General features: G+C 38.1%; 1 protein-coding gene across 1 annotated transcript; it reads right to left on the reverse strand.

The window, feature by feature from the left end:
- Positions 1-24676: 24676 nt before the first annotated feature.
- LOC149175087 (uncharacterized) lies at positions 24677-26101 on the reverse strand. Its single transcript, XM_089422762.1, has one exon. It carries the CDS (start codon positions 25892-25894, stop codon positions 25115-25117), a length of 780 nt encoding a protein of 259 aa, XP_089278888.1. The 5' UTR covers positions 25895-26101; the 3' UTR covers positions 24677-25114.
- Positions 26102-72089: the final 45988 nt, after the last annotated feature.

The raw sequence follows: 72089 nt of genomic DNA on the forward strand, positions 1-72089 counted from the left end.
AAAAATTTTTCCCATTATGTCCGCCGGAATCTCGGTTCCATTAAATTCCAAATTGTGGCCTCGGTAATGGCTGCCATTGGGCCTAGTTTGAAAAAAAATTGATCGCAAATATCTTGAGCATAAGAACTCAGATTTGAGTGTCGTTCATGCCGTTGGAATTAGGACAATGAGTACTACGATCTAGTCCTAGTTTGGTTGAAATTCGAGAACTCTAATTTTTTAGCCTTTTTCAAGTCACTTTTGAATTCTGAGTGTTTCTATAACCACCTAGATCATTCCTCTCCACTAAGGAGGATTTGATCCTCCAAAAGCATGAACATAATCTGCAACTGTTGTGTTACATTATCTGCACCACAAGTGTCCTGAGATATCACACTTCCTTCTCCTTCACCGTTGTTCTTCAGAGCCATAAGTGATGAATCGACACCTGCATCTTCTGCAAACCCGTACAATATTTGCAAACTACATGTTCAATTGCATGACCAATTATGACCCAAGCATCCCCATACTTGCCAAGAGTTTATAACACACACTCATTTGCAGCATGTGATGCAATTACTAGTCATATTCCTTGTGGATATAGTTTTTGTTAAAACATAATTGGTAATAAGTTATTTCATATTAATTTATTAATTTTACGTGTCTTGGTTTTTGTTAAAACATAATTAGTAATACATTGTTTCCATATTTATTTTATGAAATGTACTCTTGGTATTTAAGTATATTTGTAAATATTTTTATTTTGGGGTTGCATGTGCAGTGTTTGGTATTGTAGACCTTTTCGTTGACATAGTGTATGCTTTTTTTTGTCATAAAAGATGTAGTGTCTTGTTTCTTTTTAGCAAAGTCGTTTCTATGACCATGGATGGAACTGTTTGGCGTTTTTTGCCAGTTTAGATTATTGAGATTATTTTTCATTGGCTTCCTTTGTCCTTTTTTCATTGGCTTCCTTTAGCTTAACTTACATATACATTAATTTATATTGAGTTTAACAACATCAACAATGAAGAAGTGTGCAATGTCATAAAGAAAAATCTATGTAGAATGCGATGAAAAGATTGTGTGTGGACATCTGTGTGGGTGGGATGTTTTTTAAATTTTGGTGTTGCTTTCCTTTGAATGCACGGATTGTCTCGCTGTTTTTTTTACCATTTTGTTTATTCAAAATTATATTTTCCTGTGAGAATGTTCGGCTACAGAGAGAAGTTATGATGTGGTTGGTTTTTACTCTACACTAGCCAGATTGAAGGTGACGCATATACAATGTTTGGAGATTGATAGATTATTTTAAGATGTTTCAATGTTAAATATTGTGACATTTTGTTGACATCATTTTTGTTTTTCTATGGCATAAAATTTGTAGCTTTTTCTTTCCTTTCAACAAAGTTATTCATAAAACCATGGATGACAATATTTGGGAGTTTTTACCATTCAAAATTATTGCACTTGTTTTTTGTTGGCTTCCTTTGTCAGTGTTGATGAGATTTAAGTTGGTTTGCAAACAATGGTGTATTTTGTTGGGAGACTTGATCTTTCTTGCTGATTGTGATCGTTGTGCTGCCAAAGAGTTTGGATTTATTACTTTACCAGTTCATATGGGCCATGGTTGCTTCATTGGGTCTCACCTTAGTGATAAGGGACTAATGTCTTCAATTTTGTTCCCTGTTGTTCAATCTGGATACAAAATTGAATGCATTGTTGGATCAATGATTCTATTTAGTTCACTTCCAAATTGTTTAATTTTTAAGACTTACTTTGTTGTCAACCCTTCTACAAAGACGTTTAGGAACATTGGTTTTCTTTGTCTTGGGGAGAATGGATTCTTATCTGTTTTACAAAAATATAGCCCACACAAATATGTTTGGGTTGTATTGAGACATGTGTCGAGTGAGATGGATCCACATATTTTACTCTATAGCAGTGATGACATGGTTTGGATGAGAATAATACTTCCTTATGGTGGTGTGCCACCGCCAAAGGAGGCTATCTTCTATAGAGGATTTTTTTTTTTGGTTGTATTTGGGCAAAGATTATGATGATTATCCTACATATGGGTACAATATATATTGGCTTGATCTAGAAAGGAAAAAATGGGGTTTTATATTTGTGCTTATTTCAGACATACGGTGTATGGAAATAGGGCAATATAGGAAACAACTTGTTTGTTTTGTGAATGATGGTGCTATGCGTGTTTGGTCACTGGAAGATTTAGATAATTTTGAAATTGGGTAGCCTTCCAATGAAGGAAGCCTGGAATATTTTGAAGATGTTTGGGGGTTTAGTTGGACATTGCTTGAAGACATCTCTGTGGATGTAAACAATAAATGCCTGGGGTACCTTCCTTTTTGTGTTTTCCAGAAGAACGTGTTATTTTTGGGTTGCATGGAAGTCAAGTTAAGTGTATATTATTTGGTGAGTGGGGTTTGTACAACAAAAATTTTTGATGGTGTCTCGATGCTGGAAACATCAAGGTTCCATGTTCCATCTATTGATGGTTTCAATGAATACATTGAAAATGGAAATGTATTCTTGCTTGTTCCAAATGTTGATTCTATTGTAGACATACCACCACTACATGTGGGTATTGTTATACAACGTTTGTAAATTTGCACTACATGTGGGTATTGTTATACAACGTTTGTAAATTTGCGATGTTTGTTATTGGACATTGTTGGAAACGTTGAGTTTCTCCAATATTTTCAATTATCAATTTCAGATCTTTATGTTGTGAATTATGATGTTATACTTAACACATATTTATGTTAACATTGAATGTTTTCTTTCGGAGAGAAATAATACTTCATTTATTCTTTCAGATACTCTACAATCGCCCTCAAATATATTCCTTTGTAGAGATTTGTGAAAATGGTAGTGTTTTCCCTTATGTTCTAAGGAAGCATTTTGTAGGAAGAAAACATTTTTCGGAAGTTGGTGTTTGGAAAGAAAAGCTTGCAAGATTTTTTTTTCAAAATTTTAATATATGGTTTCTTTTTGCCATTTTTTCATAGTTTCCTAGTTGTATTTTCTAGGTGGGTAGGAAGTGTTGGTTTCGTTTATAGATTAGTACATAGAAAATAAAGGGGGTTCATTGTGATGTGAATATGGGTTTGTTTACCATCATTGAGGTTTTGAAAAAGAATGCTAAATAAAAGAGTTTTGATTGCTTGTATAAATGTCGAGTGAGGAAACAAGCAGACGTGTAGGGAAAACAGATCTCTCACATGCGTCTCATGAGAGAACAAATGAATATCAACGACAATGGTATCAACATAACAAGTAAGTTATAAACTCCTGCAAAAGGGATGCTTACCGACAAAGGAAAATAACTTCAGAAAATCGTCGAGATAGTGGGGTTGACAATTGTGAGTATCACAATAGGAAAATTATGTTTGGAATGATAATTTGTTTGATTTTTCCTTTCATTGATGTTGATTATTTTTTAAAAATTGTCTTTTAAACTTTTCTGAAAATTGAATTCTTTATGCACCTTATGTTCTCTAAGAGAGTGTTGATACAACGAATAACCAAGACTCATATGAAGACAATGAAATAAATGCAACATTTAGATATGAGCAGATTGATGCAAATAGACAATTTGCCACCTCTAGTTTCTTTGTTGATAGCGATATGGTTCCTTCATGTTCGACAATTTGGAACACTCTACTGGAAATGTGGGTTGGGTTATTCTAAGTAGAAACTATATAGTCAACTTTTTCAGTCCTCCTAAATATTTCCGTACTATCTCTGTTGGAGCACTATAGGCAGTGGAAGCTTTTTCGTTTTTTCTTGTTTTGAGGTGTTGATGGAAAAATATTTATTATGGAGTGGTTTTATTTTCTCTTGTCTTTCTTGTCAATGAATGTTTTGGCATTGGATGTTGGTGTTCACTTATATTCAAAAGTAGGAAAACCTATATCCTCGTTTGAATTCCAACCTCATGGGTTGAGTTATGAAACTGTGACAAATGGTGAAGTTGTTGGTGTTGAACAACGTGAGTATAGAACCTTTGGCATTTTGTGGAAAATAGAGTTTCTTGAAATATACATTTCGTTTTTTTATTTGTGTCAGATTTTTTTTTCCATTTTTGTGAGGTTTTTCTCACATTTTGTGTTGTTTGGGTGCATTATCTTTAAAAAGATCATGTTGAAAGAAGTGATAATATTGGGCGGTCTAGAAACATTGGAAGAATTGCTATAATGGAAGATACACGAAATGAAGGGCTTGAACAAGTGCCTGGATCTGATCTGTTTGTTGATAGTAGCATGCTTGCTAGGATATTTGAAAATTTGCAACAATCTATTGAGGATGTTGGGCCTAGTGTCTCTCAATGTAACTCTATTGCCAATGTTGTTCACCATAGAGAAATGTTGCAAAGTTGTGGCTTCCCAAATGCACAGGTGCTTTGTGTAATTTTAATTTCAAAAGCTTTCTACATTTCAATATAGAATTTGGTTCGTTTTGTTCATTCATTATTATATGTTGTTTATAACAATGTTAAATTGAATAGTGGACGAAAACCATATTTGCAGGTAGGGAAATCTGTGTCGGTTCCTCAAATTGTGGTTGGAGAATGGAGTAACCACCAAAATGTATTTTTTCTCTATTTTGAAATGGTTGGTCACTTGGAAAAAATGAGTTTTCATTGTTAATGTTGGTTTTTATATAATGGTTTTTATATTTTGGTGCACAGAGTGAACTCGTTTTCAATGAATTAAGGGAATGGATGTTTGTTGTTTTATGGAAATAAATGATGTTGACCATGTTGCAACTGCAGCGGTTGTTTTAAATCATTGTCAAGTTCGAATGGTTGTTGGTGGGGGGAACGAAGCTAGTCATTTTCATTTTAGCAGCGACATGATTGAAGTACATAGAAAATTTCATTTTAGGGTTGATAATCTGTCTATTGTGCAAATATTCCAAGTGTGTAATGAATGCTATCCCGGTATACAAGTTTTAAGATGGAATGAAGGGCCCATTTGTAAAAGGTGTAGGGGGGAAAGGAACATATATTTTTTCTCGTTTTAACAACATGGATCCAGGTGAACAACTAGAAGTTATAAGAGTTTTGACACAAGTGGAAGAAATGCTAATAGCAAGGGTAAATCCATTACTGCAAGTGTCGCATGCCCGTGGTGGCCAATATAAATATATTGGTCATACAATAAGTTTTCCACAAGATATATCTATGATTGCAAAGAAACTTTGTTAGGTCGCTATGCTACTAGTGTAACCCCTTATTGTTATTAGTGCAACCCCCTTATTATATTGTTGTGTCTATGTAGTACCCATATTGTTAGTATAGTGCCCTTACATTATTATTCTTATGTCGGCTCTGATTATATTATGACCCCTTAGACTCATATATATAGAAAGGAGGTCTTGTCATTTTGTATCATCCAAGAATTGTTCATTTGTGTAATGTAAAGGAGGTTTCCCCCTCGAAGAGGCTAAATTCCAAGGTGTTTATCTTTCTTTTCTATATTTTTGTGAGCTAGTTCTATAACATTTGGTATCAGAGCTTTGGATTCTAGGGTTTCGCTACTCCAAAGAGGTCATCATGGAATTTTTGCTATAACAGTTTTTCTGCGACTTTTCAGAAGCTAAAAAAAACCCATTTGATTTGATATCACCCTAAAACTTGGATTCGAATTTCAGCCCTTGTCTCGCTATATTTCTGGAGATATGATCTGAGGAAGTTAGGGTTTTTGCAGACTGCTGAATTACCTTCCAAATAGATGACCTTTGGAAAATCATCATATCTTTCTCTTTGAGCATCATATTGAAATTTCATAAGAAGTTACAGAAAGAGGACAAACTGTAGTTTTATGTGTATCTTTTGTAGATCTGACGGTCGAAACAGGGACACGTGGGACATCATACAAGTTTGATCTATTGAAAAAATTATATAATCAGGTCATCTTGGGATATTGGGCATAACTCTCTCTTGGAGAGTCCAAGTTTAATAAGACTGGTGGCATTGGAAAGAGGACTCAAAGGGCTACCATAAGAAGCAATTTCAGACCTTGGAGATACACAACTATAGAGTTACATTCGTTTCAATATCAAGCTCCTAAAAGCAAGAAAAAGAGATATGAGGAAGTTTGATGGCAAGGATGCCGTAACATGGATACTACAAATGGAGCAATATTTTGATCTACATGATGTGCAACTATCACAAAAGGTGTGTATTGCATATTTATATTTAGAACCGAATTAGTTTGTATGGTATAGAGGCATTTGTTCCTGTAAAGCACTTGTCACCTAGTCAATTTTCACAGAGGAAATGATAGCACATTATGAGGAAACAAATAGCAACACCTTCTTTAGCCAATTGATAAATCTCAAACACAAAAGGTTCAATGGCAGAGCACATTAAGGAATTCCAAAAATTGAATATAAGGGTAAATGATATTCCAGAGAAGTAGAGGATTGGTGTCTTCATAGGGACTTTAAAAGATAACATCCAACATGAGGTTCACCTTTGGGAACCAATTAATTGGAGAAGGCATACAGGTTGGCAAGAAAAGTGGAAAGCAAAATTATGACAACAAGGAAGTCTACCACTCACAACTATAAAGATGGAAGTGTTGTTTCTCCTAGCCTTCCACAACCTACAAGGTTAACAACACAACAATTGGAAGAAAAAGGAGCAAAAGGGCTTTGTTACAATTGTGATAGAAAATACATTGAAGGTCATAAGTGTGATGAGAAGAAATTATTTTACATAGATTGTGAAGAGGAGGAAGAAAAGGATCAAGAAAAGTTAAAAGAAGAGGATATAAACTAGGAACCAACCCTAGAGAAATAAGAAATGAATCTGACCATATCTTGTACTACATTGCCAGGAATTACCACTCCTCAAACTCTCAAGATAGAAGGACATATCTAGAAGAAGAAGGTTCAAGCAGTGAAATATCAGGAAGAAAAGGATCAAGAAACGTTAAAAGAAAATGATACTCACCAGGAACCAACCCCAGAGAAAGAAGAAATGAATCTGACCATATCTTGTAATGCATTGGCCAGAATTTCCACTCCTCAAACTATCAAGATAGAAGAAAATATCAAGAAGAAAAAGGTAATAGTATTGATTGATGTTGGAAATGTAGAAATTCCCACTGTAGATCAACAGATTATGCAATATACTAAAACACAATACAAGATCTACTTCTACAAAACTTTGTGGAAGCTTAATTGAATTGAGCAAGGTTAAGAGAACACATTCAACTGAGAATGAGAAATCAATCACACATAACACAGAAGAAATATCATGGGGAAAGACTCAGCCTAAAACCCCAACTCTGTATTATCATACAAGTGGAAATCTTGTTCAAGTTACAAAAAGAATCAGCTCTCAAGCTATACAGCTCTCTCTGCAATCAAACAATACAGCTCACAGACTGAATAGACACTATATATGTCCTCCTCAAGCCCTCCAAGCCTCCTATTTCCTTGTGTAATTTTCTTGGGGTCTAATGATGTCACATGTGAATTGGCCTCATCACACTCACTAAACCTGAAGAAGTAACTGCACAATCCTCAAGGAAAGAATTCCTTCTGCATGCAAGGAATATTCACAATGGAATATTCTAGCAACTGATAGTACACTACCCCTCCATCTGATCTCAACTGGGTCTCTGTCTGAACTGACATGCATGAGTTATTTATGAGAGAATACTCAGTTATCTGAAGTGCAATAGTTACATGCATGCAAGCATTAACTAACTGAACTTACATTAATTCAACAAACTGTTTGAATTAATCTAATTGGACTTGACTCAGTTAACTAAGTCAACTAATTACAACTCAATATTACAACTCATCCTTATCTCTTTAACTCATGGATAAATTCCTCAATTAATGGAGAAACTATTACATGTCCCCACATAGACTTCAAGTTTGATTTTCCTTAACTAATTAACTCAAGATGAATTAATTAATTAATTTACAAACTGCTGCTAATATCAAATTCGAATTTAACTTCACTATTTTAGTTTAGGGACTGACTAAAATAGGAAGGTATCCTGAAATGCTATTTATAGAATGCTATTTTTATCACTTCCATTTTTCTGTCCATTGTTGCTAAGATCAACACTGGCTAAGCTGTTATTTATAGCAGTGCTATTTTTAGCAATTCTATTTTTAGAATTTCTTGTTGCTATTTTCAACACTCCCTCTCAACAAGAAATGGATTATCAGTAACCCCAATCCTGTCTCTGTGGAACTCGAACTTGCATTTTGACAATGCCTTAATCAAAATATCTGCATGTTGTTCCTCGGTAGAAACATACAGCAACAACATGATCCTATTGACCTCATAGTCTCAAAGATGGTGATACCAGATATCTATGTGCTTGGACCTGTCATGAAAAAATGGATTCTCAGAGAGTTTGATACAACTCTGGTTGTCGCAGTAGATCACTGTAGGATCCATCATCTGACCAAACAATACCACTAGAATCTTCTGCATCCAAATGGCCTCACATGCAGCCTGACTAGTAGCCATGTATTCAACCTCTGCTGAGCTAAGTGCAACTGATCTTTGTTTCCTATTGTACCAAGAAACTGCAGCTGAACCAAGGTTGAATATTCCTCCAGAAGTGCTCTTATGGTCTGATGGACTCCTTGCCCAATCCGCATCTGTGAAGCCCTGAGGCTTCACTCCCTCTGTCCATCTGTACAAAAATCCGAACTAAGATGTGCCTCTGAGGTATCTCAGCACATGCTTCGCTGCCTTCCAAAACAGCTTGGTAGGCTGAACCATAGCTTGACTCAGCTGGTTCACCGCAAATCATAAGTCAGGTCGTGTGTTCACTAGATACATAAGTGAATCCACCAGTTACCGATAAATAGTAGTAGCTACTACCTCACTTGAAGTAGCATCCTCCTTCCTCCAGTTCCCAGCTAGAGGAGTCTGCATGGGCTTGCACTTCTCCATGTGAAAGCATCTGAGTATCTCATTGGCATACTTGCCTTGAGACGCAAATACTTCCCCATCTTTCTGCCACATCTCAATGTCTAGAAAGTAGTGCATAAGGCCCATTTCCTTCATCTCGAACTCTCTTGCAAGGTCCTCCTTGCAAGACTGTATCAGCTGATCATCACCTGTCAAAATCAGATCATCGACATAAAGAACAATGATCAATGGTTTACCTTCTACCATGATGTGGTAAAGGTTTGCATCTTCTTCACTCTTGGTGAAGTCAAACCGGTGAAATATCTGTTGATCTTCGTGTATCAAGCACAGGGTGCTTGCTTCAGCCCATACAAAGCTCTCTTGAGTCGACACACATGCGACTCACGATCGAAGGTCTCGAAACCTTCTGGCTACTCAATGTACACTGCCTCCTCAATCTTCCCATTGAGGAATGTTGTCTTCACATCCATCTGGTGGATCTTCCACCCCATCTCAGCTGATAATGCCAACATTGATATAATGGATGAGTACCTTGCTACGGGAGCAAAAGTTTCATCGTAGTCGATCCCCTCGACCTGTGAGAAACCCTAGGCAACAAACCTTGCCTTATGTTTCTTAACACTACCATCAGCTGCTTGCTTTACCTTGTAAAGCCATCTAGAACTCACCACTGACTTGCCCTGAGGCCTTGGGACAACATCCCACACACTGTTCCAAATGATAGAGTTGTACTCCTCTACCATTGCATCAACCCAGACTGGTTACTGCACTGCCTCCTCGAATGAAGAAGGTTCGGTATCTACACACTCCCCAACCAGGGCCATGTACCTAGTGTACCGCTCGGGTGACCTCCTTTGTCTACGCTGAGAAGATGGCTGTCCCACATTCTCCCGCACATCCAGCATCAACCTGTCAGCTTCCCTTGAGCGTTTTCGCCCATCTCTAGAAGTATCAGCATGAGTGGATGTCTCCACTCCCGGATCCTCTGCATGCGACTGCTCCGCATCAATCTGAGGCTCCTCATCCTTAGAAATTGAAAGTTACTCATCTGCATGCAACTCGAGTTCCCTCTCAAGTGATAAGCGCATGGCTTTCTGCTCATCGAACTTCAGATCCTTGCGTAGCACAGTCCTCTGAGTGGAAGGCAGGTACACCCGATAGTTGTTTCCTTCCTCATTTAAAGGAGTTTACAGAATTGGAGGCTCTTCTATATTGACTTGAGTGGGAGGAGTCTGTATTTGAGCCTGTTCTCTGGAAGTTTCAGGCTGCTTGGACATTGTAGGTTGTTCATTGTGTTGAAAGCTAGTCTCCAATTCCTTGCCCTTTGATGACCCTGTAGCTGGTATATTTGTTTCCTGTGAAGGTTGCTGAGAGGTTCCAGCACTGGAGGCACCAACTTCTGACCTTTGAGATAACTTAAATGATACCTGCCCAAAAGAATCCAAGTCAAGTGTTTTCTCAAGATCTATCATAACTTTCTCAAAATGTACTTGTTCACTATCATGCTCTACTAGGGTACCTTCCTTCCATCCATCCATATTTGCATATTTTTCAATTTCTGCAATTCTATGGTGAATATATGGGGAAAACCCACTCTTCATTGTCCTATCACATATAAAAATGTTAGGATCATATGGTTTCCACTCAAACTCTTTGGTAATTTAAGTTGCTCTTCTAAAAAAATTTCTGCTTCTTTCCATGCTTCCCTAGTGTTGCAGACAAAAGGGCCTAGCTGGTTCTTGATTCTAAGCTGAGCTTTCTTCTTCGCATTACAAAAATGGACTAGGTCTGCATTTACCATTTGCGTGAAATACTCCAATGCAAAGAGTCTCATTGGAACATACTTCGGTAGCTTAAAAGGGCAGAGTTCACATCTGTAAATTCTGATTTCTGTGTGATTCTTATATAGGTACCAGTCACCTATCCTATACTGCTTGGAGAGCTGGAGGATTTTCTTCATATCACCATTTATCCTAGGAGGAGAAAATCTTGTCAGTAAAGTGATTGCTGGATGGACAAATAGGTCAATGAACTCATTGTAGGTGTAAGGGGTTTCAATGGACCTATGGAAAATGGTGCTCCAAAAAATGACAGACCTTGGATTGCCTTTAGTATCAAGTTTCTTGACAGGTAAAGGGAAACTGTCTGACTGATAATACAACAGAAGATGATAGATGAAAGTAGTGTATTTAAAGACTCCTTCATTGTCCAGCCTTAGGAATTGGTCATGAATTTTGTTGGCAATATAAGACGCATAATCATATTTAACAGCAGGGGGCTGTTCAGGAGTAAAAATAGACAATAATACCAAGGTTATCTCATCAACATACTCTCTGGAGTTGAATCCCATGATTGAGGCTATCATATCAATAATAATTCTTCCTGTATCTGTAAAGAGAACTTGTAGATAAGGAGGTGGGCCTTTAGGCTAATGTTTAGGGTCCATGAACATTTGACAGATGCGAGTAAGTTCTGCTTGAGACAATTGGGGAGCTCTTTCAAGTAAGTATCCCATAGAAAGGGGAGTGAGAGCATGACTGGAATGGAATTGCAGCATTTCATTGATGGACTGAGCAGTTATGGGAAAAATGACTTCTTGACTTGGGGACATGACTGCTCTTTGATTAGGATCATAATTGGCACAGCAATGATGAATGATATCTGGGAAAACATGGACTGAAGGGAGGAAGTACATGGGAAGGTTGGATTCCCACAGTCCTAAGATGTCAGAGCCATTAAGATAGCTGTCTCTGGCTTGGCAAAAGATCTTAAGGTGGTTTTCATTACCTGATAAGTCTTTTATCTGAAAATATTTATCAGCCAGGGGCAGATAATCTAAATCTTTGTGAGGGGCGTTCATAGGTACAACATTCAGAGCTATAGGAGTTTCCATCACTGGTTCTTGTGGATTCAGGAATGGAACTTGGGTTTTCTGTGAAAAATAGTGAAAACAACAGGTTTGGGAACCTATATAGTGAACAACGACTTGAATGTATAGTGAAATTGGTCCTTTCTGTGGAATATTCAACATAAAACCAAAACTTGCAGGGTTTCGGTGGAAATGGATAAATACCTGCAATGGGAAAGTGAACAGTATAATGGTTGGTTGGATAACCGGTCCCAGGCTGAGTTGCTACAAATTTCCTGATCAAGTGGCGTTTGGAAAGCTTTGGCAGTTGACGGGGATGTCGCTTTGCATGGGAAAACAGTCGCAACATATAACAGTGAAAATGACATTACATTGGTTTTATTCACAAAATCTAGGTTGGCGGGGGTTTTTTGGATTATCGGGCAGGTGATGTATGCAGGGAGATGACGTTTTGTCGTTTTATGGAGGGGCGATAAGCAGTATGTGCTTGCACCGCTTTTGGAGTTAGGCGGTATTCAGCCGAGGGTGAGAAATCACATAGGCTGTCTGATGCGTGGCGGGATATGGTTTTGAAAACCGCCTGGTGATGGCGTGTTAAAGCACGGTCACTAGGGGAGGAACAATATCATCGTCGACCGTCGGATGATGGGGGAATGATCGGATGGCAAACGGGAGCAGGGTACGCGAGGCTTTATGTATGCGGGCCCAATGTAATTAACCCTTAATTAATCATATCGGATCGATTGCGAATGGTTATGAAGGTTATTAATTAACCGAGAGGGTTAGTTAATCCCATGTAATAAAGTGAAAAGTCGAGGTTCTTAATGAGTTATGGATTAACTTATTAATCCTCTTTTAAACGTCGATTATGGTTGTATTCAACCGAGGGTAGGATATTTAACAATTTGGGGCTTTTTCATATATATTTAATAATACGAGATAGGGTAAATTTCTTTGGGAGTTATATAATATAAGTCAGAGATTAATATGATAAATGAGATGAAAGTGCTAAGTTAAAACATTTTGGGTATACATTTAAACTTAGGCTTGGAGTGGAAAAAGGGGTTTTTAGGTGATATTGTGTATTTTTCTAAGTAAAATAAGATTTTACTTAGGAAATGAGTTTATGAAATCAAATGAATAGTTTATGGATGAGTCTAAGTACTTAGGCTTTTAAATCATTGGGCCGAGGGTCCGGTCCCTCCAGAAGTCAGAGAAATGCTCTGAGCCCCTTTAATTTTCAAAGACCTTAATACTTCAGGGGAATTAGTGAAATCTTTAGGGAAAAATGTGAAGGGAATTTAATTATTTAACCTTGTTTTGCTGGAACTACATCAAGTGAAATGTCTGCCTTGCACTTGTGATAAAAGTGAAAATTAACACATTTAGAGACATTATCCATCACAAGTAATTCTGCAACACCATCTACCTACCCTACCTACTTTAGCCTGACATTTTTTCTTCTTTATTAGGGTGCACTTGGACTGGCAAACCCTTATCGCACTTTTTCTGTTACATATAGAAATCTATCTAAGTCTAACCTTATTACATCCAAGGGCTCAGATTAAACTGTTGAGCTCCTTTTATTCACTCTACCTATCTACTTATATGCCAAGATTAAACAGTTTGGTCAGATTTTATTCTCTACTTCTAAAACATGAAATTCAAATATGAACTAGCCAAGCTTAACTATTTGACTGTTCACCAATTGTGGCATAAGTTACAAGTTGCACACAATTTGATTATTGCATAAGAGTAAAAAGTAGTGGCATTTATACTTTCACACTTTCCTTGGTCTTTCTTTTGGTGGGGTTCATTTTCTTCACTTTTTTGACCATTTTATTTCTTTTCACCCTTTGATTTTTCTTTTAGGGTATACCCTCTTTACATTTTTTTTATTTTTATTTTTATTTTTTAACAATATGGAAAACCTTTGCAATAAGGAAAGTATGAAAATATTACACATCTCATCAAGTCAATCATGAAATATGACACCTATTGGTATAGGAGCATAACGACTGGGCAGATCAAAGGGTTGGTCAACGACCAGTGAGGGTTTGCCAAGTGGTGCATTCTACTTGGTTTATGGTTTGGTGAGTTGGTGTTTTTTTATTGGTTGGAGGAAGGAAAAATGAAGAGGAGACATGTGGCAAGCCCGAAGGCTGCCACATGTCCCTCCCTAATAGACTATCCATCGACTCGCAGTGCAAAATTATTATGGTAGGTCGGCAGGGTTGAACCTGCAACCTTCCCCAAACAAAGGCATCGTCTTACCACTATACCACACTTTTAGTTCTTAACATATAACGGTTTGAGTTTATATTTCATGTGATATAAGTTGGCGGTTGGGGAAGGAGAGGGCTAGCCCCCTCCCATGTGACCACTACCAAAGAACCGGAGCCAACGCTAAACCATAACTGTTAGCATAACTATCGGGTAATCTCCGCATGTGACCACACTATGAAAACCACTAGCATTTTATGCTAACTGCACGTGATTAGCGCTAAGTGGGGTTAAAAATTAATTAAATTGTGCTTATCATTTAATTAATGTGGGATTAAGTTGGTGGATATTATGGCAGGACCAATAAATTCGGGATTAACTCCAAATTTGGCAGAGTTAACTCGAGCTTCTCCAGTTTTAGTGGAAAATTCCTAGGAGAAACTGTTTTGGCCATAACTTTTGCAATTTTCGACCAATTTGGGTTCAGAAAAAGTCATCCATAGATTATTTTGATGTTCCGAGCACATTGAAGTAGGTTTCAGGAGCTGTAGAGCATTGTAAGTATCATTTTTTTCCATTTTGAGCTAATACAGAGGCCCAAGCCATAGAAATTGGACCAAGGAGATGTAGCCCAGGAGGGGTGAACTCCTTTATCAAAACATTGTGTCAAGTGTTCATTTTGATGGTTTGCTGTATATTTGTTTGTTGTTGTTCAACACTTTATTTACATGCTATTTTTCTCATGAATTTGACATAGAACTTGACAAAATTCACAAGGATTGTTTGAGTGGCTTGTTATGCCTTTCAGTCTTATAAGTGCTCCAGCTACTTTCATGAGAGTTATGAATGATGTATTGAGACCATTTCTAGATGATGTTTTCATTGTTTACTTAGATGATATTCTCATATTCAGCAAATCCAGAGATGAACATGTAATACATGTGAACAGAGTACTTGATGTCTTAAGAAAATAATAGTTGTTTTTAAAGATGTCAAATTGTGAATTTGTCAAGACTTCTTTAGTGTATTTGGGACACATTGTTGGTGGTGGTGAGCTAAATATAGACCCATCTAAGGTTGAGGTAATTCTGAATTGGCCCAAGTCCAATACAGTTACAGAGGTAATAAGCTTTCTAGGGACAACACAATATTGGAGGAAATTTATTGCTAATTTTTCTTCCATTGAAACTCCACTACATGCACTGACCAGTGTTAAGAAAGTTTTCTATTGGGGAGATGTATAACAAAAGGCATTTGATGCTTTTAAACAAAAGATCAGTTCAACACTGGCAATGGTTCTTCCTGATCTTAGAAAACCATTTGAGATTCAAACAGATGCTAGTGATTACGCCATGGTAGCAGTTCTCATGCAGCATGGTAAGCCCATTTCATTTCATTCTGAAATTTTTAATGGTGTTGTGACTAACTATCCCACTTATGACAAATAACTTTACGCATTGGTACAAAGTGTTAAAAAATGGAAACACTACTTGATGGGGAAAGCGATCATTATCCATACTGACCATAAACCATTGCAGTACTTACAGTCATAGTCAAAGTTGTAGCAATCACGAAACTTGAGATGGATGGATTTTGTATAGCAGTTTCATTTGGTTATCAAATACAAAAAAAGAATCTACATTAAGGTAGTTGATATGCTTTCTAGGCCTATTGTAAGTTCATTTATTATACTCAAGCACAATTATGTTTTACATGAAAGTTACATTGAGCAATATGCATATGATAATGAATTTCAAGATGTGTATGCAATCTTGAGGCAAGGAAACCAGTTTGAAGAGTTAGATTACCATGTACATAACAATTTGTTGTATCACTTGGGAAAGTTATGTATTCCACAGGGAGAAAGAAACAATATCATAAGGGAGGCCCACACTTCATTAATTGCTGGACACTTTGGTGTAGGAAAGACAATAGCGAATCTCCAAAGGTATTTTTATTCGCCATGCATGTTTGATTATGTATCTCATTTCATTAGAGGATGTTATTTGTGTGCAATAAGTAATACTAGCAATAGGAAACTAGGATTGTACACTCCACTTCGATACCTTCACGTCCATGGGAGAGTATCTCAATAGATTTTGTAGGTCTTTTGTTGTCAAGTAAAGGTCATGATTACTTGTATGTAGTTGTAGATAGGTTAAACAAGATGTGTTTTCTAACGCCATGTAAAAATCAAATTACAGCTAAACAAACAACTCATCTTTTCTTTCAAATATTTGGGTTCATTTTGGTCTTCCTACTTCTATTGTAAGTGATCGAGATTCTCGATTTGTTGGGAATTTTTGGTCAAATTTGTGGGACATGATGGACACTAAGTTGAAGAAGAGTACATCCTTTCATCTGCAAACAGATGGACAAATCGAGGTGGTCAATAGGACAGTAATTCATCTTCTTAAAGGATATTGCAGCAAACATCCCAAGTTGTGGGATGAACGGTTGCATTACATACAACATGCATACAACAAGGCAAATCATTCTTCCACAAACACATCGCCATTTGAGGCATGTTTTGGGTACTTTCCAAGATCGCCATTGGACTTCATATTTGAGAAATAGGTCACCATTGATGGTCATAGCGACATTGATAAGGCAAGGAAGTTAATTGAACAAATTTAGTTGATACATTACACAGTGCAAGAACAACTTGAAAAAAGTCAAAGAAGCTACAAGGCAAGGCATGACAAACACCGTGTCCATCATAAATTTCAGGTTGGAGATGAAGTTTGGTTATATATTAGCAAAGAGAGACTTTAAGGGGAAGGTAAAAAGCTGAAGCCAATCCATTATGGTACTTTTAAAATTCTAGAAAAGATTGGTAACCAATGCATTTAAGCTAGATTTGCCTCCTTATATGCAAATATACTGTGTTGTTAATGCTCAGAATTTGAGATTGTTTGAGCCTCCTTTGATTGATGATTAAGGAGATCATGTTCAGCTGCCATCAATAGATGATTTCTCGCCAGAATATCTTGATGAAATTCAACAAGATCTCATACTTGATAGAAGAACCAAAACTTCAAAGAGAGGGAATGTCAAATACCTTCGAGTGGGACTCAAGGGACAAAATCCTTCTAAGGCCAAATGGATGCAGATTGAGAAGGCTAGAGTTGTACCCTCACTTGATGAACAATTGATAATATATTTTGGGGTCCAAAAGGCTTATAGTGGGGAGGAATGATCAGGTGATTAATATTTATCTCAAAAATAAAAATGCTCAGAATTGCTCAAAACCTGAACGACCACGTCCGTCTCGGTGATACGATCCCAACACAACTCATTTCACTCAAAACAGAGCTCATATGAAGAAGATATCACATTCCGTTTGCTTTGCCAAATAAAGGAATTTTGGAAAAAAGGTACAGTCACTACACAGTCAACAATGTGTACTACTGACGTGGTAGGTGACTGGGTAGGTCAAAGGGTTGGTCAACATCCAGTGAGGGGTTGCCAAGTGGCACATTCTAGTTGGTTTATCATTTTGTGAGTTGGTGTTTTCTTATTGGTTAAAGGAAGGGTGAATGAAGAGGAGACATGTGGCAAGCTTGGAGGTCGCCACGTGTCCCTCCCCAAAGGACTATCCATCGGTGCACAATGAAAAATTATTATGGCAGGTCGACGAAGTTGAACCCACGACCTTGCCCAAAGAAAGCCATCATCTTACCACTATACCACGCTTTTAGTTCTTAACATATAACAATTTGAGTTTATATTTAATTTAATATAAGTTGGTGGTTAGGGAACGAGAGGGCCAACCCCACAGGCCAACCCCCTCCCATGTGACCACTACCAAAGAACCAAAGCCAACGCTAAACCATAACCGTTAGCCTAACTACTGGGCAATCTCCGTATGTGACCACACCATGAAAACTGCCAACATTTTATGCTAACTGCGTGTGATTAGCGCTAAGTGGGGTTAACAACTAATTAAATTGTGCTTATCATTCATTTAATGTGGGATTAAGTTGGTGGATATTATGGCGGGACCGATAAATTCGGGATTAACTCCAAATTTGGCAGAGTTAACTGGAGCTTCTTCAGTTTTAGTGGAGAATTCCTAGGAGACACTGTTTTGGCCATAACTTTTGAAATTATCGACCAATTTGGGATCAGAAAAAGTCATTCCTAGATGATGTTGATGTTTTGAGCACACTGAAGTAGGTTTGAGGAGCAGAAGAGCATTGTAAACAACACCTTTTTTCCATTTTGATCTAATACAGAGGCCCAAGCCATGGAAGCTGAACCAAGGAGATGTAGCCCGGGAGGGGTTAGCTCCTTTATCAAAGCATTATGTTAAGTGTTTATTTTGGTGGTTTGCTATATATTTGTTTGTTGCTATTCAACACTTTATTTACATGCTATTTTGCTCATGAATTTGACATGAAACTTGACAAATTTACATGCTCATTCACAAACACCATAAAGGAAACCTATGCACATGAAGCAAATGATAAGCAATTTCTTTTAATTATGAAGTTGAAATTAGCACAACAAAGCTAACATTCAACAATAGATCATAAATCCTCTTTCTATTATGGGTGGTAAATATTACCATGGGAAAAAAGTACAACTAAGCCTAATAATTTTCCTTATTTTCTACATTCATGTGCGTTGACCCTTGGCCGACTTTCCTACACTGTACCCTTATGTGCAGTACTCCTCTGCACATATCCCAAACCTTTTACCTCAAAATGCTACTCCAACAAGCCCCCACCGCTCACATATGGCTTGTCCTTGAGCCACTTAGTCTTTTTTTTTTGTTCAATTGAGGGAACTATTACCTTTGTTGTCGCGATGAATGTTCCCAATTTCTGCTTGACTATAGTGACCTTTATTTTTACTTCCTTTTCTCACCCCATAATTTGATCTGCTACCTCAACTGTCATTGGGGTCTTCAAATTTTTTGAAATGCTTCCTTGACCATTTGATCTGTAGTTCCAATCTCATTTGTGACCATGAACACCTTGAACACCTCTTCCTGCAATGTCTCAACCCTTTGTGATAATTGTTGCTACTCAATTCTCATTTGGTTTATCCGTTTTGTCAACTGTGATCTTTCTAGGATGGCCTCCCTACGTTCAACGTGTTGTAGTGTGCTCATGAGTCCTTGATCTTTTGTTCCTTCTCCTATATGGTCTGGAGTTTTTGTGCCACTTCTTTAAGCTTTTCATTTTTCAGTAATGGAACCATTTTTTGGTGCATGGAGGGTAGACCTAGGGTTAGAATGGATTATCCAACAAAAATCCTTAGAAACTAACCCTTTTGGCAACACTTGCGAGCATGTGAAGTCTCACCCAAGGCATCTATGAGGGATTGTAAGAACCTGGACAATTTTACAGTGATGAAAGAGACATAGATCCTACACTATCACTATCATACTCAACATATCGTTACTTCTTGTCTTTCATAAAAAGAAATTGAGCTACACCCCTATTCTGCACAGAAAACTCATCCTTCTCAAATATTCAACAAAATCATAACATAGAAAGCAGACAATTCATTACATAATGCACAAACACTAGAAATAAGCCAAAACAAATCTATTTATTATCATTATGAAGTATTTGGTAAAATCACATATGTTGTAGCTCACCATCCTATTTTAATCCTCATTATAGCACAAGACTTAAAACATACGTATAAGCTGTACATCAACAACCTGCCATTTACTTCGCAACATTAATCTATTTATAGTTTTACATATAATCACAAGGCAACAAAAAGCCTCTTTTTACTGTGGGCAGTAACTATTACCATGTAAAAAACATATAACTAGGCCTAATGAATTCCCTTATTCTTTGCGTTCCAGATGCTAACCCTTGTACCTCAAAATGTTGCTCCAACAATTACCAAACCCAGCTAAATGTAGGTTACTGTATGATTATCGTTCACATTCATCCATATACAAAATCTCTAAAAAAGGGTTAAAAAAAACATAGAAAAACACAATAAATAAATATTACAGGCATATTGGGTTATACTCTACTGCATTTTGCATGTTTCTTCTCATCACTTTTCAATCAATTCCATTCCATTTCCATTTCCCCCTCCCAAACCCAAAGTATAGGGTTTCTTTCATGCTATCAGATCTGAAGTTCATTCCTTTTGCCCATGATTTTTTTCCCTCTCTTGAACATATAGTTGAAGTTCGATGTAGGGGAAATGGAATGGGGGCAATTAACCAAATTATTCATTCAACTTTCATTCCTTTCAAAGATTGGCTGTTGGAAAATCAGCGCGTCTAGATATAGTAGTGAAACGATTATGCAAAGGCAATGACCGACATGGCAATACTCTATGCCCTGGTAGCTTACGGTTCCACAATTTTAGTTGAATTTGACGCAACTGGTAATGCGAAAATAATTGCACATCAAATACTGAAAAAAAAACTCAAAAGCACTGGGTATAACCAAGTCTCTTATTCGTAGGATCGCTATATTTTTCATGTCAAGAGGACTGATGGATATACGGTTCTATGTTCGGCTGACAATATAGCCGAAAGTGAGTCGTGTACTTTATCTATATTCACTAACTTTTAAGACAATTTATGGTAGATTGCCAATTCTTGTTAAATTTTGAGCACTAATCATTGTATTTCTTACTCACCACATTTCTCATGTTATTGTTCATACCAAGAGGACTGATGGATATACGGTTCTATTTTTGGCTCACAATATAGTGAGTCCTGTACTTCATCTATATTCGCTAACTTTTAAGACAAAATTCTTGTTAAATTTTGAGCACTAACCATTATATTTCTTACTCACCACATTTCCCATGTTATTTGTAGTAAAAAGTCACCGCATTTCTCATTTCTCATGTTATGTGGGGTAATAATTCACCACAAGGCTCACTAGTTTGTGATTGTGGTGGGATTATCTATTTAATGAAATATGTAGGTATTATTATGAAATTAATGTATTGTATTTTTATTTTTTTTAAAGATGGGAAAACCTATTATAATTCAGTTGTCAAACTAGCAATGAGGACATCCATCTCTAGCTGCTAACCACGAATATGCTGACTCATCACTTTTATTCAAGGAAAACCATGCCACCTAGAATAACTCCTTGTCTTATTCAAGGAAAACCACACCACCTAGAATAACCAATTGGTGGTCCGTAAGGGGGCAAGCTTTCACACATACCAGATGCCTCTAGTCTTGGGTCGTTAACCTCGTTGGTGGTCCACAAGGGGGCAAGCTTTCACCCGTACCAGATGCCTTGTTAACCTCTTACGTCTCTGGTCTTGGGTGGTTAACCTCGTTGGTGGTCCATAAGGGGGCAAGCTTTCACCCGTACCAGATGCCTTGTTAACCTCTTACGTCCAAGCTTGCACCCCTACCAGATGCCTCGTTAACCTCTTATGTTCGAGGAAGACGAGCTCTTAACCAAGCATAAACAATTTTAGGACATACTCGAAGCACCACCTATTGATTTATTTACAAAGACATATATGTTAAATAATATGATTATGTGATATTTTTTAAAATTGTAAAATTATTGTTATTTTCAAATTAATTTTTAAATCTGAAATATAAATTGAAAATATAAATTAAAATCCAATATAAATTGTCTTATCATTATTTTCCACCAAAAAAATTAAAAGTAAAAATTTCATTAAAAAAAATATATTTTAAAACAATAAATTAAGAAAAAATTAAAAGGTTTAGAAATCTTTATATAATGACTTTCTAATAATTAAAAATCAACTGATTTTGAAAAAAAATAGTTGTTTATATGAGAGATTTTTTTGGATTTTTTGGGAGGATTTTTGGCCTTAGTAAAAATATGTGGTGAAATTTTGATTTTTGATATTTAAATAGGCTTTTTGAGTAATATGGATTCATCACCCTCAATATGTGGTGAAATCTTGATTTGTGATATTTAAACTAGTTTTTTGACTATTTATATGGATTCATCACCCTAAAAAACCCTTAATTCACTTTTATTGTAAAACCCTCACTCATCAAACTTGTGATTTTAATAAATCATACTCTATTATAAACAATTTAAATAAATAAATAAACCAGAATTTTTTTCAAAAAAATCTACTTAAACCGTATCGAAAAAATAATTAAAAATCTACTTAAACAGTATCGAAAAAATAATTAAAATATACACGGCCTTGACCCATATAATAAACATTTATTAACCACCTTTATTTATATAAATATAATAATTTATTTTCTAAAATAAACATAATTGCAAATAACTACAAATGGCATGCCTAACTCATTGCGCTCTTTCTAGGTTTTTGGCCAGGCATAATATGTGTTAGGGCTTAATCCCCATGAAGACAAGGGCAATTCGGTTGCACGCTGTGAAATGGAACAATACACGGCTTGACATTGTGTTCATGCGATTTGATTTATATGACTCAAAATGTTAATGGTGTTTTACGTAGGTCTGTTGTGTGAAGGATATCAAAACCCTGTGTAAAATATAAATATTACAGAATAAAAAGTTACATTACATATAAGTTCTATGGTTAAAAATGTGTTGTTTTGGGAAAGAAATTATAACTATTTGTTTAAACACATTAAGATATATGTATTTTTAATAGATAATAGTTAAAAATGTGTGTTTTTTTTTATAGAAATTATAACTATTTGTTTAGACACAATAGAATATATGTATTTTTGTAAATTTCAATAGATAATAGTTTTGAGTAGAGACATTTTGCTGGTCACATATATGAAAATTTTGTACACCAATTTACATTTATTTTAAAATTAAATTATATAATTATTAAAAGTAAAAATTACATTGTCCACATGGGGTAGCTCAAGCGGCAAGGGCCGTGGAAATGAAGTCTCACCGAACCGGAAGTCTTGGGTTCAAATCTTGGGCTACCCTTCCCCCGTAGAGGGGTACATAATGGACATGTAAATCGGAGAGTCCCACCCCAGCTTACAAAAAAAAAAAAAGTAAAAATTACATTAAAATGGATATAAATTATTATTATGAATTAAGTTTAAAAGTTAGGAAAATTTTTATTTTTTAAGAGATTGAATCAATGTAATTTTAAAGAGTTTATTTTTTTTAAATAATAATGATGAATTTATATTTAAAAATACCAATTAATAAACCCGGATGCGGGTGGCATTAATCGTTATTAATGAAGAGCCGCACAATACAGGTAGCTGGCCTAGCAGATGGCAGGCGGATGGTCCTTATGATATGTGTCGTAGGATGGCAAATTGATTTAAGGGCAGGTGAAATTAATACTGAGAAGTCTCGAATGTTGGTCTTGCAGTCAGGCATTAATGCGAGCATGGTTGATCTGCAAACAGGTTGGTTTATTGGTATGGATCCGCTCAATGCGCCTGTCTCAGCTACTGGTTCTTTTTATTGTGGAGCAGAACCGCTTCAGCACCCCTGCTTGGTCTTTCGAATTTGGCTGCTAGCCTGGGTTTGGAAGCTCCCTGAAACACACTGTGCTCCTACTGTTATCGGCTTGCCTTGCCTCAATCCCTCTCTCGGTCCATTTGCACTTCTGAGTATGCCTCGAAGCCGAGGTATCCCACGTAGAGGTAGCCATACCGGGAACAGAGGCCGCCCTTCTTGTCCTGTTCCACAGAATGTTGTCCCTATCATCTCAGCTTCCCCTTCTTCTTCGGCTCTGGATCAAGCTAGGCCTATCCCGAATAATTCATTCCAGACCTCCAGGTTTACTTTTCAAAGCCGGCTCAACAGGCCTGTTCTGACAGCAAGTATCACCATCATTCTTGCGGAGGAGGAAAGCAATCATGTCAGCTCGGCTCCAACTACCTCCTCCCACTCTCAGGAAGACAGTGTTCTTCAAGGGGACATGACAGGGATGGTGTTCCATGCGGACAACATGCAAGAGGATGCCCCTGTCTTGGAAGCGCCTCAGCAGCCCGTGGATCCGACTCAGAATGATATTCTGGCCTGTGGGCTGTCTCAGAGTGCAGGGGGTATTTTAAATCTGGTGACCACTCCTGATGGTGGCGCAATGGCATATGATGAAAGCGGTTTCGTCACCTGGGTAGCTTCTTCCAGCCAGGTGGACAGGGACACGCCGGATTCACCAAAGCATGCAGACTAAACCTGTCTCCTCACTGTCGGGTGGCCTTCTTGCCTATATGCTGTGCAATTTTGGTTTTGTGTCGCTGATTCTGAGGTTAGGTGTTTCTGTGTGGTTCATACTCTTGCTACAGGTCGTGGCAACTACCAATATAGGTTCTGCTTTTTTTTATAAATATGGCTATGCTAGTTGCTTTTGTGCTTTTTTGGTCAATGAAGGGCATGACGGAAGCAGCCCTGGTAAAATCTCTCAGTGTGTCAGGGCCCAAATACAAAATTTTGAAGTCTGTATTGTAAATTTGGCAGAAACCCTGAAATGTAATGTCTCTGAGTTTCTGGTTGAGGAATGGCTTGGGCCTCCTGTGAGGTCTTGACCTCATTGTATATATCTTTTTTCCTTTTTTAATAGAATTAGTATTTACTAAGAAAAAAAATGCCAATTAATAATAAACTCATTTGAAAATTAAATTATTATAAATTTTTCCACTTTAAAAAAAATATTAATAAAAACAAAATTTACAAGAAGAATTTAGGCGACCACAAAGATTTTCTACATGTGATTTAGGCCGAAATTCTTCTTATAATTGTTATGGATCATAAACGCCTTAATTCAACCAAAAACAAAAATGGCATGCGATATTATGATCGCATCCTTGTAGATATTATTCTCGTCTAGAAATAATGTAAGCAGAGGAGACCAAGCTGATTATTAATTTCAATACAACAAACACTAACTACAATGAAGCGAGACCAAGTGGAGTATTCAAAGGTGACCTGCAAAGCTCAAAATTAAGAGCCTCAGGGCTTCAACATCTAAATTAACTGTACTACTCGTCCACGGGTGACCAAAGTTATGTAACTTTATGTTAACAGATATGTACAGCTTCTCTGAAGCCCATGGAAGTTGATGGTCATTGAAGTAAAAATCAACAAACCCTAACTTTTCACTGACCTTGGGACGAATCCCCTACTCAACGAGAATAATTCTGCCCTCATCGGGATTCCGTGGAAGGACAATCTTGCCTTTGCTCAATAGTCTATTCAGTGAACGGAGACGAATACCGGGCAATTTGAGCGATCACTTGGCGAAAAGCCCTGCTGATTAAGGCCAGAGAATAGCCGGGGAGAAGAAAAAGTGTCGACTTGTCGCGGTATGTCGATAGCGGTTTTGTCGAGGGTTTTACCAGAAGTAGATGTTGTCTCTTGCTCGAAGAAGGCCGAGTTCGACACGGAAGAAACCGCCTTTTGGGTTGCCCAGGGATAAGTCGGAGACGGGAGAACCTCGTCGTGCGTGCAGTGGCAGAGGTGAATGTCGGAGTCGGGTTCCCCGGAAATCGACGCGCTGCCCTCTGCAACAGGGGACACCTCTTGCTCTGTTTCGGATGTGCTCTCCAACGCGGCTTCCCCCAACGGGACCACGACAGAATCGGCCGGAGTGTTGGGCTGGGCGCTAGCTCGACACAGTGGGCATGTGGAGTGCGAGTGGAACCACATATCGATGCAGTCGATGTGGAAACTGTGGTGGCATTTCGGAAGCAATCTGCCCTTCTCGTTATCCTCGAATTCACATAAACAAACGGCACACTGGAGCCCATCTTTGTGACTCTCCAAGTGATACACGAACACGGGAAGCGCTTCTATCGCCGACTTACCGAGTCCAACATTCTGGAGCCGTGGAGGGTCGTGCTGCCCAACAAAGGCCAGCCGGTGGCGTCGGAGAGAACCACTGCGCCCCGAGAAGCAGCGAGCGTAGATACGCTTAAGCAGAAGGTAGAAAACCACTACGATGGCTGCCATCATGAGTCTGCCGCCAATGGCCATCGTCCGCGAATTGTAACCATCATCACCCTAAGAACCCATGGCCGGATATGAACCCAACACTGAAAGCGCTTTAGATGATTGCCGTCACTCTGTAACGCTAGAGCCGAGTCGGAGGGTTCGTTATAGGTATGAACGAACGGGAGCTACTCCATTATGAAGGCAACGGTGAGCTAAGTGGATTGCAGATTTTTGGAATGTTTGGGAATCTGACGGATATGGGCGTGGTCAATTCTCTGACCGCACTTATGTCTGTTGGATTATCAAATATTCCGAGAATTTACAATCGAATTTAAGATAAGAAATTCCACAAAATTCCACAAAGGCGGCTTCCACGGTTGAGTCACAGGAGTCGACGGTCTTCTGACACACACTTGATATCATCTTTACTGGAAATCAAATTCGACTTTGACTTAAAAAGCGTCCCGAACGCCACCACGTGGCAACAATATCCAGTATCCTTGTTGTTCCCAGCGGGTTCACTAAACATTTTATCCTATTACAAAGAAACCAACTTTTGAAGTTCAGTTCTGGATTACTTGAATAAGTGGACTAACATTTTGGAAATTTTAGATTATTTTTTTAAAATTATAAATGGATTAGAATTCTGGTTAATTTAAAATTAATTTAGATTAATTGAATTTGTAAAAGCTTGAATAAATAAATTTTTAAAAAAGGATTAAGAGAGGAGAAATTGAATATATTTAATTCATTTATTTAAAACATAATTTTTTCCATATTCGTTGATTTTGTTTTGTGTTTCACTTTGTAGAATATACTATACAAGGTAAAATCTAGTATAAAGAAATTTATTTCTTGAAATTTATATATTTAAATCAGTTTAGATTTATTTTAACACTGATCTAGCAAGCGTTGACAGGATCAAATCTCTTAAGGTGCAAAGTTTTTTTGAGTGTAAAATTTGAGGAAATGTTTGCACCTCGAGAGATTTGATCCATCTCGGGGCTTGATAGATCCGGTGTTAAGATGGATCTAGGCTAGGTGTGCAATCATAAAAAAATTGTTGAACATCTAATTGTTTTGATCATTTGGTCGATTTAATTTAAAATTTGCTTAGTTACGTCAGTTTGTTGAGATGAGAGAGAATTATTTTGATCATTTTAAATATGTTAAATATGTCTAAGATTAATTTGGTCAATTTAATTTAAAATTTACTTAGTTAGCTCAGTTTGTTGAGATGAGAGAGACTGTTAGTAATATGAGAGAGACTGTGAGTAACTTGAATGATGAAATAAAATTTTTGAGTGCAAAGTGTCAATGTAACAATTTTGATTGATAGAAAATGTAAATAATAAGAATATAGTCAATTACAAACAATCTTCATTGCGGTCAATCTGAAACTATACGGTTCCTATTGTCACACCTATTATTTTTTCCATTTCTCATATCAATCATATGAAAAGAGTAGTTGGAATCATAAACCATTCAAATATTTAACTCGAGCTATGGTAGTAAACAACATACACTCTGCTATGGTAGTAAACAACATACACTCTCCAATATTAATAGTAGTTTTCTCCAAAGTCAATCATTGTGACTTATGGAGTGTTAAATCCCAAATAATTTTCAATGGTAGTTATTTTCTATTACCTCGTTTGAATACAAAGTAATTAACAATGTTGAATGATGGAAAATAGGAATAATAAGAATGTAGCCAATTATAAATAAATTATAGTACATACCTTGTCTTTCTTGTTTTCCAACATTAATAGTAGTTTTCTCCAAAGTCAATCATTATGACTTATGGAGTGTTAAACCCCAAATAATTTTCAATGGTAGTTATTTTCTATTGCCGCGTTTGAATTCAAAGTAATTAACAATGTTGAATGATGATAAATATGAATAATAAGAATGTAGCCAATTATAAATAGTTTATAGTTTCAAGAAGCAAACATTTCAGGTAAGCAAACATTTTATTTAGGATGAAAATTCAAGTATTGTATTTATGGTTGAATTAATGTAACACATAAGTCAATGCACGTCATGAATAATTTTTAGTGTATGTTTTGCGGGTGAGAAGGAGAGACAAGGGGAGATAGAGATATAAATGGGGGGGAGAGAAGGAAGAAGAGAGAGGCAAAGACATGGAGGGAGGAAGAGATATAAATATGGAGAGAGAAATGATAGAGAGAGAGAGAAAGGGAAGAGAGAGGGAGGGAGGGAGAGAGATAGATAGATATGGAGAGAGGGTGTGTATGTTTAGGGGGTGAGATAGAGAGATGGAGAAGGAGAGAAAATGGGAGATAGAGATATAAATGGAGGAGGCAAAGATGTGCTTACACTAAAATCAATGCACACTATTAATTTAATTACTTTGAAATTAATGTATATCATACATCTAGATGCATAAAATCAAAAATCAACATCTACACTAAAATCAATGCATCTAGTGCAAACAATCAAATAGGATTAGAAATCAACATCTATATTGAAATCAATGCATCTAGTGCAAGCAATCAAATAGGATTAGAAATCAATATCTACACTGAAACCAATGCATCTAATGCAAGCAATCAAATATGAGTAGAAATCAACGTCTACGCTGAAATCAATGTATCTAGTGTAAGGTATCAAATAGGATTACAAAGTGACATCTACACTAAAATCTATGCATATAGTGCATGTGATCAAATAGGATTAGAAATAAACAACTACATTAAAATAAATACATCTATTTTAGTGAAAATCCAAAATATTCATGATTTTCTAGATCTAACTTCTATGTCTGTATTTGTCTATGTGTGTCTCTTTCTTCTTCCATCTCTCTCCACCTTCCATTCTGTGTCTATCTCCCTCCCCCTCTCCTTCTCTCTCTTTTCCTCCTTCTCTCCCTCATCTCTCTCTATCTGCCTCTCCCTCCCTTTCTCTATCTTTCTCTTCTTCCCTCTCTCCTCCTGCTATCTATATCTATACCTCCCTCCATCTCTCCTTATTTGTCTCTCTATCTCAACCCCCTAAACACATTTCATGCTCTCCCTTTCTCTCCCCCACATCTATCTATCTATCTGTCTATCTCTCCCTCTTCCTTTCCCTCTCTATCTCTTCCCCTTGTCTCTCTCTCTCTCTCTCTATGCCCCCTCCATTTATATCTCCATCTCTCTTCCTCCATCCCTCTATTTTCCTCTCTCTTCTACCCTCTCCCCTGCCCCATCTATATCTCTATATCTCCTTGTCTCTCCTTCTCGCCCCCAAAACATACACATTCTCTCTCCATAACTATCTATCTCTCCCTTCCTCTTCCTCTCCCTCTCTCTCTTTGCCTTCTCTCTCTCTCTCCCTCCCTCACTGACTCTCTATCTCTCCCTTGACACTGGCTCTCCACCTTTATCTCTCTATGTCTTTCTTCCCCTTCCAACTCCATCTCTCTCTCCCATTCTCTCTCAAGTCCTCACTCTTTTTCCTTCCTCTCTCCCCCCTTCTCTCCCACCTCCCTTCGTCTCTCGCCCCATCATACCCACACTCTCTCTCTCTCTCCATCCTCCAACTCTGTCACTATCTCGTTCCCTCTCTCCTTCTCTCTCCCCCCCTCTCTCCCCCCTCCATATCTATGTCTTCTATCTCTCTCTTCCCCTTCTTTCCCTATATTTATCCTCTCCTTTTCTCTCTCTTCCCTCGTCTCCTCTCTCCCTCATTCCATCTTCATCTCTCCCTTGTCACTCCCTCCCTCTCTCCACCTCTATCTCTCAATGTATTTGTAACACTTATACACTGGAATCTATGTATTATAAATTTTTTTTTACCTTTGTAACTTATACCTTTTGATCTGTTACCAAAAAATCTCCATCCTAATCTTTGCACAATCAATTAAATGTAAGGTCTCATGTGTTAGTTAAAAAGAGAGTAAATGTGATTGAAAAGGTTTAATAACAATGACAATCTATGGTTGTACGGTAAATCCACTACCCCACCACGCACTTGCTCAGAAACCGTGGCATTTACACCCCTAGACAGCTCGCTGAGACGAGGCACTCCCACTTGATTGTCGACTTCAATGTAGAATGGTTCGGCCTGCTGCCATAGGGCTAGAGAATTAATGCTGGAGCTCTTCCACCGTGAGATCCATAGTGGATGGATCCGACGTTCAAACACTCCCTGCTAACCCTAACCTCTCCTCCGACTATCAAACCGGCTCATTCTTCATTTGCGGGTGGTAATTCTTGAGTGTTATGGCTTTGCAACTTTGTCACTATCAATGAGATACTATGGCGGTTTTATGAATAATTTCAGGTTTCATGGTGGACACTGCGACAACATTGGGCCTACATGCTTCATCGTTCCCTGACGAGCACACATGTGAGTTGGTAACTGTTCTCTGCCAATGCTTTTTACTCAGTGTCATTCCTTTGATTTTCATGATGATTGTTGAGGTTACCATGTTGTAGATGCTACTTCGGTTTCTACCTCGCTCCTTTCAACCAGAGCGCAATGTGCCAGGAATGTCTTCTCTCCGAGGTAAGGTTTCAGTCTCGCATTTGGAAACCCTGCTATTTCTTTTGCTAGTTTTGTAGAGGGATTTTAACTATTGCCTAATACTACAAGCCTTCAGCTCTACCTCGCCTGGAGCAGCCCTTCCTGATCCAAAATGGATCCTAAAAACCCTATATGTCTTAAAAAAATAAAAAAACTATCGTATGAGAAAAACCTTTACAAAAGGAGGATTACACTATCAGGCAAGAAAAAACACGCGGAAATGGTGAAAACAGAGCCTATCGGAGGCCAAAACAACAATGCACAGGAGCCATCGGATTTGGCCGATGAATGGTCCAGATTTGATCGGCATATCGCAATCAGTGGTGACAGGCAGAGTTAATCGGGCGCGGCCTTATGGAAATCGCAATGGCGATCAAGCGCGATTAGACGAGGACCATCGATCAAGTGCGCAGATCTGTCGATCCAGATCTACCTGTGCTATATCGCATCGCTCGTATGCATGTACAAAGGGACTTAACTCGTGGCCTGAAGGATCAGCGATATGCAATTATCGCATCACAACTACATAAGGCGTGATGCCTAGGAGGCCAGCGACCATGAGATGCGTCGATAGCCAATAAGGCCGATCGGCACAATCGGCGATTGGAAGCCGAAAGCAATATGCAACATGCGATATGACCAGACCCGAGAGGGTTATGAATGCAGTATTATAATATTTGATGTCCAATATGGGCGAATTGTCGGGTTTTTTTGTGTATTTGGGATTTTTCATAATAAGCCCAAATACAAAGGAACCCACGACCAAGCGACTTGCGATAGCGATACGCGAACCCGATGGAGTTTAGGGCAGAATTGATAATATTTAAGATCCGATAAAAGGTGTTTGGGCAGATTTTTATAGCGTTTTTGTGTATTTCTCTATGTAAACAGAGAATGACTGTTTTGGGATTTCTAATGTGCTGATGGTCCCTTCTGTTGCAAAATATGTGGCCACCATCCCTGAAGACATTTAACAATGATTGTTTAATGCTCATAGGGGATTTGAGCGGATAAAGGCCGGGAGCCAGAGGGCCCAAAAGGAAAAACAAGCGGACTAGCGCCAATTGGCTTAAAAGCCACAAAATGACAGAGACAGAGGGAAGGGAGTGCTAAGACAGAGAGAAAACAGAGACAAAGAGCGAGAGGGAGAGTCTGTGTACTCAGAGAGACTTGAGGGATTCAAGTTGACCTTGTTGTTTTGTTCCTGTCGTGTTGAGACTCAATTGAGCTCACATTTGTAAAAACTATACTCTTAAAGACATAATAGAGAGGTCACCACTGAAGGCTGGACTAGGAGACGTAGCCCAAGAGTTTTGGGTGAACTCCTTGATTATTTTGTTGTGTTAAGTGTGTGTGTCTATTATGTTTCTCTAACTACTCATTGTCTATATTATTCGCAATATCATTGATCCGTTGCACTAAATGATATAGGCAAATCCTGCACATGAGTCCGTAATACCTTAATATTAGACTAAGATCTCATTATCAAATCAAGTCGTATCAGAGCTTTAGGTTTGTTAAGGTTAGACAAGCTTGTGTTGGATTTTGAATGCTAACTAGGTCAACGCTCAAACTAGGAGAAGGAGAACTTGTTGAGGCTAATCCAGAGATTGGGAGAGTCTATTCTCAGAGGAGAATGGCAGAAGAAATCCATGGGAATCAGAAGCCCAATTCATGGAAAATTTTATGGTCATGCGAGCCATGGTGGAAGAGATGTATCGAGACTTTAAGAAAGGTCGAGGTGAAAACACTTCAACACCTCAACTAGATAAAGGAGTAGAGGAACCTCTTCTAGTTGCCCATACAGAAGGCAAAGGAAAAGAAGAGAGACCTTCTCCACCATCTACTCCATCATCACCTTCATCATCCTCATCATCTTCTTCACATAAAGCTAGCCCTGATAAGAAAAAGAAGAAAACTTCTTTAATTAAATTAGATGTAAAGTTTGATTTGCCAATTTATGATGGAGAATTAAATGCATAAAAGCTAGATAACTGGAATAGACATATTGATGTATATTGCAGGGTGCAGAACATTGATTTAGAAATGAGAAAGATTCAGCTGGCTAGCCTTCACCTTGGAGGAATTGCACTAGTGTGGTGGGAAGGTAAGACACAAGTTGATTTGAAGAAACATGCTAAAATTCTTTCTACCTGGAATGAATTTGTTTTTGCCATCAAAAAAAATTCTATCCTCTAGCTTATATGCAGCAAGCAATGATGAGTTGGCAAATTCTTTGCCAATTAAAGGGCCAAAGTGTACAAAGTTATACCAAGGAATTTAGAAAAAGAGCTTTAACTCTAGGCATTTCTCTAGACTCACTTGAAACTTTGTTGAAGTATATAGGTGGTCTGCATAGCTATTTGAAGCACACCATTCTCATGTTTAATCCCACTAGCCTAGATGATGTATCAGTTCAGGCTACACATCTAGAGGCTAGAGGCAAAAATGTGAATCCAGAGAGATTAGGGATCATCAAAACCCTTTGCAAGCAAGAACAAGGAAAAGAAGAAGCTAAAATGGAAGGAGAGGAAGACAAACGCTGTATAGAAAGACAAACCTTCATGCACTCACTATAAGAAGGATGGGCACGATGATGCACACTGTTGGTCTTTGCATCTAGAGCTGAAACCTAAGAAGTTTGGTGGTAAGAAGAAGAAGACTGTTGCTGCTATTCAGAAAGACTTGGGGTCAGACTCATGTGATGAAACAATAGCCACAACCACAGGTATAAAAGGTAAAAATTCTAAAGCATCTACAAGTAATTATGCACAATCTATTGATAATGAAGATGACAAGAGGAAAATACATGAGCTTTTTCATATTAGATTTATTTCCAAGCACCAAAAGATTGATACTTTATTTGATAATGGATCACAAGTAAACTTGATTTCTGAAACAATTGTAAAGAAGTTGGGCTTACTAACCACACCTCACAAGAAGACATATCCATTAGGTTGGGTATGTGATAAAGCAAAGCTACAAGTGACTAGACAATGTAAACTTAGGTTTGCTATTGGGTCAACATTTGTAGATGAGGTTGAGTTAGATATAGTTCCCTTGGATATATGTGGTATTGTTTTAGGAAGTCCTTACTTGTATGATAGAAAAGCCATTTTCTATAGAGCTGAAAATAAGTATCAACTCACTAAAGATGGAATGAATATATTGTAAGAGCTCATAAACTAAAAAATAACTATTCTCCCATAAACTCAGGGCAGATGAAAAGAATTGTAAATTCATGCAAGCAATTTTTACTAATGGTTGTAAAGGAAAAGAACCCTAATAAAACCAGTGTATTTGAAGGCTGTGATGTTAAACAAAAAGCTGATTTAGTTAAAGTTGTTTTAGAATATGATATCCTATTTCAAGAACCTAAAGGCCTGCCACCCAAAAGGGAAATAGTACATGATATTCATTTGCAGCAAGATGCTCCATTACCTAACATCAGAATGTATAGGTTATCTGCTTTAGAGAATGCAGAGATCAAGAAGAAGGTACAGGAGCTGCTTGATAAAGGGTTCATAAGACCAAGCACATCACCATGTGGATCTCCAATCATACTGGTGAGAAAGAAAGATGGTTCGTGGAGGATGTGCATTGATTATAGAGCACTGAATAAAATAACGATCAAGAATCGTTATCATCTTCCTCGCATTGATGATATATTAAATCAATTGAAAGAAGAAGTTTACTTTTCCAAGTTAGAATTGTGTAGTGGTTATCATCAGGTCAGAGTTGCAGAACAAGATGCATGGAAGACTACTTTCAAGACAAAGCAAGGGCTGTATGAATGGCTAGTTATGCCTTTTGGATTAACTAATGCTCCTGCCACTTTCATGAGAGTTATGAATGATGTACTCAGACCTTTTATTGATGATTTTGTAATTTTATATTTAGATATTCTTGTTTTCAGTAAAACATGGGAAGAAAATTTGAAGCATGTAAAGCAAACTTTAGATGTTTTGAAAAGAGAAAATCTTTATGTGAAGTTATCAAAATGTGAATTTGGCAAACCATCTTTAAATTATTTGGGTCATATTGTAAGGGGTGGTGAATTGAAGATAGATCCCTCTAAGGTTGAAGTCATTATGAACTGGCCTAAACCCAAATCTGCTACAGAAGTTAGCAGTTTCCTAGGGGTAGCACAATATTGAAGAAAGTTTATTGCTAACTTTTCCTTGATTGCAGCTCCCTTACATGCTTTAACAGGATTGAACAAGGTGTTTCTGTGGGGAGGTAAACAACAGAAAGCCTTCGACACCTTAAAAGAAAAAATTAGTACAACACCAGTACTATCACTGCCAAATCTTCAACGACCATTTGAGATTGAAACAGATGCCAATGACTATGCCATGGGAGCAGTGTTGATGCAACACGGTAAACCCATATGCTATCATTTTGAGACATTTAATTCTGCAGTAGTTAATTATCCCACATATGATAAAGAATTGTATGCATTAGTGCAGAGTGTGAAAAAGTGGAAACATTACCTAATGGGCAAAGAAACAATTATACATATAGATCATCAACCACTTCAATATTTGCACTCACAAACTAAATTGTAGCAATCAAGACATTATAGGTGGATGGGTTTCCTACAACAATTTCATCTTGTCATCAGATATAAGAAAGGCATACATAATAAGGTTGCAGATATGCTATCAAGACCAATCATAAATGCATCTACTATACTTAAGCATAACTCAATAATGCATGAAAGCTACATTGAACAATATGCTCAAGATGTAGATTTTAAAGATGTATATGCAACTTTGAGTCATGGCAAACAAGTAGAAGAATTGGATTATTATGTTAAGGAACAACTCTTATATCATTTGGGAAAGTTATGCATTCCACAAACTGAAAGAGTTAACATAATCCGAGAAGCACATACTTCTCTAATATTAGGTCACTTTGGTGTAAGTAAAACAGTTGCACAGTTGCAAAGGTTCTGTTATTGGCCAAGAATGCATGAAACAGTTTCTAGATATATTAAAGGGTGTACCATGTGTGCTAAAAGAAAGCCCAACAATAGAAAAATAGGCTTGTACACTCCACTTCCAGTTCCTTCTTGTCCTTGGGAAAGTGTTTCCATGGACTTTTTTGGGGGATTGCCAAAATCTAGAAAAGTTCATGATTATTTATATGTTATTGTGGATAGGCTCAACAAAATGTGTATTTTGATACCTTGTAACAAGCAGGTTACAGTTGAAGAAACAACGAAGTTGTTCTTTCAGCATGTATGGGTTCATTTTGGTTTACCCACTTCTATTGTATCTGATCGAGATTCCCGATTTGTTAGGAAGTTTTGGTAAAGTCTGTGGGAGTTGATGGACACCAGATTGACGAAGAGCACAACATTTCATCCACAAACAGATGGTTAAATAGAGGTGGTCAACAAGACAGTGATCTAGTTGCTCAGAGGCTATTGCAGCAAGCATCCCAACCTTTGGGATGAACATTTGTGTTATGTGCAACATGCTTACAACCGTGCCAAGCACTCTTCTACTCAAAGATCTCCTTTTGAGACTTGTCTTGGTTTTATACCAAAGTCTCCCTTGGATTTTGTCTTTGGTAAAGACATAGCCGTTGATGGACACAATGATGTGGACAAAGCAACCAAGTTCATTGAACAGATCTAAGAAATTCACTAGGTAGTGCAGGAACAACTGGAAAGAATCCAGGCCAAGTACAAGGCAAGGCATGACAAGCATCGAATTGAGCATAGCTTCCAGGTTGGTGATCAAGTTTGGCTGTATATCAGCAAAGACAGAATGCAAGGTGAAGGTAAGAAGCTGAAGGTAATAAGGTATGGGCCTTTCAAGAAACTTGAGAAAATTGGTGAAAACGCTTTTCGCCTTGATTTTCCAGCGTATATGCATATTTATTCAGTCATTAATGCAGAGAAATTAAGACTGTAAGAACCTTCATTGATTAAAGATCCCGAAGAGCAAAGTCAGTTGCCTTCTATTGAGGATCTGTTGCCTGAATATCTCAATGAGTTGCAGGAAGACATAGTTCTGGATAAGAAGGTGAGAACTACGCATAGAGGGGATGTTGAGTACCTGAGAATCGGACTCAAAGGTTCAAAACCAAGCAGTGCACGATGGATAGAGATTGGACAAGTGAGGAAGCTGTATCCTCACTTGATCGATGCTTAAAAACCAACTTTTGGTGGTCTAAAAGCTTTTCAGTGGGAAGGCATGATCCAAAATGGATCTTAAAACCCTCTAAGTCTTAAAAAAAATAAAAAACTATCTCATGAGAAAAACCTTTACAAAAGGTTGATTACACTATCGGGCAAGAAAAACACACGGAAATGGTCAAAATAGAGCCTATTGGAGGCCAAAACAACAATGCACAGGAGTTTTCGGATTTGGCCGATCAACGGTCCAGATCTGATCGACATATCACAATCGGTGGTGACAGGCGACGTTAATCGGGGCGCGACCTTATGGAAATCGCGATGGTGATCAAGCGTGATTAGACGAGGATCATCGATCAAGCACGTAGATTCGACGGTCCAGATCTACTCGCGCTATATCGCATCGCTCGTGTGCATGTACAAAGGGACTTAACCGGCGGCCCGGAGGATCAATGATATGCGATTGCGATATTGCAATATTGCATCGCAACTACATAAGGGGTGATACCCAGGAGACCAGTGACCATGCAATGTGCTGATAGCCGATATGGCCGATCAACGCAGTCAGTGATCGAAAGCCGAAAGTGATATGCAACATGCGATATCACTAGACCCGAGAGGGTTATGAATGTGGTATTATAATATTTGAAGTCTGATATGGGGTGAATTGTCGGGTTTTTTTGTGTATTTGGGATTTTTCATAATAAACCCAAATACAAAGGAGCCCACGACCAAGCAACTTGCGATAGCAATACAAAGGCAGACTTGATGGAGTTTAGGGTGGAATTGATAATATTTCAGGTCCGATAAAAGGCGTTTGGGCACATTTTTACAGTGTTTTTGTGTATTTCTCTGTGTAAATAGAGAACGTCTATTTTGGGATTTCTAATGCGTCGATGGTCCATTTCGTTGCAAAACAGGTGGCCACCATCCCTGAAGACATTTAATAATGATTGTTTAACGCTCATAGGGGATTTGAGAGGACAGATGTCAGGAGCCAGAGAGCCCGAAAGGGAAAACGAACAGAACCGTGTCGATTGGCTTAAAAGCCACAGAATGATAGAGACAGAGGGCAGGTAGTGCTAAGATAGAGAGAAAACAGAGACAGAGAGTGAGAGGGAGACTCTGTGTACTCAGAGAGACTTGAGGGATTCAAGTTGACCCTGTCATTTTGTTCTTGTTGTGTTGAGACTCAATTGAGCTCACATTTGTAAAAATTCTGCTCTTAAAGACATAATAAAGAGGTCACCACTGAAGGTTGGACCAGGAGACGTAGCCCAGGAGTTTTGGGTGAACTCCTTGATTATTTTGCTGTGTTAAGTGTGTGTGTCTATTATGTTTCTCTAGCTGCTCATTGTCTATATTATTCGCAATCTTATCGATTCGTTGCAGTAAATGATATAGGCAAATCCTGCACATGAGTCTGTAATACCTTAATATTAATCTAAGATCTCATTATTAGATCACTTCCTCAGGTAAGGTGGTAAAGAAAAACGTTTGGTCATAAATTAGATTTCCCTTTAAAAATTGGTCATGAATGCCAAGGGTCTAATCTTCTGTTTTGCTCTCGCAAGTACATCCTTCAACCAATGGATTTCTTGAAACATGGCTATTGAAAATCCCTTAACAATGTACTCGTCCTTGTTGCTTTCAGGTTGGTGTCATGAAACCCTTCGATGGCATTGAGAAAGGGGAAAAATTCTTCGTTTTTTCTTCTGTTGGAAGTAACTAAGTGTTTGCTCCTTTAGCTGAGAGTGGGTTTGCTGGCCTTGAGAGAAGCTCGGCCAATCTTTTGCCATATGAGTAGTTTTTAGATTTCCATACGAGGTTACCTTGAAATACAGTTTGGTTATTTAATTTTAAAGTGATTCTGGGTATTCAACCCGACTGCACAATGTATTCACTGTGTATTTATCAATTATGACTCGAAGGTTTATGTTTGTAATATTATACTAGGCTACTTTTCTTGGTTTATTGGAAGTTATAGTTTAAGGGTTTCTTTGGAATTCTGCTGATATGAAGGTCGGTTGGCTCTCGGTCCATCCTCCAGGATTCGACTGAGATCCAGTCACAAAACTTAACTGCTCTTTCGATAAGATATATATATATATATATATATATATATATATATATATATATATATATATATATATATATATATATATATGCATTCAGAAATTTGTTGATGATTAAATGGAAGTGATGTCGCCCTTCATATATGGAATGAACTCCTATGTTGTTTTAATAGTAGCGATAAGGGTTCCAGTATTGCATTTATATTGATTTGAATTCTATTCTCAAATGGTTGCTGTTTCTGATCATTTTTAACTTTATATTTCTGATGCAGAAATCTCAGAATTGCTAGGAAAGGAAAATAACCTACAGGCATTTGAAAATGTTTTCTGTATAATTGCTCGAGACAGTAATGTACTAATTATTTTACTGTTCTAGGAATAAATAATTCAGGCTTAGAATAAAATTAACAGTATTAACATATTTTTGGTCATCTATTGAATAGATTGTATCATTCGTTATCTCAACCAAGAGAACATAATCTTAATAAAAGATAAAAGCTACTTCCTACCTTTCTATTCTAAATACATCAAAATATACTTAAAAATTTAACTATAACAATGATTTTCTGTTCCTGGTTGTAAATAATGCCTTTCTAGATGTTAAATAATAAGTTGAGAATTGGTCACTTATTTGTGTCCGATTGTTTTTAGAACTGTATAAATACTCTCTATTTTTCGGGAAGGTCTCACCACCCAGCCATGGACCTGGCAATTACGTCCAGCGTCCCCCACCGAGCACTTCCTTCCCCTGATGGTCACTAAGCATACACAGTCTAGTATCTTGGGCTTTAGGACTATTGTCCAGCCTCAAGTTGCATACCGGTTCGACTGTTTGCCATAATTTGTTTTCCCACTGGTTCCTTTTGCCTAGATCAAGGAAAAAATCCCTCCAAGCAACCCCCCTTGCTTCTTTTCCCTTTCTTTTGGGGAAGAAAGATGGAAACTATTTCTAAGTGTCCAAGGAGTTATGTAATTGTTTTCATTCAGTTCCTTAACAAAACTGTTTAAATTCTTTTAAACAAAATATCATATTGTTCTGGCTTTTCCAACCTTAATTCTTTAACAACTGTGTTAAGAAAAGTAAAAGTTTCTGAAGTTCTACGTAAAACTTGGTAAAAACAAAATAAAAGTTTGTGCAACAGAGGGTGTTACAGTCTTTGTTTTGAACTCCCTCTCTTTCCCCCTCCAAATCCATCTCTCTCCCTCTCTCCGCCTCCTCTCTCTCTCTGCCTCTCTCTCTCTCAATGTCTCTCCCACGTCTATGTCTCTCTCCCCCACTCTATTCCCCCTTCCATCTCACTCTCTTTCTTAAATATGATCCAATTGTATTGTATTTAATAAAGTATCTAAAAAAACATAATTGGTTGTAAAATATTAAACCTATATTTTGGATCAATCATGTTAAATAAAATACAATAATAAAAAACTTAAAAATAATCATGCACTATCTTTCCTCTATCATTGTTAATCACTTTACTCTATTACTTCACTTGGATCCTTGGTTAAGATGCATCTATCCTGGTTATTTATAATATTATTTATACTATATAAATTTCAAATATGTATATATATAAGTATTCTCATTTTTTAATTTATTAAAACCTCCATTTAATCTATAAATATGAGAATATTGTTAGTATTGGTGATGATGGAGGGTTTATATATATCTCAAAAGTAATTATAACATTTTTTCTTTTAGATTTAATTAAAAAATGTTATAAAATTAAATTAAAATAAAGTATTTGTAAAATATTTTGATTTTGAAATAAGTTATGGTTTTTGGGCATGGGGTATTGATAAGCCATGGTATTGGTCCATGGTATTATAAGAGAATAATGAGAATCCTCGATCCATAACATAATAACCAAAAGTCTAGATGGCCCATGGTATTGCAAAAAAAACCTACTTAGAAGTTAATAATATCCATGGTAAATATTGTCTCCTCTCCCTCTCTATCTTTCTCTTGTGGGTATTGGCCCATGGTATCGTAAAAAAACCTACGTAGAAGTTAATAATATCCATGATTAAAAATCTTGTAATATCCATGGTAAATATTGTCTCCTCTCCCTCTCTATCTTTCTCTTGTGGGTATTGGCCCATGGTATTGTAAAAAAACCTACGTAGAAGTTAATAATATCCATGATTAAAAATCTTGTTATATTGTAAATATTCGCTTATTAATTAAATTTATAAATGGAACATATCTATATTAATTATTACAAATATTTCTCTTGTGGGTATTGGCCCATGGTATTGTAAAAAAACCTACTTAGAAGTTAATAATATCCATGATTAAAAATCTTGTTATATTGTAAATATTAAGTTTTTATCCGCTTATTAATTAAATTTATAAATGGAACATATCTATATTAATTATTACAAATATATTGATTACAATTGAGTCGACATTACAAATGTTTACTTACATTACATTTCTTACATTACATCTACACATGTGCACATGTGACCTATAACAAAAGGTGAATCTCGTGAGGGGAAATATTACATAAAATATAATATTACAATATTATATGTTACCCAATATTTATCACCACCCCCATGGGGTGGGGGGAATACTAATTAAAATGTAATATTATTAAAATTTACCTGATATTTCACACACCCCACCCTAAATATTACATTCTACTAAATATTTCTCCTCACTCCTACTAACTATATTGTTGAGTTTGTTTACTTTTAACATATCCATAATTTTTTTACCTTTAATGCCCAGTGGGAACATATCCATAAAACTTTTTTACCTTTAATGTATCCATAATTTATTTGACCTTTAATGCCTAGTGCCAACATATCCATTAAACTTTTTTACCTTTAATGCTGAGTGCCAACATATCCATAAATGTTTTTACCTTTAATGCCCAATGCCAACATATCCATAATTTTTTTTACCTTTAATGCTGAGTGCCAACATATCCATAATTTTTTTTACCTCTACAGGCTACATGGATTCAACGACATCATTTTCTACAACTAATTATGTATCTAAAGATAACATCAAACTAACATGAATCTAGGTTAGTTTAATCCCCCCTTAAATAGATTTTATTCCATAGGAATTCCATGAATCAATACCATGGATTTTTAAAACCATGGGTCAATACATGAGTCATTTTTTTTATTATTTAATTTTTATAGGGTTTTTTGGTTATTTTAATTTTTTTCACCAAGTTACAATGTTTACATTACAGTAAGTTACGTCTCTACCATATTTTAATTTTATTTTGAACTACTCAAAATGTTAACATTATATTACTTTAAGTTACACATTTCTCTAGTCAAAATGTTAACATTATATTACTTTAAGTTACACATTTCTAGCATACTATAAACATTAGATGTTGGGAAATTACATTTATCCCTCATATTAAAAAGTATTTTTTTTAATTACTTTATCTCATTATATAAAGTTTCATGTGAAATAAAAGTGAAAATGGTATTTAAAAATGATTTTTAAAGTAACTTTATTAAGTTTTTTGAAAGTAATCAGAACATCTCTTGCATCATGTACTGGGATCCCCCTCATGTACTAGGCTGTAGTGACAACATCTACCTCATGTACTGGGATCCCCGTCATGTATTGGGTTGTAGAGTGCCTCTCGGCGCAATAATTTTTTTTTTCAAATTTATAATTAGTGTAAATTCATCTTAAATTTAAAATTTATTTATGAATTTAAAAATATATTTTAAATAACATTTTATAATGAAAGACATTTTTTTACCCATTGGGTCTACCGTCTACTGAAGCTCTATATATGTAATTATTATTTTTATCATACTCATGTTCTACATATGTAATTATTATATTTTTATCATACTCAAGCTCTACATATGTAATTATTATTTTTTATTTTTGTTATCACATAATGTTGGTGAGAACATCTGTCCCATTTCATGTTATGTAATACTATGTGATGCAACTTCCCCTGAAAACTAAAATGTACCACAAAATCAAATTTATAAGAACCAATAAGATTGAATATGATACTATGTGATGACAACTTCGCCTCAAACAAAAATGTACAACAAAAATCAACTTCATGAGAACTAATAAGATTGAATATGATAATGCCAACCATGGGGATGATTCACCTTTTTGGAGTTAAAACATAAAATTATTTTCTTAACTCATATTTTCAACTTATCTCCCTATGATTTTACTCAAATTTTGGGCAGGAGCACTCGTTGAATGTAGAATTTAATTTTATATCAATTTAACTGTAGAGCGCCTCTAGGCGCAATAATTTATTTTTTCAAATTTATAATTAGTGTAAATTTATCTTAAATTTATAATTTATTTATGAATTTAAAAATATATTTTAAATAACATTTTATAATGAAAGACATTTTTTTACCCATTGGGTCTACGGTCTACTCAAGCTATATATATGTAGTTATTATTTTTATCATACTCATGTTCTACATATGTAATTATTATATTTTTATCATACTCAAGCTCTACATATGTAATTATTATTTTTTATTTTTGTTATCACAGAATGTTGGTGAGAATGTCTGTCCCATTTCATGTTATGTAATACTATGTGATGCAACTTCACCTGAAAACTAAAATGTACCACAAAAATCAACTTTATAAGAACCAATAAGATTGAATATGATACTATGTGATGACAACTTCGCCTCAAACAAAAATGTACAACAAAAATCAACTTTATGAGAACTAATAAGATTGAATATGATAATGCCAACCATGGGGATGATTCACCTTTTTGGATTTAAAACATAAAATTATTTTCTTAACTCATATTTTCAACTTATCTCCCTATGATTTTACTCAAATTTTGGGCAGGAGCACTCGTTGAATGTAGAATTTAATTTTATATCAATTTAATTTTTTATCCAAGGAATACCCATGTTGCATACTTTCGATGGACCCTACTACACAAAAAATATGAAATACATGAAAACCATTATTGCAATCATTTTTTTTTTTTTTTTTTTTTTTTTTTTAATGTATTTCACATTTTTTAGTGTAGTAGGGTCCATCAAAAGTATGCAACATGGGTACTCCTTGGATGCAAAAGTAAATTTTGCATCCAAAGAATGTTCATGCTCGAAATTTGAGTAAAATCATAGGGAGATAAGTTGAAATTACAAATTGAAAAGTATTTTCCCCCCTCCAAAACATGATGAAATAATCTAATCTGATTTTATTATTTCCACTATTATTTTATAATATTCCTTAGGAGACCTATTTCAGACCTCAAAATTTATCTTGATCATGCTACATCTCCTCTATATTGGGTTTTAGAGTGTCGTTGAGTGCAATAAATTGGTGGGAAGTTATAATTCCATCATATTGAAAAAATATTGATTACGAAACTTTAATATAGCAATTCTGGTTCATTTTGAGATGTGTCATTGGGGAAATTTTGAGGTAAAACAGTGGGCCTTGAAACAAAAAGTGCAGTAACAAATTAACTTTAAAAGAACCAATAGGATTCAAGATAATGAAGTCATCCCAACGAAAAATATTTGGAGGAAAACAAATAGAACTTTTTTTTAACTGTATTTTCAACTTATCTCCTTATAGGTTTACTCAAATATCAAGTGTAAAAACCTCATGGATGCAGAATTAAATTCCACATCCAACAAGTACTCACTCTACATAAACATTCACCACATTTTTTCATCTATTTTCATTTTTTTTTTTTTATGTAACTCTACTTGGAAGTTTGAAAAAAAAAATACATGAAAACACATGTTGAATATGTATGCAAAGTTGGTGCTCCTTAAATGTCGAATTTAATTCCACATCCATCGGGTTTGTGCACTTGACATATGAGTAAACCTATAAAGATGATCTAGATCTCTTTAGCTACCAGAATTAACCAAGGTCTTTTACTTTTTTGATGTTAGTTGAATTGCATGTAGAAGAGTATAAAAAAACCACATGTGCATACTTTAAAGAAGACGAAACATAGTAACAACCATCAAATCAAGGACACACACACATTGATAACAGAATTCACCTAGTGTGCATTATGTCTCTGGGCCCAATGTTAAGTGTAACAACCCTAGTGAAAGTTCCATGTAAAATATATAAATACCACGGATGATGGGACATGTATTCATTAGGGGAATTTTGAGGTCTAAAATGGGTCTTCTAAGGAAATTATAAAAATAATAATGGAAATAATAAAATAAGATTAGATTACATCATCAAATTTTAGAGGAAAAAAGAAAAAACTATTTTTTCAACTCGTATTGTCAACTTATCTCCCTATGGGTTTTCTTAAATTTCAAGCATAAACACTCTTTGGATGCAAAATTTGATTCCTCATCCAAGGAGTACCCATTTTTCATACTTGTGATGGACCCTACTACAAAAAGAATGAGAAATACATGAAAAACGTGATTGCAATCACATTTTTTCATGTATTTCTCATTTTTCGTGTAGCAGGGTCCATCTAAAGTAGGCAACATAAGTGCTCCTTGGATGAGGAATTAAATTTTTCATCCAAAAGTGGTGAATCATCCCCCATGTTTGAAATCATCATATTGAATCCTATTGGTTCTTATAAAGTTTATTTAGGTTGTACATTTTTCTTAGGAGGCCCATTTTAGACCTCAAAATTCCCCTAATGCCAAGTTGAATGGTGGGCAAGACATCCTAGGGGGTGTTCATTTTGTTGTTTATGGCTAAGGAAAGTGGCAAAGGCAATGACTAAGACTTTGGAAAGGCCAAATGACATTTTTGGCCCAATTATTTATGAAAATAATGGAAATTAAGAGAAAAAGGAAGGTGAAAGGTCACAAGTTGCATTTGAGGAATAAATTGAAGGAAAATAATGGAACATGAAGAAATTAGAGGCCTCATTGATAAAAAGGATTTTGAGGATCAGTTGGAAAGCTTCTTATTTTCAGTGTTAAGCTCTTAATCAATATAAGCTCTTAGCTCAAGATTTTTCTATGGTTATGCATGGGATCAAGAAAGACAAAGAAGGCAAGAGGAAGCAAAGATCAAGCAGGGAAAGGCGGAATCAAGCAACTACAATGGACTTCATTGCAAGTATCAACTTGCATGTGTATTTTCCTTGCTAGATCTGGCATGCATGGTATTGCATGTGGTTCTTTTCTATCATGGCATGAGTTTTTCCAAGTGTAATAATGTTTTCAGCCTAGCTTTGCCATTTCCAAATAGCCATGGTGTGATGCGGTTCTCATGTTTGGTTGAGCTAGATTGCTGGATGGATTCAAAGTTGAGTGAGGTGGATCTCTAAAATGATAGAATGTGTGGCCTAGTAACCCTTGAACTAGACTTTGGGTCACAGTAAAGCTGATTTTTTTGTTGCCTCGGATGGCCTAGGAATCCTTGCCAGTGAATGGAAGGATATATGATAAAGCCTAGAGGTGTTTCTCTCTCCATTGAGCATAGTAAACTCGAGTTTAGGATATGCGGTAAAGCCTAGAGAGCGGGTCTTGGTTTAGGGCCTAGTGATCCAAGTTTGGATTGCGGTAAAGCCTGAGAGACTAGGAGACATGCAAATTCCTCATGGTGTAGGTGGAGAAATCCAGTGGAATCCATGCTTGTTTGGCCTAGTGATCGGGTGGAGATCACAGTAAAGCCAATTATGATGTGTTCATTCTGTTGGCCTAGTGATCGAGATGGATTACGATAAAGCCTGGTTTCTATTGATGAGTGTGAGGTGGTTTAGCCTCGGTATGCCTTGGTTGAGTTCTTTTGGTTTGAGTCCTACATTCATGCTTGGAATATGGCACGGGGGTGAATGGCTGAAGAGAAATTTGGCTCAACCATTCTATGGTCGGATGGAACATGGTAGTCCCATCTCTGGTTGGTTCATTGCATTGATTAATGAGAAATTCATTCCCTTGAATATATGTGCAAATGTATTGATGTATATATGGATTTTGATGGTTGATATGTTTATGGTATTTCCGTTCCTATTATGCTGGTTATATGTACATTTTGTGACAGTAACTATGTATGGCTCTCAACATATTTTTACTTGTATTCGAAATTATGGATATGGTATCTATGACCTAATAAGTGATAAGGAAGCAAATGGCATGAGAGAAAAGTGGTTTATAATGATTCTCAGATAAGTATGAGATCCCTACACTTAATTATGTTGTTTACACATGTAGGCTACATATTGAAAATATATTTGAGGAAATGCTTGTCATGGCTAGTAGGGGTCTGGTTAAGGTCATGATCAACTTATTGCTTTTGCATCATTGTTTCCTTGTACTTTACTTGATTCTGAGCTTTCATTCCATTCTGGGTAGTGGCCTGGGCTCTGGGTCTGAAAAAGTGGCTTAAATCTTGGGGTCGTTGGCCCAGAACAGGAAACTTTAGGTCTTTGTCTGCTCCCTTGCCCATAGCATGAGAGCGATTATGGTCTAAGAGGTCCAGAACAACAGTGGGACATAGGGATAGGTTGTCTGAGTGGTTGACTTGTATCTTAAGGGTTCTGTTGATGGTGTTGGATAACTGTGTGTGATGTTTCGTCGATTCCACTTCCTTAAGGTCACCTAGAAGGTCAAATCTAATCATAGTAGCCTCTTGTCTCATGTTTACCCTGGTTGGCATGGTTACTTGGGTGGATGTGGGAGGAGGGTGTTACATTAAGAGCGAGTAGACCACTTCATTATATGTTGCAATATTATGATGATTGCATGGTACATTCTTTGTCATTACAAGGATAAATTCCCTCAACCAGAGTGGCATGTATCTCCATGAGACGTTCTCCCTATAGGAACTCTCACTCAAACGGGCTCTCCTTCAGCATGACAAACTAATAAATTCTCACATGACGTGGCATAAAAGTATCCATCCACATAAAGGTAACAAATATTTCAACAACAAAAAACACCATCTCAACAAATTTGAAGAAAGACATGGCATCACTGTAGGAATTTACAGGGTAAGTTCCTCAGAAAGAACACCGCTCACAACCAGATCACAGATCAATACACCAGTATTTTTGACGTGGTTAAAACCCTCAAAGAGGGAAACAGTCCACGGCCTGAGCCAACGCGGCCACTTCAGGCAATTTATTAATCAAAGAATGAAAATTTACATAAGCTTCTCTCATGCACGGATTACCCTACAAATGACCCTCCATGCACTTTAAATAGAATTCATGGACCAATCGGGTGTCAAGCCACGGATCAAGTGTCGGTAATACTGAGGAGAGAATGAACCGTCAGATCACTACATATCGTGACCGTCGGATTGTAAGTTACAAAATGTACAACGGTAAAGAAACACACTTTACCTAACTCTATACCTAACTCTACACTAGACCAAGTTGTACTTAACTATTTCTTGTGTGTCGGAATATCCTAACATCCCCCCTTAAGAACAACTTGGGATAGGATTGAAGGATTTACAAATATGACACAATAGGAGAAGGAAGGAGGCACTAGAGCCTATCCCCCCTTAGTGACAACTTCCTGAACTCCAACCATAAATCGAAGTTTAGTGAACTTCGCCTCTGTGAGAGCCTTTGTGAAGATGTATGCAACTTGATCATCTGTTGAACAATATTGCACTTCAAGAACATGGTCGTGAATGAGCTTTCTGATGAAGTGCATGTGCAGTTCAATGTGTTTGCTGCGCTGATGTTGGACTGGATCTTTGCATAGCTGAATGGCACTTTGATTATCACACCAAAGTGTAGTTGGATGCTGCTGCTCAAAGCCAAATTCTGACAGGATCTGACGAAGCCACAAGGCTTCCTCACTAGCTTCTACGACACCACGATACTCTGCTTCTACTGATGAAAGAGAAATGGCAGCTTGTTTCTTACAAGCTCATGTAATAGGTCCTGAACCAAGAGTGAACACATAACTGGCAGTAGACTTCCGATCATCAGGGTCACCAGCCCAATCGAAATCAGTGAAACCAACCAATAGAGGAGCTGCTTCGGCACTGTAATGAATCCCAAACTGAACTGTACCTCGAACATAACGAAGTATTCTTTTAGCTGCTTTCCAATGACTTTCACGGGGGTTTTGCATGAACCGAGCAACAAGGCCAACAACAAAGGAAAGGTCAGGACGAGTATGGGTTAAATACAAGAGTTTTCCTACAAGTTGACGATATAATGTAGCATCAACTTCAGGAGAAGTACAAGTGACTGAAAGTTTGACTCCAGACTGAAAGGGAGAAGGGGCTGGCTTACAGTATTCCATGTGAAAATGACGTAGAATATCACAAGCATACTTTGACTGGGAAAGGGAAATACCCTCCTTGGATTGCAAGACTTGAAGACCGAGAAAATAGTGTAAGTGTCCTAAGTCTGTCATGTCAAATTTCCTTTTGAGGCTTGACTTCACATGGTTTATAAGGTTGGGATCACTACCAGTAAGGATAAGATCATCAACATCAAGAACAAGGATGATAAGAGAGTTGCCCACTTTCTTGGTGTAGACAGTATTGTCGGAATGACACCTAGAAAAGCCAGATTCTGAAAGAAAGCTATCCATTTTGGCATACCAAGCCCGAGGAGCTTGCTTGAGACCATAAAGGGATTTCTTAAGTCAACAAACAAGGCTGGAGTCTGTTTGTATGAAGCCAATGGGTTGTTCCATATAGATTTCTTCATGCAAGTCCCCATGCAAGAAGGCAGATTTAACATCCATCTGATGGACTTCCCATTTGAAAGAGGCAGCAAGGGAAAGAACAAGGCGGATAGAGTTCATTTTGGCAACAGGGGAGAAGGTTTCAGTGTAGTCAATGCCTTCAACCTGTGAAAAGCCCTTAGCAACAAGACGAGCTTTATGTTTATCAACTTTCCCATCTGGTCCATACTTGGTTCTGTAAACCCATTTGCATCTAACAAGTTTTCGTCCCTTTGGTAAAGGAACAAGATCCCATGTATCATTTGCCAATAATGAATTATATTCTTCATTCATAACTGCTTCCCAATCTGGATGGCCTGAAGCTTCTGCAAAGGTGTCAGGATCATAATTTACTGGAGCTTGAGCCAGTAAAGAAGAGGCTCTCTCGAACTGAGAACGTGTGCGTCGCTGATCTGTAGGATCACCGGCAAGAGCACCTGCTGCATCTCGAGTAGCACGAACCCATTTTGGAAGCTCAAGAGCTGAAGGAGGATCCTGAGATGGTGGGGGAGGATTGTCATCCTCACTTTCATCATCTGAAGAAGAAATGTTTTCAAAGGTAGAAGAGATAGGGAGAGGTGGCACATCCGCCCGACTAGGCTCGCAGGCCGATATATTTTCATCAAATTTTACATCTCTTCTAACGATAACATTTTTGGACTTAAATGGAATAAGTCTATAGCCTTTTACATCTTCAGAATATCCAACAAAAGTACATTTTTCACTCTTAGGTTCTAAAGCTTTATGCTTTTCATCTGGAATATGGGCCCATGCTTCACTTCCAAAAACACGAAAGTGACTTACATCTGGTTTGATTGAGCTCCATACTTCTTCTGGAGTGATATTCTTTAAAGCCTTAGTAGGAGTGCGATTTATTATGTAATTTGCACAGTTAATTGCTTCTGCCCAAAAACTAAGACCAAGTCCTTTAGATTGCAGCATACAATTAGCCATTTCCTTTAAGGTGCGATTCTTCCTTTAAGCTACACCATTTTGTTGTGGAGTATATGGAACAGTATGTTGCATTTGAATTCCATTCTCAGTGCAATAGTTGATGAATGTGTTTTTAACATATTCTCCGCCATTATCAGATCTTAACTTAAGAATTTGATGTCCAGATTGTTTTTCAACAAAGGCCTTGAAGGCCAAAAAAGTGTTAAATACTTCACTCTTGAGTTTTAAGAAGTATACCCAAGTGCGTCTGGAGAAATCATCAATGAAAGTTAAGAAATACTTGCAACCAGAGAATGACACAACTGGAAGTGGACCACATAAATCACTATGCACAAGCTGTAAAGGGGCTGAGGCGTGCCAAGAGGCACGTTTTTCAAAACTGTCCCGATGATGTTTTCCGAGTACACATCCGGAACAAACACCATCTCTGCAAGATACCATAGGAAGACCTGTCACCATATTTTCTTTACATAGATTCTGAAGGGAGCGATAATTTAAGTGACCAAATCGCTCATGCCAAAGTTTGCTCACTTCATCGTTATGAGCAACAAATACTGAGGGAAGATTTGATGACCCAAAATTGTGAAACTTATACAACCTTGTAGAATCATTAGCAATGCCAGTAGCCAAAATCTGTTTAGGATCTTTTAAGTCCTTGATTACAACATCATGAGGTGAAAATTCAACAATTTTACCTTCACCTGAATGAGTTATCTGATATACAGATAGAAGGTTGCAGGATAAGGTTGGAACACATAATACATCATTAAACTGACCATTGTCTAGATGAACAGTTCCAGTCCCTACAACATTAAGAGATCTATCATCACCAACATATATATTTTTGGTGTTACAATCATTTAAAGAAGAGAACATGGCTTTGTTTTTGGCCATGTGATAAGAAGCTCCAGAATCAATGAGCCACTCATGAGAATGAGAAGAAGAAGATACATTTAATGCATAACCAGACCGAGATGATTGACAACCACATGCAGAAAGTGCCATTCCTGAAGATGAAGTTGAAGTTGAAGATTTCCCCAAATGGATGTTATGCTTCTTCATTGCTGCTTCCAAGGCTTCCATCTTCTTAAAGCATTTTGATTCTAAGTGCCCATCTCGATTACAAAAATTGCAATGTCTGTCAGTCTTCTTCCATTTGTTTTTATTGGTCTTATCATTTTGCTGAAATGATCTTTCATTTTGAGGCTGAGTTTGCTTAGGACCCTTGTTTGGTTTAGGACCATTCCTTTTAGGATATGACTTTTTAGGATTCTTTGAATTTGGTTGCTACTGGGCGGCTAACGCTTTCTTGGAAGAGTTTCCAAGATTAAGAAGACCAAGGTGTAAGAGTTTTTCTTGTTCTCTTATTAAAGAATCACAAAAAGAGTCAAAGGAAGGGGGCTTGTAGTCTTTTCCTTGAGAAATGAAGGCTTCTCTTGTAGAATGAAAGGTGGAAACAAATACAGAGTAGGCTGGTCCCAACTTAGTAAGGATGGAATAAATAAGGTTACTATCTTCTTTCTTAACCTTAACACCTTCCAAAAGATATCTAAGGGTCTTGAACTTAGACAAGAAATCTTGAATGCAAGAAAAATTATTAGGGTCCAATGTAAGCAACTCATTTTCAAGTTGATGGGCTCTAATTTCATTTTTAATCCCAAAAACTTTATTGATTTGTTCCATTGCTTCATGAGGAGTTCCAAGTTCTACAATATGGAATCTAAGATCTGGAGAAATAGACATCCCTATCAAACCACGTGCTTGATCTTGTCTATTTTCCCATTTAGTAGCCTTGTCTTCATCTTTCGGTTTCTTTTCTTGGCCTGCGGCTATTCGGTAGAGGCCTGCGGCTATTCGGTAGAGACCTTTACTTCTAAGTAAATCCTCCATGTAGGACAACCATTGGAAGTAGTTGGTGCTGTCAAGGGTAACTTGGTATTGACTTTCCATTTCAACAGAAACTGAAGCTGAAGATGCTGAAAGTAAGTGTTCCAATGGATAGATTTCGAAAAATTAGGCTGGTTTAAAAAAAACGGCTCTGAAAAAGGCTTCCGGATGAAGAAGTTATGGCTTTTGAAAAAAAGTTGTTGAAGTTGCCGACGAAGTGCGGGAATGTGCGGAAATGAAAAAGTCCGCCCCCACAAAATGGAGACTTGAACCCAAGACCTCTACTCTCTTAAAATAGCTTTGAACCAATTGATCTATACAAAAAATTTGAGAGAGAGAGAGAGAGAGAGAGGGGGGGGGGGGGGGGCTTTGGGTTGCGTGCTTGCTTTGAGAAAGCTCTTTTTCCCTACAAAACAAAAAACACAAAACCCAACACGGACATGCAAAGAAAACGAACCTTACGGCTCGAAGTTAGCTTTACCCAAAAAACTAAATATTTTCAAAAATTGAACCTTGCGGCTCAAAGTTAGCTTTGGCCGAAAAACTAAATATTTTTCTCAATGTTTCTGATTTTCCGAGATCACACTAAGGTGCAGGGAAAAGAGCATACGCGTGAGAAAAATCCTTCCTTTCTGTTTCTGATTTTCCCAGATCGCACAGAGTCGCAGGGCAAAGAGCATACGCAGAAATGAAAGGTATAGATCCGGTTAAAAAAAAGGTAAATAAACTGAAACCGAAATAAGCAGAGAGAAAATAACAGTAAACTGCAAATAAAGACTGTATACCTCCAGATCTTAAAAATGACGCAGCTAGGGCTACCGGAAACCTTTTCGCATGAAACGAAAGGGGTTCCTCACTGGAACAGATGCTCCGAACACAACAGAGCAGTCCTCTCGGCCTGAAAGTAGTCAGAAACAACAGATCTAGGAAACGGAAGTCGGATGCAGTGCTACCGACTTCAGATTTGGATCACCAACGGATGCGGCCCTCAAATAGCTCCGATACCATGTAGGAATTTACAGGGTAAGTTCCTCAGAAAGAACACCAAAAGGACACCGCTCACAAACAGATCACAGATCAATACACCAGTATTTTTGACGTGGTTAAAACCCTCAAAGAGGGAAACAGTCCACGGCCTGAGCCAACGCGGCCACTTCAGGCAATTTATTAATCAAAGAATGCAAATTTACATAAGCTTCTCTCATGCACGGATTACCCTACAAATGACCCTCCATGCGCTTTAAATAGAATTCATGGACCAATCGGGTGTCAAGCCACAGATCAAGTGTCGGTAATACCGAGGAGAGAATGAACCGTCGGATCACTACATATCGTGACCGTCGGATTGTAAGTTACAAAATGTACAACAATAAAGAAACACACTTTACCTAACTCTATACCTAACTCTACACTAGACCAAGTTGTACTTAACTATTTCCTATGTGTCGGAATATCCTAACAATCACTGCATCATTTACCTTGACTTTTGGGGATGGTCGGAAAATGTAAAGTTCAACTGACGAAATAGACTACACTGTTGGATTTGTGACACAAAATTGCGTCAAATGACTATAAACTTGACCCCTTTCTGACACCGTCAAATTATGGACCCTCGGGAATCTCGAAGATTCCCCCAAAGATTTCTTCCTGAATATGGTTGGATGAAAATTTTGAGCGCACCACTGCTATCCCTATGAAATTATGAGAAGAATGACTATAAATTCGGCGTCATTCTTCTTCTATCAAAATTCAACCTCTGAGAGAATCTTTTAGATTCCACAAGATTCTACAAAGATTCCTTGATATTGGCTACTTGAATTTTTGTTGCTTATATGGGGAAACGGACCACACCATCATGTTCCCTGTGAAATTCTGGTTCTTTTGAGTATAAACCTTTTTTGAGAGATACTACACACCTAGGACCTTCATTGCTGGCACATGCGGACAGTTAGTTAGAGCATGGGACTACATGTAAGATCCTTTCTGCATGATTTACCCCCTGATTTGCTCCTCCTCTCACTACACAACTGGCTAGTTCTTATGCATGATTTACTCCTTTCACTCCACAACTAGCTAGTTCTTATGAATGATTTACTCCCTGATTTGCTCCTCCTTTGACACCGCAACTGGCTAGTTCTCTCCATAACTTGTTGTAGGTGTGGAGTCCTCTCATTGATCCCCACTATGACACATTACCTTGGGATCTTCACCCAGTAATGCTATATCATGTGCATTGTAACCTATTTTCTGAATTAATCATTCTTTTTGTTCTTTCAATTCTTTTAGTGTTTTTGCTCCGCAAAGCTGTCTGTTCAACCTTTACTAGCTAGATTCATCTGTGCAGGTTTTCTAACACATTTACATGGTATTAGAGCCCACAGGTTGCTAGATAAAAGGTACACTAGTACTTTATTTTACGGGTATTACAGCTTGGAGATCGAAGATCGAAAAAAAATGGAATTTCCCAAAGCATCGATCCTAACATCGTACAACTATCACGAATGGAAGGACCAAATGGCTCGATACCTTCGTCAGAAAGGGTTGTACAAGATTACCATGACTACAGAAGTGGAACCCACTTCAGCCATAGAGAAATCCAAGTACCTCAACTACATGGATGAGGCTCACGGATCCATATGCATGTGCATCTCCCCAGAGTTGTAGTTTCATCTATTTGCCTGCAATACTCCCAATGAGATTTGGAAAAAGGTTGAAGAACTCTACAGGAAACAAGATGAGATGAAAGGACATTTTCTCGAAGTGGAGTTGCTCTCATTGGATCCACGGAACTATGACAAAATTCAAGACTTCTTCACCAAATATAATGATCTATTGCTACAACTCAAGGGTTGTGGAATTGACAAATCCAAGGAGGAGAGTCACCAAGTTATCTCTATTATGTCAAAGCTCGGACCAGAATACTCCACCTTTGTGTCTACATTTCATTCAGTAAGGCTCACAACAGGTAAATCCTACACTATGCCTTCTCTCAAATAGTTCATGGAGTCCCTCACTTTTGAGCAAGATAAACTCATTGGCATAGGGAAAATCAAACCTCCAAAAGCTCATGCACTTGCTGTGCATGATGGAAACCATAATAAAAATCACAGATCTGATTCAAATAAGAAAAATCAGCAGCAAAAAGACAAGGGAAAAGCGCATTTCCATCCAAAGAAGGAAGGGTACACCAAGCCCTTCAATGACTCCTCCGGCTCCAGAAATGAGAAAGGGAAGAAAGGAGACAAATGCACCTACTGTCATAGAGGATTCCATCCGGAATCCTCCTGCATGAAGAAACAAATTGACCAAATGGCAGAAATCCTTTAGAAGCACAACTTGGGGACCACATCCCTCAGGGCGCCAAGAAGAAATCTGAGGATCCGCCACATGGTAAAGGTAACAATTTTCATGCTTTAGTTGCAATTAACTCTTCCCCTGATGCATGGATTATAGATTCTGGTGCATCATATCATATGGCTACTGCAAAGGAAGTCTATTCCTATTTGGATACATGCAAAGGACCTCCCATCCTCGTGGGAGATGACTCACCTATTGAGGTTACCAGAAAAGTTAGAGTGGAACTTTTATACGGAAGCTTTGAAGATGTGCTTCATGTTCCAAAACTTTCGGTAAACCTGCTTTTAGTTTATCAGATCACTCATTCCGACACCGAAAAGAGAGTGGAATTCACTCAAGATGCAGTGAACATATATGACCTACATAGCAGCTCCAAAATTACAACTGGTGAGGTAAACAATGGAGCTAGACTCTATACATTTTCTGAATTTATTGCTAACACATGCTGATGATAGTAGTAGGCTTTAGCACGAGAGGTTTGGTCACTTAAATTACAGGTATATGCAGTAGCTAAGCAAGCATGAGATGGTGGAAGGCTTGCAAAATATCAATTTCTCCAAAGGAATTTGTGAAGGGCATGTCCTTGGCAAACATCCTAGAGAAAAGTTTGACACGGCAAGACTCACAGAGCATCCTCTCCTCTAGATCTGATACATAGTGATCTCATGGGGCCTTTTCCTCATCCTTCCATCAACAAAACAAGGTCTGTGCTTACATTTATTGATGATTTCTCATGGTATACTTGGGTGTATCTTCTCAGAGCCAAATATGAAGTTTTTGGTGCACTTTGAAGATTTCAAAGCACTAGTTGAGACACAATCAGAGAGAAAGATCAAAGCCCTCCATATAGACAATGGGGGGGAATATGTTAACACAGCACTTTAGAACCTTTTCCTTGAGTCTGACATACAGTTGTAGAACACAGTACCATACACTCCGCAACAGAATGGAGTTGCTGAGAGAAAGAACCGATCTCTCAAAGAGATGGCTTCCTACATGGTGCATGCTGAGTCACTACCACATAAGCTATGGGTTGAAGCACTTAATTGTGCTAACTACATCCAGAATAGATCTCCTCATAGGTCTGTCAAGGATCGGACCCCCTTTGAGGCTTGAAGCGGCACTAAACCGGAGGTCACCCTCCATGTTTTCGGCTCCCAAGCATGGGCCAGGATCCCCTCTGAAAAGAGGAAATCTCTTGATCCACAGAGCATTGAGTGCATATTTGTTGGATACCGTGATGGTGTGAAGGGATATTGGCTCCTCATTTCCTCTACGGACAAGCTCATCATTGAGCGAAGTGTCAAATTTTAGGAAATTCTCTCGCATGCAACTCAATTTCCACAAGCAGACACCTTTTATCTATCTCATGTTCGAGATGATGACTCAGTACACTGAGATACAGATACAAAGCATGCAAATGTCGAGGTAGAGCATGTAGATGCAGAGACAGAGTCTTCAGATACAAATCAAGTGCATGCATATGATGATCCATGTCCAAGCCTAGATCGGGCTTCTATCAGTGAATCAACTTCCCCTTTCATAAATCAGAGAACAAGGAGCTTAAGTGAGATATATGCACAAGACCACCCAGCTGCTAGAAATGGTCTTGTGGGGGATAATTCTGATCCGTGGAGGACTATATCAAAGTTTATTGAGCCTCCTCTTGCCCTCATTGCCACTAAACCAATGCCATCCTGGCATTGTCATTTGGTTCAGTCTTCTGATCCGCAGTCTTATGCTGAGGCTGCTGGGCATCCCTCTTGGGAGTCTGCCATGGAGGAGGATTATAACTCCCTCCTCAAGAACCAGACCTGGGATATGGTTCCCCTTCCTTCAGGAAGGAAACTTGGTCGATGCAAATGGGTTTACAGGACCAAGAGTGCTGCAGATGGGAAAATCACCAGACAGAAAGCTAGGCTAGTAGCCAAAGGCTTCAAACAAGTGCATGGCGTTGATTATGACGAGACATAGATGGATTCCATATAGCTTGCACTTGCCATTGCGGCTGCCCAGGGGTAGGAAGTACATTAGATGGATGCGAAGAATGCATTCCTTCATGAAGACCTATATGAGGAGATCTACATGGAGCAGCCACATGGTTTCATTTGGGATTCATATTTGGTCTGCAAACTGAAGAAATCTCTCTATGACCTTAAGCAGGCCCTGAGAGCTTGGTATGCGAAGATGGATTCTTTTCTCTTATCACAAAACTTCAAAAGATGTAAGATTGATCTGAATGTTTACATGCTCAGGACACATGATTCTCTTCTTATCTTAGTTTTGTATGTGGATGATCTCCCGATCACCGGCAGCTCGGCTTCAGCCATTGCTGCAGTCAAGAGGGCCTTGCATGATAGGTTCTTGATGATGGACATGGGTCCATTACACTTCTTTCTTGGTCTTGAGATCAGCCAAGATACCACACGCATCAAACTCTATCAGACTAAGTATGCACGGGATCTCCTCGAGAGATTTCACATGACTGATTACAAGCCAGTGCCGACTCCTTTTCTGTCTGGGGTCCGCCTTGAGGATGGAGGTGACACTCCATTAGTTGACAGTACTCTCTACTGAAAGCTAGTGGGGAGCTTATTGTACCTCACCCACTCCAGACCATATCTCTCATATGCAATAGGGGCAGTTTCCAGATACATGCAGGAGCCACATGAGCTACACTAGAATGCTGCCAAGCACATCCTCTAATATGTGCAGGGCACCATCACCTTCAGGATTCACTATGCATCAGGCATTGCATTGAATCTCCTTGGCTTCACAGATTCTGATTGGGTGGGCGACAACATTGATCACAAGTCCACCTCCGGATATTCACTCAATCTAAGGTCTGGCCCTATCTGTTGGTTGAGAAAGAAGTAGGCTGCTATTGCTCTCTCTTCCGCTGAGGCTGAGTACAGAGGAGTAGTCAACATCACCATTCGGGCTCTGTAGCTATAACACTTCCTCACTAAGTTGGGCATCCAGTTCCACTAGCCCATTGTTATCTGGTGTGACAACCAGAGAACTCTCAAATTTTGAAGGGATCCAGTACAACGACAATGGACGAAGTACATAGAGATTCATATGCACTACATCAGAGAGTTAGTACATGATCGGGTCATTGATTTGCGATTCTGTCCTTCAGTAGAATAGAATGCAGACATCTTCACCAAGACATTTAATGAGTAGAAGTTTCACTCTATGCGCGATCGTCTTGGAGTGAAGGACACAATTGCTTAGCAACTGTCTTTTCTTCCTCTTTCATTTTGATTACATTTTATTTTGAGGGGGGGGTTTTCCCATGAGGTTTTCCCTCTTTCCTCAATTTTAGTACAAGTTGCACAGTATTTTGGGTGACCTTTGGCCTTCATTTCCAGGGCCCATTTTCTATTTTTCCCCATAGTGGTGTTCATGGGGGGTGTTGGAGATACTACACACCTAGGACCTTCATTATTGGCACATGAGGACACTTAGTTAGAGCATGGGACTACATGCAAGATCCTTTCTGCATGATTTACTCCTCAATTTTCTCCTCCTTTCACTCTGCAACTGGCTAGTTCTTTTGCATGATTTACTCCCTGATTTGCTCCTCCTTTCACTCCGCAATTGGCTAGTTCTTCTACATGATTTACTCCCTGATTTGCTCCTCATTTCACTCCGCAACTTGCTAGTTCTCTCTGGAACTTGTTGTAGATGTTGAGTCCTCTCATTGAGCACCAGTATGGCGCATTACCTTGGGATCTTCACCCAGTAATGCTATATCATGAGCATTGTAACCTATTTTCTGAATTAATCATTCTTTTTTTTCTTTCGATTCTTTTGGTGTTTTTGCTTTGCAAGGCTGTGTGTTCAACCTTTACTAGCTAGATTCATATGTGCAGGTTTTCTAAAACATTTACACTTTTCATGGATTTGACATTGTGAAAATTCGGCTCCAAGGGAATCTTTCAGATTCCTCCAAGATTTTGCATGGGAATATTCTCAAGAATATTCTTCTGGAATATTCTAAAAATCTGCCTCAATTTTTGTGCCCAAGGCAGACCCTTCTAAGCTGCCACACCTTCGTTCACCCCCTCTGCATCCATGTCTCCACCTTGTTGAATAAAATGTGCGAGTTAATATATAATATGTTGGGCAAATTTAATAAAGGTCATGATTTGGCCTATTTGTTAGTAGAGATTAATTAAGTCTTAGGTGGTTAGCGAGGTCTCAAGTTCAAACCTTGTGGACCCTCCCATTTTGGCTTAATACAAACAAAGTGCATTGCATACCAACAATATATTGTTTTTTTTTTGTTTTTTTAATATGAATTAGACAAAAAATTCCACCAGAAGTTTGGGTTTACCAAGCAATTTACGAAGGCGAAAAATTTTCCCATTATGTCCACCAAAATCTCGCTTCCAATAAATGCCAAATTGTTGCCTCAGTAATGGCTGCCATTGGACCTTGTTTGAAAAACATTGATCGTGAATATCTTGAGCATAAGAACTCAGATTTGAGTGTCATTCATGCCGTTGGAATTAGGACAACGAGTACTACGATCTAGTCCTAGTTTGGGTGAAATTCGAGAACTTTTATTTTTTAGCTTTTTCAAGTCACTTCTGAATTCTAAGTGTTTCTATAACCACCTAGATCATTCCCCTCCACTAAGGAGGATTTGATCCTCCAAAAGCATGAACATAATCTGCAACTGTTGTGTTACATTGTTTGCACCACAAGTGTCCTGAGATATCACACTTCCTTCTCCTTCACCCTTGTTCCTTAGAGCCATAAGTGATGAACCAACACCTGCATCTTTACAAACCCGTACAATATTTGCAAACTACATGTTCAATTGCATGACCAATTATGACCCAAGCATCCCCATACTTGCCAAGTGTTTATAACACACACTCATTTGCAGCATGTGATGCAATTACTAGTCATATTCCTTGTGGATATAGTTTTTGTTAAAACATAATTGGTAATATGTTATTTCCATATTAATTTATTAATTTTACATGTCTTGGTTTTTGTTAAAATATAATTAGTAATACATTGTTTCCATATTTATTTTATGAAATGTACTCTTGGTATTTAAGTATATTGGTAAATAATTTTATTTTTGGGTTGCATGTGCAGTGTTTGGTATTGTAGACCTTTTCTTTGACATAGTGTATGCATTTGTTTGGCATAAAAGATGTAGTGTCTTCTTTCTTTTTAGCAAAATCATTTCTATGACCATGGATGGAACTATTTGGCGTTTTTTGCCAGTTTAGATTATTGAGATTATTTTTCATTGGCTTCCTTTGTCCTTTTTTCATTGGCTTCCTTTAGCTTAACTTATATATACTTTAATTTATATTGAGTTTAACAACATCAACAATGAAGAAGTGTGCAATGTCATAGAGAAAAATGTATGTAGAATGCGATGAAAAGATTGTGTGTGTGGAAATCTGTGTGGGTGGGATTTTTTTTTAAATGTTGGTGTTGCTTTCTTTGAATGAGCAGTTTGTCTCGCTCTTTTTTTTACCATTTTGTTTATTCAAAATTATATTTTCTTGTGAGAACGTTTGGCTACAGAGAGAAGTTATGATGTGTTTGGTTTTTACTCTACACTAGCCAGATTGAAGGTGACGCATATACAATGTTTTGGAGAATATTGATAGTTTATTTTAAGATGCTTCAATTTTAAATATTGTGACATTTTGTTGACATCATTTTTGTTTTGCTATGGCATAAAATTTGTAGCTTCTTTCTTTTCAACAAAGTTATTCATAAAACTATGGATGACAATATTTGGGAGTTTTTACGATTCGAAATTATTTCACTTGCTTTTTGTTGGCTTCCTTTGTTAGTGTTGATGAGATTTAAGTTGGTTTGCAAACAATGGTGTATTTTGTTGGAAGACCCGATCTTTCTTGCCAGTTGTGATTGTTGTGCTGCCAAATAGTTTGGATTTATTACTTTACCAATTCATATGGGCCATGGTTGCTTCGTTGGGTCTCACCTTAGTGATAAGGGACTAATGTCTTCAATGTTGTTCCCTTTTCTTCAATCTGGATACAAAATTGAATCCATTGTTGGATCAATGATTCTATTTAGTTCACCTCCAAATTGTTTAATTTTTAAGACTTACTTTGCTTTCAACCCTTTTATAAAGACATTTAGGAACATTGGTTTTCTTTGTCTTGGGGAGAATGGATTCTTATCTGTTTTACAAAAATATAGCCCACGAAAATATGTTTGTGTTATAGACATTTTTGGGCACTGCAACCCCAATCAAACATGTCCATAAACCAAGGACTCCTAAGTCCCTAAAAGTGTTGTTCCATCCCTTAAAAGAACAAGGTCAGCTGATTACATCATCTCCCAGAAGTTCTCCATGAAAAACTACTCAGAACTGTTCAAAGATGGACCATCTCACCTGCTCCATGGTCAAAGTGCGCTGCATCCCACCTAAATTCACATGGGAGGTGCGATGCATATTAAAAAGCCCTTCTATGGGGTGTGATGGGAGAGAGTGGACAAATGGCAGAGCCAATTTGCGAGGTGGAGGATCATGGAATCTTCCAGAAACTTCTCCTGTGACACTTGCCTCTCTGCATTCGCCTAGGGATGAGTAAGAGATCATCAATCTCCAAGTGGAATCAAGAACTATCAGAGAGAGGACACTAATCAAATCTCAGAAGTTGACTCACCTCCCTGCAATAATCTATATATGGATCCCTCATCCCAGAGATCTAGAGGCTGGAATTTTGTATCTTGTAAGGAAGTGCTGCTGGTTTCTTGGTGTAACATCATTGTGTTGGGTGATCTAAGCCTTTCATGAGGTGAAGAAGGGCTTTCTTGCTGAGAGGATGACGCTGGGTCAGAACAATTAGTTGTAATCCTCTTTGCTATTCTTGATGTTAATAAAGCTATTCAAGTTTTTCTCCACATTCTTGTATGATTGATGATATATGCATTTGTGTGGTCAATATATATCTGGTCCTATATTGTTTATGATAGTAGATCTCTATTCTTGGATAGTGTTATGCTGCCTTGATTCCACAGGTGCTCTTTGAAGCTGGGTAGATGAGGAAGCGAGTGGCAAAGATCTATCAGAAGGGAGAGGAATCAAGCAAGGAACCAAGCGCAAGACAGAGGTTGGTCTCCTTTGTTCCCCTCTTATCTAATTCTCATAAAGGAAAATGAAAGTAGTTTTAGTTAGTTTATTTCTAAGATAGCTACCAGTCTTAGTGGGACTAGCAGCTTTGCATAGACACTTGATTTCCCGATAACAAAATGGCGACTCCACTGGGGAGCGAATAGATTGTTTTTTTTGTCTATATTTGTTTGCTTCATAAACTTACAAATGGAGCCTGAAGTTAAGCCAGCTAGCCTTCGAAATGAATTTTCTATGCAAGTGAAAAGTAGATCAATGCTACTTCAGTCTATCTTTGGGGTTTGTTTATGAATTGAACAATCGATTTACAAACTCTCTAATTGCCCTTGTGGTGGCTCTAGTAACCTCCTTAGATCTACCCCTATGATTCATTTACTGATTATCACTTGCTCGGCCTAAATCCCTGAATTGTGCTGCAAACTGTGATCAAGAACTGGATCAAAAGTCTTGCATTGTACCATCACACCCTCTCTTCAAGGATGTCAGTATGCATCGCACTTCCCGTGTGCTGTAGGTGGGATGCATACTGGAATACCTGTGTAGCAGGTGTGCTGATCAGAGAAGGCTAATTTTGCCTCCAGACTTTGGTTTTTCTTCACTCTTTTCAGCTCTATTCAGGAGTTTTGCTATCTGTAGTCAGTATACCTCTGTTGGAAACCCCCTTCCTTGTCATTATTCCGCCTCCATTGTGCAAATAACTATAAATGTTTTTATGTATTGTGATCCATTTTCAGTTCTCTTTTACGAAGAAGTAGCGTAATTGAACTGTCGTTTCTTGATTTGGAAGTGTCGCAAGTGTCATTTTCAGTCATAGAAGAGAATCCGATTGTTATTGATAGTCGATTACACTATTACTCTTGTATTTGATTTGAATTAGTATTTTTTCAAGTGTCGAAAGTAAGTTTTCAATTCCAAATCACAAAGTGTCGTCATTGTCTTCATTTTGTCTTGAAAAGAAGCTTGTTAGTAATGTCGCTTTGAAAAATAATTCAGATTTGCGCTTAGCTTTCTTTTTATCATTCACACATTAAGAAGGCTGAAAACAAATACATGCATGTGCATTTGCATTTAGACTGTTTGTTGGTTTGATTTAGGACAGTGCATATAGTGTGTGCTCTCTGCGCTATGTTGAAAGAATATCATCTCTCTTTCTTTAGTAGCTAGGATTTTCATTGCAAAAAGAAGATTAAACAATTGTTTATCATCTTAGATTGCATTTTAGGAATTGTATATCTACATCACACGGTGAACCTGAAAGGCAAATTTCTTAAGCAAGATCAACTGTAAAATAAATTTAATGAATCTAAAAACACTTTGGAACCTAACGCACAACATTTAGAAGTCTAGGCTAGAGACGTATTCCAGTGTCGTAAATCCTGGTAAATGTTGTTTTCATTGCTGGTTGGGTGATTCCTCCACTTTGAGACGACAAGTGCTAGTACGGACTTGTGCTCCCACGTATCGTCGAGTATATATTGGGAGACCACAATAAGCTATATCCTTTATCCATAGGAAGCCGTGTCTGCTGCCCTATCGATCGCAATGCACTGAACACAGAATTCGGGAAGATTGACTGCCGTACCGTAAAAAGTATTCTGCAGTTTTGCGATTGGTTTGGTAATCCCTCTGTCTATATTTATAGAGTAGTCTCTTTCGTTCCTTTTCAGACTCCTTAAAGGAAAAGGTCCATTTGAGCACTTGTCACTTCAAGCTCATTAAAAATCGAAGGCGACTAGAGTCATCTTTTGTTTTTTCTCGACTCTTAAAAATTGAAAAAACAAGTTGTGTCAAAGCATCTAAAATTTATTTTAATCGGAATAAACATCACCTTTCCTACGTTGGTCTTAGGTTGAGAAAATGGAGTCCACCAACCAAGGAGTTCCCCTTGGGGGAAATCCTAGTCCTTTCTCCTGTTGGGGAGATGTTGGTGCACCTCATATGGTCACATTGTCGCTTCCAGGATTGACAATCGGCCTGCCCGTATGGCTCTTCTCGACCTCTGTCGTTCAGAACACCGTGATTCCTGAACAATCAAGTAAGCAACTAGACGATACCAAAGCTACCCCCCAACCTTCTACTTCATTCGATTCTCCCTCTCTTGATGGAGCTGGTAAAGCCCAAAGTCAAGTAACTAAGAAGGAGAAGGAGAAAAAGAAGAAAGAGAAGAAAAAGAAGGAGCCAAAGAAGACATGGGGCAACCAAACATCATCTAGTGAAAATCCACACACTGCGCTGTCAAAGCCTAAATCTCCATGTGTCATTTGCAAAGGAGATCACTATCATCGAGATTGTTCCTGCATCCCTCGGATCGTAAGGGACTGGTCTCCTCGTTTGCACAATCCGGTGTCGACAACCTCTGATGATCATGTTGAAATTACACCATCAACTAGTGAAAGCGAAATGTCGGGGCAGAAAAGGAAAAGTAAATTCCCTTGTAAACTGTGTGAAGGCGATCACGCCATCCACTGTTGTCCCTTCCTAGAAGAAGCTAAAAGAGTTTTGGACGACCGTCCGGTTTCACCGTTAAGGCTCCCTCCTGGATATAAGAAACTCTTGCCAAGTCCATCGCTAGTTGAAAATCTGACTGACATGCCATTGTGGTCGGTCGAAGTGTCTATCATTGAAGATAAACCATCTGAATTCACACTAGACGAAAGTCAAAAGGTCGAGGCGGCAGTTGACCCAGTCTTGCCTTCAGAAGGTCCATCTTTAGATGATATAGTCACCGGAGAAAACAACAACGACACCATTCAAATTCTCTTCGTAAACACAGACTCCGATGAACATGGGGGCAGTCTACCCGTTCCTTTACCGCAGGAAGGAAGTTTGTCAGAGTCATATCCGGCCGTCTATTCGGTCCCACCTCCAAGCAACCTAGTTGTTTCCTTCGATTGGAATCTACTAGGCAGACCCCATTTACTGGCTAGTGTACCATTTCGAATCATTGCTCAAATATACAGAATGGTCATGGCCTGTACCATCATAGATGAAGGGGCTTCTGTGAGTATCCTTTCCTCAACTGCTTGGAAAGTGCTTGGTTCGCCATCGCTTTTGCCTGAGATGAGAAATCTAACAGGCTTTGATAAAGGAACCAGTCGACCGTTAGGGATCCTTCCCAATGTGCCGATAACATTGAGAAGGAAAACCGTTCACATGAACATAATGGTAGTCCAAGGACCCCTATATTATAATCTACTCTTTGGACACGACTATATTTATTGCATGGGAGTCATTGTCTCCTCGCTCTTTAGAGTAATGTGTTTTCCGCATGAAGGAAGAGTGGTCAAGCTCATAGACCAGCTTTTATTCCCTAGCTCACACATAGCAAATAGTCAAATACCATCCCTGAATGGTCTTTTTACACAAGGAATGTCTCATAAATCCCCAGTCCGTCCACCTGATGAGCGCAAGTGATTTGGGAGGACATGACTGAAACCCAGGGGGCATGCACCCTGGTCTGTTTCGGCAGGAAAACCTTGGGCATAGGGTAGGTTTCCACAAAGGATATATGACTGGTTTATGAGATTATACTGGAATAAGATGCCTCTGTCAGAAGGTAGGCCTTTCCCGATAGAACAAATGTTTTTTCTACAAATTGAGGGGTAACCTCTAAAAAGGTAGGCCTTTCTTGATAAAACAAATTTTTTGTCTGCAAATTGAGGGGTAACCTGGGAAACTCTACTTCACTATACTTGAGGGCATGCAAACCTTTTTGCATGCAAGCGAAGAGCGACCATTTATTTTTTAAATTTGTAGGTCCTCTAACCCTTTAAACTCGTAGGATTGGTCGTTTCCTAACTTGCATAAAGAAAGGATGCGGGGCAAAGCTTTGAAAAAATGCCATCTTAGACGAGACATCCTTATTATACGACTGGATTGAGCATTTTTTATGTGGAGTTCAAGCTCATTAAAAATTAAACATAAGCAAAGAGCAAATGTTCCCCCCAGAGTTTAAGCTCATTCATTAAAAAATGAACCAATTTCGGTAAATAACCATCGTGAATGCATTATCATCAGCCTTTGAAGCCTTGGTCGTGTTCTCATCATCACCTCCACTCTGTATTGGCCGATCATTCACCTCCATTTGATTGTTTACCCCTTTCGAGGAACAGTTGTGAAGAGTGATCCTGTTAGCCATCCTTGTGACACTGTCGTGATTGGAAAATTCCAAACCTTACCTGGAATTAGCTGCTACCCGAATTTATCACTCGTTCCTTGAAAAACGAGTCTCCTTTAAGCTCTTTTCATCTGACTCGTAAAATATGAAAAGATTGCCAAGTAATTGGCCTCTCCAGCTCGTTAAAGTGACCGGAAGTGCTATCAGATTTTAATATTTTTGGACCTGAGGGATTATTACAAAAAAATATCGAGCTCTTGTTTTGTTCAGCTCGTTAAAATTACCGAAAATTCTTCCCTTTTGTATTATTTTATACTTTTTCAGAATTAAGGGATTATATGACGAAAAAGGATTGTTGGAGTTTTCTTTACGTCCCTTTCAGACTCTATAAAATTGAAAAGGACCGAGTTATCTTTGTCGTTAGACTCGTTAAAACCGAATAGCGACAAACTTGTCCATACAGACAAGAACGAGTTTCATTGTCGCTAGGCTCATTAAAACATAGCGATGGGTTTGCCCGAAGGGCAGATTATAGAACAAGCATATGTTATCCTCCTCAAGCTTGACAAAAATAAAGAGGTACTGGTCAGCAATGACTGGGGAAAAATTGGGAAGAAAACTTGAAGAAACTTTATTGGTAGCAAGTCGCTCTTGAACATGACACTTTCACTCCGCATCCGAGTTGGGTTGGGTTGTTCCATTCACTGGTCATATCACCATTGGTCCATCACACCATCCACATTTGGGGTTAACGCTACCAATCCATCATGTCATTGTCGCTGATATGTTCAAGAGAAGTCGCTCAGAGAATTCACCTATGTCTCATCCACTGCAATACATTTACACTCCGTTCTTTCATGACCGCCACCCTGAACCTTATATCATCAGATCGTTTTCACCTCCATTAGAATCATTTTCTCTGTTCCGTGTCGTAGATGTGGGATTCAATAAGGCCCTCGTATGATAGATTGCTTCTTGTCGACATCAGCTCATTATCCAGGAAGTCGATCTAGGAACAACCCTTTCAGTACTTTGAAGCTTGCATGCCTCAATGGAAAGTTTCTCACTTCCGGCAACAGGTATACAACAATGGCCTTCGACCGAGAGATTTTGCGTGGTGTTCGACACCAAGTCCATTTTTCACACAACGTGAATTGTACTGTCGTACCTTGAGGGTCATCATCATTATCTGTAATTCCTCTTGTGCCTGTTAACAGCTTACATCACTGGCTGGTAATCAGGCGATGTCTTTCCATGTTCGACTCCAGGACATCTCTCACATGGATCGACTTGTACTTTGAGTAAAGATCGAATGAGATTGAAGACCCCGGATCTAGTTTCATCCATCCGGGCTGCGATATATATTCAGGAAAATAAAGACATCAAATGTACATCATTTCTGCACAGATAATCATCCAATCTAAGGGATGATGGCTCTACCAGAATCATTAGTCTGCACACAGACGACTGTCTGTCTTATGTACATGAAAATGAATTTGTAAAGTTGAGCATGAGAATTCCCGCCTCAGCTAGATCATGAAAATATTATGAAGATAATGTATTGTATTGTATCTTATTACAGGTCACCTTCCAGCTCGAAAAAACTTCGGATCTTCATGATAAATCATTTCACCCGACATCAAAATATTAACGACCTCATGCTTTAGGGGGCAACTGTTATAGACATTTTTGGGCACTGCAACCCCAATCAAACATGTCCATAAACCAAGGACTCCTAATTCCCTAAAAGTGTTGTTCCATCCCTTAAAAGAACAAGGTCAGCTGATTACATCATCTCCCAGAAGTTTTCCATGAAAAACTACTCAGAACTGGTCAAAGCTGGACCATCTCACCTGCTCCATGGTCAAAGTGCACTGCATCCCACCTAAATGCACATGGGAGGTGCAATGCATACTGAAAAGCCCTTCTATGGGGTGCGATGGGCGAGAGTGGACAAATGGCAAAGTCAATTTGCGAGGTGGAGGATCATGGAATCTTCCAGAAACTTCTCCTGTGACACTTGCCTCTCTACATTCACCCAGGGATGAGTAAGAGATCATCAATATCCAAGTGGAATCAAGAACTATCAGAGAGAGGACACTAATCAAATCTCAAAAGCTGACTCACCTCCCTGCAATCATCTATATATGGATCCCTCATCCCAGAGATCCTGAGGCCGGAATTTTGTATCTTGTAAGGAAGTGTGTTGTGGGGAAAAATGCCTATGCAGGACGATCCTATCCACCTAAGGTGTGACAGTGCCTTAGCAACAAACAGATACAGCTATTCTGGTTTCTTCCTTTATGAAATGTGAAAGAAGAGAGATGAATGGACTTACCGGTGTCTTCCGTTTGTCCCTCGATCCGGTCCCTCTCCTCTTTGGGTGTTCACAGCTACTTGCCTTCTCACTCGCCCAACTTCAACGGGTTCCTGCAAGATCACAAGAGAACAGCTACTTGCGACAAGAGAACAACTACTTGCGACAAGAGAAGAACGCTACACAAAGACATATATTCACATTCATAACTAGTTTAGGATTAGAAATAAACTAAACATACTAATGCATTCATACATCGAAAATACATCAGCATATAGGAGAAACCAAGATAGCTTTATTGATGAATAACAAGGTTCAGGAAGAGATACAACCCAGAAGGCTCCAATCCAGCATCTCCTTCCCAACAAATGAAATTCCTATCTTCACCCCCTTCAAAGCATTAAGCACCCAATGATTCCAATCTCAAACCAACAACAATTCTTTGCAATAACAAAATTCCAGCCTCTAGATCTCATGGAGGAGAGATCCATATATAGATGTTTGGAGAGAGGATGAGTCAGCTTGAGATCTGACTAGTGTCCTCTCCCTCTGTCAGTTCTTGAGTCCACTTGGAGGTTCTTGCTTCCACTTGGAGATTTGGAACCTCTTACTCATCACCAGTCGAATTCCCTGAGGCAAGTGTCATTTTGGAAGCTTCCTGGGTTTTGACACCTTGAGAAATGAGCCTGACACATGTCCACTCTCATTCAGCGCAGGTAGCCAGTGTTCCATTTGACATTCAACGCAGGTAGCCAGTGTTGGCTTTGACATTCAGCGCAAACAACTAGTGTAGCCACTGAAATGATCCTGAATTGACTTGTTTTTGAGCAGTTTCTGGTGGAGAACTTCTGTGAATTGCTGTGGTTTGTTAGCCTTGTTCCTCTAGGGGTAGGAACAACATGTTTAGGGACTTTGGATCCCTTAGATTATGGACATTTCATGCTCAATGCTGTAAGGCACAAAAAGTTCTATAACAGTTGCCCCCTAAAGTATGAGGCTGTTTATCGGGTGAAATGCTTTATCAGGGGGATCCGAAGTTCATCCAATGCTGAGAGGAGACCTGTAATAAGATACAATACAATACAATATTTTTCATTCTGCTTTCATGATCTAGCTGAGGCGGGCATTCCCATGCTCAGCTTTATAAATTCATTTTTCTGTACATAGAACAGACAATCGTCTGATGGTAGACTGATAATTTTGATGAAATTATCATCCTTTGAGTAGGATGATTATCTGCTGTAATGATGTACATGTCAATGTCTTTATCTTTCCTGAATATATATCGCAGCCCGGATGGATGAAACTAGATCCGGGGTCTTCAAACTCGTTCGATCTTCACTCTAAGTACAAGTCGATCCATGTGAGAAATGTTCTGAAGTCGAACATGGAAAGACATCGCTTGATTACTGGTCAATGATGTAAACCATTAACAAGCGCGAGAGGAATCACCGATAATGATAATGAACCTCAAGGTACTGCAGTACAATTCACGTGGTGTGAATAAAGGACTTGGCGTCGAACACCACGCAAAATCTTTCGGTCGAAGGTCATTGATGTATACCTGTCGCCGGAAGTGAGAAACTTGCCATTGAGGCATGCAAGCTTCAAAGTACTGAAGGGGTTGTTCCTAGATCGACTTCTTGGATAATGAGCTGATGTCGACAAGAAGCGATCCGTCAAAGGAGGGCCTTAATGAATCCCACATCAGTGACACGGAACGGAGCTAATGATTTTAATGGAGGTGAAAACGATCTGTGACATATGATTCAGGGTGGCGGTCATGAAAGGATGAAGGATAATGTATGGCAGTGGATGGGACACGGTTGACTTTTCTGAACGACTTCTCTTGAACATATGGCGATACTGATACGATGGATCGGTAGCATTACCCCAAATATGGATGGTATGGCGAGACCATGGATGTGACCGGTGAATGAAACAACCCAACCCGATTGTGGTACGGAGGAAAAGTGTCATGTTCAAGAGTGACTTGCTACCATCAAAGTTTTCTTTAGTTTCTCCCAATTTTTCCCCAGTCATTGCTGACCAGTACCTCTTTATTTTTTTCAAGCTTGAGGAGGATAACATATGCTTGTTTTATAACCTGCCCTTCGGGCAAGCCCATCGCTATGTTTTAACGAGCCTAGCGATAGTGAAACTCGTTCTCGTCTAAAGACAAGTTTGTCGCTATTCAATGATTTTACCGAGTCTAACGACAAGGATAACTCGGTCCTTTTCATTTTTAGAGAGTCTGAAAAGGTACATAAAGTTAACTCAAAAATTCCTTTTTCGTCATCTAATCCCTTAAGTCCGAAAAAGTATAAAACAATACAGAAGGGATGAGTTTTCGATAGTTTTAACGAGCCGAATAAAACAAGCGCTCGATCTTTTTGTGCAATAATCCCTCAGGTCCAAAAAGATTAAAATCTAGAGGAGGGATAGCTCTTCCTGTCCCTTTAACGAGTTGGAAGGCCAAGGACTCGGCAATCTTTTCATATTTTACGAGTCAGCTGAAAAGAGCTTAAAGAAGACTCGTCTTTTGAGGAACGAGTGATAAACAGGGTTAGCAGCTGATTCCAGGTACAGGTTGGAATTTTCCAATCACGGCAGTGTCACAAGGATGGCTAGGTGAAATCACTCTTCGCAGCTGTTCCTCAAAATGGGTAAACAAACATATGGAGGTGAACGATCGGCCAATGAAAAGTGGAGGTGACGGTGCAAACACGACCAAGGCTTTAATGGCTGATGATATTACAATCACAGTGGTTATTTACTGGGATAGTTCATTTTTTAACGAGCTTAAACGCGGGTGGAAACATTTGCTCGATCTTATGTTTATTTTTTAACGAGCATGAACTATGCGCTAAAACTGCTCGGATCTTGCGTTTATTTTTTAACGAGCATGAACTGTGTGCTAAAACTGCTCGATTACCCAGTCATATGATAAGAGTGTCTCATCAAGATTCTATTTTTTATGGAGCTTCATCTCACTAAGCTTTGCTCCACATCCTTTCTTTATGCAAGTTAGGAAATGGCTAACCCAAAAAAACAGATAAATAACCGCTCTTTGCTTGCA

The sequence above is a fragment of the Pinus tabuliformis genome, chromosome 4_1 (genome assembly GCF_031772625.1).
Source record: "Pinus tabuliformis cultivar Carrire ecotype Pingquan chromosome 4_1, CPIR1, whole genome shotgun sequence".
NCBI lineage: Eukaryota > Viridiplantae > Streptophyta > Pinopsida > Pinales > Pinaceae > Pinus > Pinus tabuliformis.

Coding starts and splice junctions, on each gene's coding strand:
- LOC149175087 (XM_089422762.1), bottom strand. CDS start 25,894: ATGGCCATTGGCGGCAGACTCATGATGGCAGCCATCGTAGTGGTTTTC.